The sequence below is a fragment of the Scylla paramamosain genome, chromosome 46 (genome assembly GCF_035594125.1).
Source record: "Scylla paramamosain isolate STU-SP2022 chromosome 46, ASM3559412v1, whole genome shotgun sequence".
Classification (NCBI taxonomy): domain Eukaryota; kingdom Metazoa; phylum Arthropoda; class Malacostraca; order Decapoda; family Portunidae; genus Scylla; species Scylla paramamosain.
This window is the reverse complement of record NC_087196.1, coordinates 2,378,861-2,450,949: the sequence shown is the minus strand read 5'-3', so window position 1 is coordinate 2,450,949 and position 72,089 is coordinate 2,378,861.

Below are 72,089 nucleotides of genomic sequence, written 5' to 3'. Positions count from 1 at the left end.
TTTATTTTTTCCCATATAAAAGTGATTCCCATATAAAGTGAGTTATTTATTTATCGTTTTGGTGCCTAAAATTCTGAAAAACACTCAAAAGACAGATTTCTTTTAAGGTCGTTTAATTTCCTCATATAGGAGGCTTTGCATGCACTTTAGGGTTTGGTACATAACAGTTCGGGAAAAAAAAGCTGAAATTAACTTTTTTTGATAATATTCTTTTATCACATAATTCCCCTGAATTTTCCCAGAATTTTGGCATCTCGATACCTACGAATATGAATTACAAAAAAAAAAAACCCTATTTATTTTATTTATTTTTATTTTATTTTTTTTAATTTTCTAAATAAAAAGTGTTTTTTGTGGATTTTAGCTTTTTGGTATTTAAGGAACTTAAAAAAACACTCATAATGCACGTTTCTTGTAATGTCCTTTTGCTTCCCAAACATAATGTTCTTTGCATGTACTATAGAGTTTTTATAGATAACATGATCAAAAAACACTGAAAATACATGTTTTTGGTAATGTTATTCTGTTTCTCCATAAAGTTTGTTTTGCATGCGTTTTAGCGGTTTGGTATATAAGGGGTTAAAAAACACTTAAAGGCAAATTCTTCGTAAAAGTTATTCCCATGTAATGTGATCGTTCTGCTTTTTAGTGATTTGTTGCATATCACGCTGAAAAACACTCAAAAGACACTTTTCTGGTAATGTCATTTTTTTTCCCATATGATGGTAGTTTCGCATGTAATTTGGCATTTTCGTAACTAAGAATGTGAAAAACACTCAAAATAATCAATTTGGTAAGGTAGTTATGTTAATCGATTAAAAGTGTTATTCATGCATTTATTCATTTTGGTATGTAAAAAATTTCTCTATATACACGAGTTTTTGTGTTTCTTGCCTTGTGATTCTTTTAAAACTATAAAACACTCATTATACACGTTTCTCGTAATATCCTTTTGTTTCCTAATATAGAGTGCTTACATCGATTTTTTGCATTTTTTGTAGGTAACAAGTTCAAAAACATTCAAAATATAACTTTTTGGTAATGTTATTCTATTTCTTCATATAGGATGGTTTGTATCCGCTTTAGCGTTTTTCTACGTAAAACACTGAAAAGACGTTTTCAGTAATTTTCTTTTGGATTCACATATTGACTGACTTCCATATTATTTATCGTTTTGGTGCCTAACATGCTGAAAAACACTGAAACGACAGGTTTCTGGTAAAGTCCTTTAACTTCCTTATATAGGTGGCTTTCCATGCATTTTAGGGTTTGGTACATAACAATCCGAAAAAAAAGCTATAATTAACTTCTATGATAATATTCTTTTTTCCACATAAATTCCGTGAATTTTGGCAGAATTTTAGCATCTCGGTACCTATGAAGATGAATAAGAAAAAAAAAAATCCCATTTTTTTATTGATTTATTTTTCTAAAGAGTGTTATTTGTGGGTTTTAGCTTTTTGGTACTGAAGGAAATTAAAAATCACTCATAATACACGTTTCTCGTAATGTTCTTTCGTTTCCCAAAAATAAGGTTCTTTACATGTATTTAAGCGTTTTTATACATAACATGATCAAAAACACTCAAAATACATGTGTTTTGTAATATTATTCTGATTCTCCATAAAATGTATTTTGCATGCGTTTTAGCGTTTTGGTACGTAAGGAGCTCAAAAACACTTCTTGGTAAAATTTGGTTTTATTCCCATATAATGTGATTGCCCTGGCATTTAGGGCTTTATTGCGTAACACGCTCACAAACACTTAAAAGACATGCAAAGCCTCCCATGTGAGGAAATTAAAGACCTAACAAGAAATATGTGTTTTCAGTGTTTTTCAGCATATTAGGCACCAAAACGATAAATAATAAAGAACTCACTCTATGTGGGAATCCAAAAGAAAATTACTGAAAACGTGTCTTCCTAGTTTTTTACGTAGAAAAACGTTAAAACTGATACAAACCAACCAATATCAAGAAGCAGAATAACATTACCAAAAATGTATATTTTGAGTGTTTTTGTGCTTGTTTCTTACAAAAAAAAAAAAAAAAAAACGCGAAAATTGATACAAACCACTCTATATTGGGAAACAAAGGGACATTGCGAGAAAAGTGTATAATGAATGTTTTATAGTTAAAAAAAAACACAAGGCAAAAAACGCAAAAACTCGTGTATATGCTGAAACTCTTGAATAACACTCTTAATTGAGAAACAGAGCAACCTTACTAAATACGTGTCAAAAACACTAAAAGGCAAGTTCTTCGTAAAACTTGGTTTTATTCCCATGTAATTTGATTGACCTGCTTTTTAGTGCTTTATTGCCTAACACGCTCAAAAACACTCAAAGACACTTTTCTGATAATGTCATTTTTTTCCTACATAAAGCTAGTTTCGCATGGAATTTGGGGTTTTGATAACTAAGAATGTAAAATAACACTCAAAATACATGCATTTAGTATGGTTGTTCTGTTTCTTGATTAAGAGTGTTATTCATGAGTTTCAGTATTTTGGTATCTTAGAAACTTCTCCATATAGTCGAGTTTTTGCGTTTTTTGCCTTGTGATTCTGGTGAAACTATAAAACACTCATTATACACGTTTCTCGTTATGTCTTCTTTTTTTACTTATATAGAGTGCTTTGCATATATTTTTGCATTTTTTTTATGTAACAAGCTCAAGAACACACAAAATATGTTTTGGTAATGTTATTCTATTTCTTCATATTGGTTGGTTTGCATCCGTTTTAGGGTTTTCTACGTATATCTTTTATAAGACACATTTCCAGTAATATTGCTTTGGATTTCCATATAGAGTGACTTTCATATTATTTATCGTTTTGGTGCCTAAAATGTTTTTTGGTGTCTTTTGCCTCCCAATATAGAGTGCTTTCCATCCATTTTCGCGTTTTTTGTAGGTAACAATATCAAAAACACTCAAAATATACCTTTTTGGTAATGTTATTCTATTTCTTCATTTTGGTTGGTTTGCATCCGTTTTAGCGTTTTCAGTAATTTATTTTTGGATTCCCATATAGATTGACTTCCTTGTGTTTTATCGTGTTGGTTCCTAACATGCTGAAAAACCCTCATAAGTCAGTTTTCTGGCAAAGACGTTCAATTTCCCCATACAGGTGGCTTTGCATGGAATTTAGGGGTTTGGTACATAACAGTCCGAAAAAAAGCTAAATGTAACTTTTTTGATAATGTTCTATTTTTATATAATTTCCTGAACTTTGCCCGAATTTTGGCACCTCCTTACCTATAAAGATAAATAAGAATGAAAAAAAGAATATCGTTTTTTTTATTTGTTTTTATTTTTTTCTCAATAAAGAGTGTAATTTGTGGCTTTTAGCTTTTTCGTACTTAATGAACTTAAAAACTCTCATAATACACGTTTCTCGTAATGTCCTTTCGTTTCCCAAAAATAGGGTTCTTTGCATGTATTTTAGCGTTTTCATTGGTAACATGATCAAAAACACTCAAAATACATGTTTTTGGTAATGTTATTCTGTTTCACCCTAAAGTGTATTTTGCATGCATTTTAGTGTTTTGGTATATAAGGAGCTCAAATACACTTAAAGGCAAGTTCTTGTTAAAAATTGATTTTATTTCAGTGTAATGTGATTGCCCTGCTTTTTAGTGTTTTATTGCCTAACACGCTCAAAAACACCCAAAAGACATTTTTTTGGTAATATCATTTTTTTCCCACATAAAGCTGGTTTCGCATGCAATTTTTGGTAACTAAGTATGTGAAAAGCACTCAAAATACACGCATTTAGTAAGAGTGTTCTGTTTTTCAATTAAAAGTGTTGTTCCAGAGTTTCAGCATTTTGGAATGTAAGAAACTTCTCTATTTACTCGAGATTTTGCGTTTTTTGCCTTGTAGTTCTTGTGAAACTATAAAACACTCATTATACACGTTTCTCGTAATGTTCTTTTGCTTCCCAATATAAAGAGCTTTCCATCTATTTTCGCGTTTTTTATAGGTAACAATTTCAAAAACACTCAAAATATACCTTCTTGGTAATGTTATTCTATTCCTTCATATTGGTTGGTTTGCATCCGTTTTAGCATTTTTCTACGTAAAACACCGAAAAAAACACGTTTTTAGTAATATTGTTTTGGATTCCCATATAGATTGACTTCCATGTTATTTATCGTGTTGGTTCCTAAGATGTTGAAAAAGTCCCATACGACCGTTTTCTGGCAAAGACGTTTTATTTCCCCATGCACTTTAGGGGATTGGTACATAATAGACCGAAAAAAAAACTAAACTTAGCTTTTTTGATAATGTTCTTATTTCACATAATTTCCTGAATTTTGCCCGAATTTTGGCATCTCGGTACCTGTGAAGATGAATAAGAAAGAAAAAAAATATCGTATTTTTTTTTTTATTTATTTATTGTTTCTCAATAAAGAGCGTTATTTGTGGCTTTTAGCTTTTTGGTAATTAATGAACTTAAAAACACTCATAATACACGTTTCTCGTAATCTCCTTTCGTTTCCTAAAAATAAAGTTTTTTGCATGTATTTTAGCGTGTTCATTGGTAACATGATGAAAAACACTCAAAATATATGTTTTTGGTAATATTATGTTTCACCATAAAGAGTATTTTGCATGCGTTTTTGTGTTTTGGTATATAAGGAGCTCAAAAAACACTTAAAGGCAAGTTCTTGGTAAAAATTCGTTTTCCTCCAATGTAATGTGATTGCCTTCCTTTTTAGTGCTTTATTGCCTATAACGCTCAAAAACACTCAAAAGACACTTTTCTGGTAAAGTCTTTTTTTTCCCACAAATCTATTTTCGCATGCAATTTGGGGTTTTGGTAACTAAGAATGTGAAAAGCACTCAAAATACACGCATTTATTAAGGTTATTCTGTTTCTAAATTAGGAATGTTATACATAAGTTTTAGCATTTTTGTATCTAGGAAACCTCTTCATATACACGACATTTTGCGTTTTTTGCCTTGTGGTTCTTTTGAACTATAAAACACTCATTATACACTTTTCTTGCAATGTCCTTTTGTTTTTCAATGTAGAGTGCTTTGCATCAATTTTCAAGTTTTTTGTAGGTAATAAGCTCAAAAACACTCAAAATATACCTTTTTAGTAACGTTTTTCTATTTCTTTATATTGGTTGCTTTGCATCCGTTTTAGCGTTTTTCTACGTAAAACACTGAGAAGACACGTTTTCAGTAACTTTGTTTTGGATCCCCATATAGAGGCGAGTTCCTTATTTTTTATCGTTTTCGTGATTAACATGCTAAAAAACACTCAAAACACAGATTTATGGTAAGGTCGTAAAATTTCTTCATATAGGAGGCTTTGCATGCACTTTAGGGTTTGGTACATAACAGTTCGAAAAAAAAAGCTGAAATTAACTTTTTTTATAATATTCTTTTATCATACTATTGCCCTGAATTTTCCTACAATTTTGGCATCTCGGTACTATGAAGATGAATAACAAAAAAAAAAAAAATCCAATTTTTTCATATATTTTTTTTTCTAAATAAAATGTGTTATTTGTGGGTTTTAGCTTTTTGGTACTTAAAGAACTTAAAAAAAAACACTCATAATACACGTTTCTCGTAATGTTCTTTTGTTTCCCAAACATAATGTTCTTTGCATGAATTTAAGCGTTTTAAGCGATCAAAAAACGCTCAAAATATATGTTTTTGGTAGTTATTCTGTTTCTCCATGAAGTTTGTTTTGCATGTGTTTTAGCGGTTTGTTATATAAGGAGCTCAAAAACACTTAAAGGCAAGTTTTTGGTGTTATTCTAATGTAATTTCATAGCCGTGCTTTTTAGTGCTTTATTGCCTATCACGCTGAAAAACACTTAAAAGACACTTTTCTGGTAATGTCATTTTTTTCTCACATAAAGGTGGTTTCGCATGTAATTTGGGGTTTTGATAACTAAGAATGTGAAAAGCATACAAAATACACGCATTTAGTAAGGTTGTTCTGTTTCTCAGTTAAGAGTGTTATTCATGACTTTCAGCATTTTGGTATCTAGGAACATTTTCCATATACATGAGTTTTTGTGTTTTTTCCCTTTTGGTTCGTTTGAACTATAAAAAACTCTTTATACACTTTTCTTGCAAAGTCCTTTTGTTTTCTTATGTAGAGTGCTTTGCATCAATTTTCCCGTTTTTTTGTAGGTAACAAGCACAAAAACACTCAAAATATTTCTGGTAAGGTCGTTTAATTTCCTCATATAGGAGTCTTTGGATGCACTTTACGGTTTGGTATATAACAATCCGAAAAAAAAAACTAAAATTAACTTTTTTGATAATTTTCCTTTATCATATAATAGCCCTGAATTTTCCCAGAATTTTGGAATCTCGGTACCTATGAAGATGAATAACAAAAAAAAAATCCTATTTTATCATTTTCTTACTTTTATTTCTAAATAAAGAGTGTTATTTGTGGGTTTTATCTTTTTGGTACTTAAGGAACTTAAAAACACTTATAATACACATTTCTCGTAATGTCCTTTCGTTTCGCAAACATAAGGTTCTTTATATGTATTTAAGCGTTTTTATAGATAACATGATCAAAACCCAAAAAATATATGTTTTTGGTAATTTTATTCTCTTTCTCCATAAAAGGTGTTTTGCATGCGTTTTAACGTTTTGGTATGTAATGAGCTCAAAATCACTTAAAGGCAAGTTCTTGGTAAAAGTTCTTTTTAATCCCATGTAATGTTATTACCCTGCTTTTTAGCGCTGTATTGCCTAACGCGCTCAAAACACTCAAAAGACACTTTTCTATTCTCTTCTATTCTATTCTCTTTTTTCTATTCTCATTTATTTCCCACATAAAGCTAGTTTTGCATGGAATTTGGGAATTTCGTAACTAAGAATGTGAAAAAAAATTAAAACACAGGCATTAATAAGGTTTTTCTATTTCTTAATCAAAAGTGTTATTCATGAGTTTCAGCATTCTGGTAGGTAAGAAACTTTTCTAATACACACATGTGGTAAGGTATTTCTGTTTCAAAATTAAAAGTGTTATTCATGAGTTTCATCTTTTTGGTATGTAAGAAACTTCTTTATGTACACGAGTTTTTTAGTTTTTTACCTTGTGGTTCTTGTCAAACTATAAAACACTCATACAGGTTTCTCGTAATGTCCTTTTCTTTGCCAATATAAAGTGCTTTCCATCCATTTTTTGCTTTTTTTGTAGGTAACAAGCTCAAAAACACATCAAAATATATCTTTTTGGTAATGTTATTCTATTTCTTCTTATTGGTTGGTTTACATCCGTTTTAGCGTTTTTTTAAGTAAATCACTGAAAAGACACGTTTTCAGTAATATTGTTGAAATTGCTGAAAAACACTCAAAAGACAGGTTTCTGGTAAAGTCGTGTAATTTCTTCATATAGGTGGATTTGCATGCACTTTAGCGTTTGTACATAACTCCGGAAAAAAATATTTTTTTTATAAAGATTTTTTTTACAAAATTTCCATGAATTTTGCCAGAATTTTAACATCTCGGTACCGATGAAGATGAATAACAAAATTTTTTTTTCTCTCTCTCTATAAAGAGTGTTATTTGTGGGTTTTATCTTTTTGGTACTTAAGGAACTTAAAAACACTCATATTACACGATTTTCGTAATGTCCTTTTGTTATACAAACATAGGGTCCTTTACATGTATTTAAGCGTTTTTATAGGTTACATGATAAAAAGAACTCAAAATACATGTTTTTGGTAATGTTATTGTGTTTCTCCATAAAGCGTGTTTTGCATGCGTTTTAGCGATTTGGTATGAAAGGAGTTAAAAAACACTTAAAGGCAAGTTCTTCGTAAAAGTTGGTTTTATTCCCATGTAATGTGATTGTTCTGCTTTTTAGTGCTTTGTTGCATATCACGCTCAAAAACACTAAAAAGACACTTTTTTGGTAATGTCATTTTTTTTTCCACATAAAGGTAGTTTCGCATGTAATTTCGGATTTTCGTAACTAAGAATGTGAAAAACACTCAATATACACACATTTGGTAAGGTAGTTCTGTTTCTCAATTAAAAGTGTTATTCATGCATTTCAGCATTTTGGTATGTAAGAAACTTCTCTATATACACGAATTTTTTTTCGTTTTTTGCCTTGTGGTTCGGGTGAAACTATAAGACACTCATTATAAACGTTTTTCGTAATGTTCTTTTGTTTCCCAATATAGAGTGCTTTCCATCCATTTTCGCTTTTTTTTGTAGGTAACAAGCTGAAATACACTCAAAATATATCTTTTTGGTAATGTTATTGTATTCCTTCATATTGGTTGGCTTGCATCCGTTTTAGCATTTTTCTTCGTAAATCACTGAAAAGACACGTTTTCAGTAGTATTGTTGAAATTGCTGGAAAAAACACTCAAAAGACAGATTTCTGGTAAAGTCGTGTAATTTCCCCATATAGGTGGCTTTGCATTCACTTCTGGGTTTGGTACATAATTCCGGAAAAAAGCTAAAATTTTTATTTTTTATAATGTGTTTTTTACATAATTTCCCTGAATTTTGCCTCAATTTTGGCATCTTCATACCTATTTAGATGAAAAAAAATCTATTTTTTTAGTTATTTATTTTTTCTTTATTTGTGGGTTTTAGTTTTTTGGTACTTAAGAAACTTAAAAACAATCATAATACACGATTTTCGTAATGTCCTTTCGTTTCACAGATATAGGGTTGTTTGCATGTATTTAAGTGTTTATATAGGTAACATGATCAAAAACACTAAAAATAATGTAACAAAATAATATTTAAATGTAATTTGGGATTTTCGTAACTAAGAATGTGAAAAACACTCAAAATACACACATTTGGTAAGGTAGTTCTGTTTCTCAATTAAAAGTGTTATTCATGAGTTTTAGCATCTTGGTATGTAAGAAACTTCTCTATATACACGAGTTTTTGCGTTTTTTGTCTTGTGGTTCTTGTGAAACTATAAAACAATCATTATACACGTTTCTGTAAATGTTCTTTTTTCTTCCCAATATAGAGTGCTTTTACATCCATTTTCGCGTATTTTTGCCCAAAAACACGTTTTGGTAATGTTATTCTATTTCTTTATATTCGTTGCTTTGCATCTGTTTTAGCGTTTTTTCTACGTAAAACGCTGAAAAGACACGTTTTCAGTAATATTGTTTTGGATTCACATATTGAATGACTTCCATATTATTTATCGGTTTGGTGCCTAACATACTGAAAAACACTGAAAAGACAGGTTTCTGGTAAAGTCGTTTAATTTCCTCATATAGGTGGCTTTGCATGCACTTTAAGGTTTGATAAGTAACAATCCGAAAAAAAAGCTATAATTAACTTTTTTGATAATGTTTTTTTTTTCACATAAATTCCCTGAATTTTGGCATAATATTTTTTTTTTTCTCTTTAAAGAGTGTTACTTGTGGGTTTTAACGTTTTGGTACTTAAGGAACTTCAAAACAGTCATAATACACGTTTTTCGTAATGTCCTTTCGTTTCCCAAAGATAGGGTTTTTTGCATGTATTTAAGCGTTTTTATAGGTAACAACCAAAAACACTTAAAACACATGTTTTTTGTAATGTTTTTTCTGCTTCTCCATAAAGGAGTGTTTTGCATGCGTTTTAGCGTTTTGGTATGTAAGGAGCTCAAAAAAACATAATGGCAAGTTCTTGGTCAAAGTTGGTTTTATTCCCATGTAATGTGATTGCCCTGCTTTCTAGTGCTTTATTGCCAAACACGCTCAAAAACACTCAAAAGACACTTCTGATAATGTCATTTTTTTTCTCACATCAAGCTAGTTTCGCATGCTTTTTGGGATTTTGGTAACTAACAATGTGAAAAACAATGAAAATACACGCTTTTGGAAAGATTGTTCTGTTTCTCAATTAAGATTGTTATTCATGAGTTTCAGCATTTTGGTATCTAAGAAACTTCTTTATATACACAAGTTTTTGCGCTTTTTGCCTTGTGAACCACAAGTTCTTTTCCTCGAAAATAATAAGACACTCATTATAAACGTTTCTCGTAATGTCCTTTTCTTTCCCAATAGGGAGTGCTTTGCATCCATTTTCGCCCTTCTTGTAGGTAACCAGCTCAAAAATACTGAAAATATAGTTTTTTTGTAATGTTATTCTATTTTTTTTTTTCATATTGGTTGGTTTGCATCCGTTTTAGCGTTTTTCTACGTAAAACACCGAAAAGACACGTTTTCAGTAATTTTGTTTTGGATTCCCATATAGAGTGACTTCCATGTTATTTATCGTTTTTTGGTGCCTAACAAGTTGAAAAACACTCATAAGACAGTTTTCTGGCAAAGACGTTTGATTTCCCCATATAGGTGGCTTTGCATGCACTTTATGGTTTGCTACATAACAGTCGAGAAAAAAAAAAGCTAAAATTTACTTTTTTGATAATGTTCTTATTTCAGAAAATTTCATGAATTTTGTTTGAATTTTGGCACCTCGGTACCTGTGAAGATGAATAAGAAAGAAAAAAAAAATCATATTTTTTTATTTATTTATTTATTTTTTCTCAATAGAGAGTTATTTGTGGCTTTTAGCTTTTTGGTACTTAATGAATTTAGAAATACTTATAATACACGTTTCTCGTAATGTCCTTTCGTTTCCCACAAATAGGGTTCTTAGCATGTATTTAAGTGTTTTTATTGGTAACATGATCAAAGACACTCAAAATACATGTTTTTGGTAATGTTATTCTGTTTCTCCATAAAGTGTGTTTTGCATGCGTTTTAGCGTTTTGGTATATAAGGAGCTCAAAAACACTTAAAGGCAAGTTCTTGGTAAACATTGGTTTTATTCCCATGTAATGTGATTGCCCTTCTTTTTAGTGCTTTACTGCCTATCACATTCAAAAACACTCAATAGACACTTTTCTGAAAATGTCGTTTTTTTTTTTTTTTACCACATAAAGCTGGTTTCGCAATCAATTTGGGTTTTGGGTAACTAAGAATGTGAAAAGCACTCAAAATACACGCATTTAGTAAGGTTTTTCTGTTTCTCAATTAAGAGTGTTATTCATGAGTTTCGGCATTTTGGTATCTAGGAAACTAGCTAATTTCGCATGTAATTTGTGATTTTCGTAACTAAGAATGTGAAAAACACTTAAAATACACACATTTTGTAAGGTAATTCTGTTTCTCAATTAAAAGTGTTATTCATGAGTTTCATCATTTTTGTATCTAAGAAACTTCTCTAGGTACAGGAGTTTTTGCGTTTTTTGCCTTTTGGTTCTTGTGGAACTATAAAGCACTCATTATACACGTTTCTCAGAATATCCTTTTGTTTTGCAATACTTTGCATCCATTTTCGCATTTTTTTTTAGGTAAAAAGCTCAAAAACATTCAAAATATACATTTTTGGTAATGTTGTTCTATTTCTTCATATTGGTTGGTTTGCATCCTTTTTAGCGTTTTTCTACGCAAAACACTGAAAAGGCACGTTTTCAGTAATTTTGTTTTTGATTCCAATATTGATTGACTTCCATGTTATTATCGTTTTGGTGCCTAACATACTGAAAAACACTCAAAAGTAAGGTTTCTCGTAAAGTCGTTTAATTTCCTCATGTAGGTGGCTTTGCATTCACTTAAGAGTTTCGTACATAACATTCCGAAAAAAAAAGGTAAAATTAACTTTTTTGATAATATTTTTTATCACATAATTGCCCAGAATTTTCCCAGAATTTTGGCATCTCGGTATCGGTATTTGTGGGTTTTAGTTTTTTGGTTCTTAAGGAACTTAAAAACACGTTTCTCGTAATAAACGTTTCTCGTAATGTCCTTTCGTTTCCCAAACATAGGGTTCTTTCCATGTTTTTTCGCGTTTTTATAGGTAGCATGATCAAAAACACTCAAAATACATGTTTTTGGTAATGTTATTCTAATTCTCCATAAAGGGTGTTTTCAATTCGTGTTAGCATTTTGGTATGTTTTCAGTATGTTAGGCACCAAACCGATAAATAATATGGAAGTCAGTCAATATGTGAATCCAAAACAAAATTACTGAAAACGTGTCTTTTCAGCGTTTTATATAGAAAAAACGCTAAAACGGATGCAGAGCAAAGAATATGAAGAAAAAGAATAACATTACCAAAACGTGTTTTGGGGCTTTTTACCTACAAAAAAACGCGAAAATGGATGTAAAAGCACTCTATATTGGGAAGAAAAAAGGACATTTAGAGAAACGTGTATAATGATTGTTTTATAGTTTCACAAGAACCACAAGACAAAAAACGCAAAATCTCGTGTATATAGAGAAGTTTCTTACATACCAAAATGCTAAAACTCATGAATAACACTTTTAATTGAGAAACAGAACTATCTTACCAAATGTGTGTATTTTGAGTGTTTTTCACATTCTTTGTTACGAAAATTCCAAATTACATGCGAAACTACCTTTATGTGGAAAAAAAAATGACATTACCAAAAAAGTGTGTTTTTAGCGTTTTTGAGCGTGATATGCAAGAAAGCACTAAAAAGCAGAACAATCACATTACATGGGAATAAAACCAACTTTTACGAAGAACTTGCCTTTAAGTGTTTTTTAACTCCTTACATACCAAATCGCTAAAACGCATGCAAAACATCCTTTATGGAGAAACAAAATAACATTACCAAAAACATGTATTTTGAGTTTTTTTTTATCATGTAACATATAAAAACGCTTAAATACATGTAAAGGACCCTATGTTTGTATAACAAAAGGACATTACGAAAATCGTGTATTATGAGTGTTTTTAAGTTCCTTAAGTAACAAAAAGCTAAAACCCACAAAGAACACTCTTTAAAGAGAGAAAAAAAAACTTTTTTTTTTTTGTTATCCATCTTCATAGGTACCGAGATGCCAAAATTCTGGCAAAATTCATGGAAATTTTGTAAAAAAAAAAATCTTTATAAAAAAATAATTTTTTCCGGAGTTATGTACAAACCCTAAAGAGCATGCAAATCCACCTATATGGGGAAATTACACGACTTTACCAGAAACCTGTCTTTTGAGTGTTTTTTCAGCAATTTCAAATATATTACTGAAAACGTGTCTTTTCAGTGATTTACTTAAAAAAACGCTAAAACGGATGTAAACCAACCAATAAGAAGAAATAGAATAATATTACCAAAAAGATATATTTTGATGTGTTTTTGAGCTTGTTACCTACAAAAAAAGCAAAAAATGGATGGAAAGCACTTTATATTGGCAAAGAAAAGGACATTACGAGAAACCTGTATGAGTGTTTTATAGTTTGACAAGAACCACAAGGTAAAAAACTAAAAAACTCGTGTACATAAAGAAGTTTCTTACATACCAAAAAGATGAAACTCATGAATAACACTTTTAATTTTGAAATAGAAATACCTTACCAAATGTGTGTATTAGAAAAGTTTCTTACCTACCAAAATGCTGAAACTCATGAATAACACTTTTAATTAAGAAATAGAAAAACCTTATTAATGCCTGTGTTTTGAGTTTTTTTTCACATTCTTAGTTACGAAATTCCAAAATTCTATAGAAAACTAGCTTTATGTGGGAAATAAATGATATTACCAGAAAAGTGTCTTTTGAGTGTTTTGAGCGTGTTAGGCAATAAAGCACTAAAAAGCAGGGTAATAACATTACATGGGAATAAAAACAACTTTTACCAAGAACTTGCCTTTAAGTGTTTTTGAGCTCATTACATACCAAAACGCTAAAACGCATGCAAAACACCTTTTATGGAGAAACAGAATAAAATTACCAAAAACATATATTTTTTGTGTTTTGATCATGTTATCTATAAAAACGCTTAAATACATATAAAGAACCTTATGTTTGCGAAACGAAAGGACATTACGAGAAATGTGTATTATAAGTGTTTTTAAGTTCCTTACGTACCAAAAAGATAAAACCCACAAATAACACTCTTTATTTAGAAAAAAAAAGTAAGAAAATAAAAAAAATAGGATTTTTTTTTGTTATTCATCTTCATAGGTACCGAGATTCCAAAATTCTGGGAAAATTCAGGGCTATTATATGATAAAAGAAAATTATCAAAAAAGTTAATTTTAGATTTTTTTCGGATATTTATATACCAAACCCTAAAGTGCATCCAAACACTCCTATATGAGGAAATTAAACGATCTTACCAGAAATCTGTTTTTTGAGTGTTTTTTAGCATGTTAGGCACCAAAACGATAAATAATAAGTAACTCACCCTATATGAGAATCCAAAACAAAATTGCTGAAAACTTTTCAGTGTTTTACGTAGAAAAACGCTGAAACGGGTGCAAACCAACCAATATCAACAAATAGAAAAACATTACCAAAAAGGTATATTTTGAGTGTTTTTGTGCTTGTTACCTACAAAAAATTGGGAAAATTGATGCAAAGCACTCTACATAAGAAAACAAAAGGACTTTGCAAGAAAAGTGTATAATGAGTTTTTTTTTATAGTTCAAACGAACCAAAAGGCAAAAAACACAAAAACTCGTGTATATGGAGAATGTTCCTAGATACCAAAATGCTGAAACTCATGAATAACACTCTTAACTGAGAAACAGAACAACCTTACTAAATGCGTGTATTTTGCGTGCTTTTCACATTCTTAGTTATCAAAACCCCAAATTACATGCAAAACCACCTTTATGTGAGAAAAAAATGACATTACCAGAAAAGTGTCTTTTAAGTGTTTTTGAGCGTGATAGGCAATAAAGCACTAAAAAGCACGGCAATGAAATTACATTAGAATAACACCAATTTATACCAAAAACTTGCCTTTAAGTGTTTTTGAGCTCCTTATATAACAAACCGCTAAAACGCATGCAAAACAAACTTTATGGAGAAACTGAATAACATTACCAAAAACATATATTTTGAGCGTTTTTTGATCATGTTATCTAAAAAAACGCTTAAATACATGCAAAGAACATTATGTTTGGGAAACAAAAGGATATTACGAGAAACGTGTATTATGAGTGTTTTTTTTAAGTTCTTTAAGTACCAAAAAGCTAAAACCCACAAATAACACTCTTTATTTAGAAAATAAAAAAAATAAAAAAATATATATAAAAAAGTGGATTTTTTTTTTTTTTGTTATTCATCTTCATAATACCGAGATGCAAAAATTCTGGGAAAATTCAGGGCAATCGTATGATAAAAGAATATTATAAAAAAAGTTAATTTCAGCTTTTTTTTCGATCTGTTATGTACCAAACCCTAAAGTGCATGCAAAGCCTCATATATGAAGAAATTTAAAGATCTTACCATAAACCTGTGTTTTGAGTGTTTTTTAGCATGTTAAGCACCAAAACGATAAATAATAAGGAACTCACCTCTATATGGGGATCCAAAACTAAGTTACTGAAAACGTGTCTTCTCAGTGTTTTACGTAGAAAAACGCTAAAACGGATGCAAAGCAACCAATATAAAGAAATAGAAAAACGTTACTAAAAAGGTATATTTTGAGTGTTTTTGAGCTTATTACCTACAAAAAACGCGAAAATTGATGCAGAGCACTCTATATTGAAAAACAAAAGGACATTGCAAGAAAAGTGTATAATGAGTGTTTTATAGTTAAAAAGAACCACAAGGCAAAAAACGCAAAATCTCGTGTATATGGAGAGGTTTCCTAGATACAAAAATGCTGAAACTTATGTATAACATTCCTAATTTAGAAACAGAACAACCTTAATAAATGCGTGTATTTTGAGTGCTTTTCACATTGTTAGATACGAAAACCCCAAATTGCATGCCAAAATAGATTTGTGGGAAAAAAATTGAGTTTACCAGAAAAGTGTCTTATGAGTTTTTTGAGCATGATAGGCAATAAAGCACTAAAAAGGAAGGCAATCACATTATATTGGAGGAAAACGAATTTTTACCAAGAACTTGCCTTTAAGTATTTTTTGAGCTCCTTATATACAAAAACACTAAAACGCATGCAAAACACTCTTTATGGTGAAAGAGAATAATTTTACCAAAAACATATATCTTGAGTGTTTTTAATCATGTTACCAATGAAAACGCTAAAATACATGCAAAGAATTCTATTTTTTAGGAAACGAAAGGAGATTACGAGAAACTTGTATTATGAGTGTTTTTAAGTTCATTAATTACCAAAAAGCTAAAAGCCACAAATAACACTCTTTAGTGAGAAACAATAAATAAATAAAAAAAAATATGATATTTTTTTTCTTTCTTATTCATCTTCACAGGTACCGAGACGCCAAAATTCGGGCAAAATTCAGGAAATTATGTAAAATAAGAACATTATCAAAAAAGTTAAGTTTAGTTTTTTTTTTTCGGACTATTATGCAAACCCCTGAAGTGCATGGGGAAATTAAACGTCTTTGCCAGAAAATGGTCTTATGAGAGTTTTTCAGCATCTTAGGAACCAACACGATAAATAACATGGAAGTCAATCTATATGGGAATCCAAAACAATATTACTAAAAACGTGTTTTTTCGGTGTTTTACGTAGAAAAATGCTAAAACGTATGCACACCAACCAATATGAAGGAATATAATAACAATACCAAAAAGGTATATTTTGAGTGTTTTTGAAATTGTTACCTACAAAAAACGCGAAAATAGATGGAAAGCTCTCTATATTGGGAAGCAAAAGGACATTACGAGAAACGTGTATAATGAGTGTTTTATAGTTTCACAAGAACTACAAGGCAAAAAGCGCAAAAAGCCGTGTATATAGAGAAGTTTCTTACATTCCAAAATGCTGAAACTCTGGAACAACACTTTTAATTGAGAAACAGAACAATCTTACTAAATGCGTGTATTTTGAGTGCTTTTCACATCCTTAGTTACCAAAAATTGCATGCGAAACCAGCTTTATGTGGGAAAAAAATGATATTAACAAAAAAATGTCTTTTGAGTTTTTTGAGTGTATTTTGAGCCTTTAAGTGTATTTGAGCTTCTTATATACCAAAACACTAAAATGCATGCAAAATACACTTTAGGGTGAAACAGAATAACATTACCAAAAACATGTATTTTGAGTGTTTTTGATCATGTTACCAATAAAAACACTTAAATACATGCAAAGAACCCTATTTTTGGGAAACGAAAGGACATTACGAGAAACGTGTATTATCAGTGTTTTTAAGTACGAAAAAGCTAAAAGCCACAAATTACACTCTTTATTGAGAAAAAATAAATAAAATAAAAAAATACGATATTTTTTTTTCATTCTTATTTATCTTCACAGGTAAGGAGGTGCAAAAATTCGGGCAAAGTTCAGGAAATTATATAAAAAAAGAACATTATCAAAAAAGTTACATTTAGCTTTTTTTTCGGACTGTTATGCACCAAACCCCTAAATTGCATGCAAAGCCACCTATATGGGGAAATTGAACGTCTTTGCCAGAAAACTGACTTATGGGGATTTTTCAGCATGTTAGGAACCAACACGATAAAACACAAGGAAGTCAATCTATATGGGAATCCAAAAATAAATTACTGAAAATGCGTCTTTTCGGTGTTTTACGTAGAAAACGCTAAAACGAATGCAAACCAACCAAAATGAAGAAATAGAATAACATTACCAAAAAGGTATATTTTGAGTGTTTTTGATATTGTTACCTACAAAAAACGCGAAAATGGATGGAAAGCACTCTATATTGGGAGGCAAAAGGCACCAAAAAGCATTCTAGGCAATAAAACGATAAATAATATGAAAGTCACTCTATATGGAAATCCAAAGCAATATTACTGGAAACGTGTCTTTTAAAAGATTTACGTAGAAAAACGCTAAAACAGATGCAAACCATGCAATATGAAGAAATAGAATAACATTACCAAAACATATATTTTGTGTGTTCTTGAGCTTGTTACATAAAAAAATGCGAAAATATATGCAAAGCACTCTATATAAGTAAAAAAAAAAAAAAAAAGGATATAACGAGAAACGTGTATAATGAGTGTTTTATAGTTTCACCAGAATCAGAAGGCAAAAAACGCAAAAACTCGACTATATGGAGAAGTTTCTAAGATACCAAAATACTGAAACTCATGAATAACTCTCTTAATCAAGAAACAGAACAACCTTACTAAATGCGTGTTTTTTGAGTGTTATTTTACATTCTTAGTTACCAAAACCCCAAATTCCATGCGAAACTAGCTTTATGTAGGAAAAAAAAATGACCTTATCAGAAAAGTGTCTTTGAGTGTTTTTGAGCGTGTTAGGCAATAAAGCACTAAAAAGCAGGGCAATCACATTACATGAGAATAAAACCAACTTTTACGAGGAACTTACCTTTTAGTGTTTTTGACACGCATTTAGTAAGGTTGCTCTGTTTCTCAATTAAGAGTGTTATTCAAGAGTTTCAGCATATACACGAGTTTTTGCGTTTTTTGCCTTGTGGTTTTTTTGAACTATAAAACATTCATTATACACTTTTCTCGCAATGTCCCTTTGTTTCCCAATATAGAGTGCTTTGTATCAATTTTCGCGTTTTTTTTTTTTTTGTAAGAAACAAGCACAAAAACAATCAAAATATACATTTTTGGTAATGTTATTCTGCTTCTTGATATTGGTTGGTTTGTATTAGTTTTAGCGTTTTTCTACGTAAAACATTGAGAAGACACGTTTTCAGTAATTTTCTTTTGGATTCCCACATAGAGTGAGTTCTTTATTATTTATCGTTTTGGTGCCTAATATGCTGAAAAACACTGAAAAGACATATTTCTTGTTAGGTCTTTAATTTCCTCATATGGGAGGCTTTGCATGTCTTTTAAGTGTTTGTGAGCGTGTTACGCAATAAAGCCCTAAATGCCAGGGCAATCACATTACATGGGAATAAAACCAAATTTTAAGTGTTTTTGAGCTCCTTATGTACCAAAACGCTAAAACGCATGCAAAATACATTTTATGGAGAAACAGAATAACATTACAAAATACATGTATTTTGAGTGTTTTTGATCATGTTATGAATAAAAACGCTTAAATACATGTAAAGAACCTTATTTTTGGGAAACGAAAGAACATTACGAGAAACGTGTATTATGAGTGATTTTTAATTTCCTTCAGTACCAAAAAGCTAAAACCCAAAAATAAATATATTAAAAAATGGGATTTTTTTTTTTGTTATTCATCTTCATAGGTACCGAGATGCTGAAATTCTGCCAAAATTCACGGAATTTATGTGGAAAAAAGAATATTATCATAGAAGTTAATTATAGCTTTTTTTTCGGATTGTTATATACCAAACCCTTAAATGCATGGAAAGCCACCTATATAAGGAAGTTAAGGGACTTTACCAGAAACCTGTCTTTTCAGTGTTTTTCAGCATGTTAGGCACCAAAACGATAAATAATATGGAAGTCAGTCAATATGTGAATCCAAAACAAAATTACTGAAAACGTGTCTTTTCAGTGTTTTACGTAGAAAAACGCTAAAGCGGATACAAACCATCCTATATGAAGAAATAGAATAACATTACCAAAAAGATATATTTTGAATGTTTTTGAGCTTGTTACCTACAAAAAATGCAAAAAATCGATGTAAAGCACTCTATATTAGGAAACAAAAGGATATTACGAGAAACGTGTATAATGAGTGTTTTATAGTTTTAAAAGAATCACAAGGCAATAAACGCAAAAACTCGTGTATATAGAGAAATTTTTTACATACGTTTTGAATAAATGCATGAAAAACACTTTTAATCGATTAACAGAACTACCTTACCATATTGAGTATTTTGAGTGTTTTTCACATTCTTAGTTACGAAAATGCCAAATTACATGCGAAACTACCATCATTTGGGAAAAAAAATGACATTACCAGAAAAGTGTCTTTTGAGTGTTTTTCAGCGTGATATGCAACAAATCACTAAAAAGCAGAGCGATCACATTACATAGGAATAATCCCAACTTTTACGAAGAATTTGCCTTTAAGTGTTTTTTAACCCCTTATATACCAAACCGCTAAAACGCATGCAAAACAAACTTTATGGAGAAACAGAATAACATTACCAAAAACATGTATTTTCAGTGTTTTTTTATCATGTTATCTATAAAAACGCTAAAGTACATGCAAAGAACATTATGTTTGGGAAGCAAAAGGACATTACAAGAAACGTGTATTATGAGTGTTTTTTTTAAGTTCCTTAAGTACCAAAAAGCTAAAACCCACAAAAAACACTCTTTATTTAGAAAATTTAAAAAAATAAAAATAAATGATATAAATAGAATTTTTTTTTTGTTTTTTGTAATTCATATTCATAGGTACCGAGATGCCAAAATTCTGGGAAAATTCAGGGCAATTATGTGATAAAAGAATATTATCAAAAAAGTTAATTTCAGCTTTTTTTTTCAAACTGTTATGTACCAAACCCTAAAGTGCATGCAAAGCCTCCTATATGAGGAAATTAAACGACCTTAAAAGAAATCTGTCTTCTGAGTGTTTTTCAGTATTTTAGGCACCAAAACGATAAATAAATAACTCACTTTATATGGGAATCACTTTTATATGGGAAAAAAAACTACTGAAAACGTGTCTTCTCAGTGTTTTACGTAGAAAAACGCTAAAACGGATGCAAACTAACCAATATAAAAAAATAAAAATAACATTACCAAAAAGGTATATTTTGAGTGTTTTTGAGCTTATTACCTACAAAAAACGCAAAAAATTGATGCAAAGCACTCTATATTAGGAAATAAATGGACATTGCAAGAAAAGTATATAATGAGTGTTTTATAGTTCAAAAGAACCAAAAGGCAAAAAACGCAAAAACTTGCGGATATGGAGAAGTTTCTTAGATACCAAAATGCTTAAACTCATGAATAACATTCTTAATTGAGAAACAGAACAACCTTACTAAATGCGTGTATTTTGAGAGCTTTTCACATTCTTAGTTACCAAAACCCCAAATTGCATGCGAAACCAGCTTTATGTGAGAAAAAAATGACATTACGAGAAAAATGTCTTTTGAGTGTTTTTGAGCTTGATAGGCAATAAAGCACTAAAAAACCGGGCAATCACATTACATTTCAATAAAACCAATTTTTATCAAGAATTTGCCTTTAAGTGTTTTTGAGCTCCTTATATGCTAAACTGCTAAAACGCATGCAAAACAAACTTTATGGAGAACCAGAATAACATTACCAAAAAAATGTATTTTGAGTGTTTTTGATAATGTTATCTATAAAAACGCTTAAATACATGCAAAGAACCTTATGTTTGGGAAACGTAAGGACATTAGGAGAAACGTGTATTATGAGTGTTTTTAAGTTCCTTAACTACCAAAAAGCTAAAACCCACAAAGAACATTCGTTATTAAGAAAAAATAAATAAAAAATAAAAAAATAAATGAAAGGTTTTTCTTTTCTTTTTTTATTATTCACCTTCATAGGTACCGAGATGCCAAAATTCCGGGAAAAATTAGGGCAATTATATGATAAGAGAATATTATAAAAAAAAAGTTGATATTAGCTTTTTTTCGGACTGTTATGTACCAAACACTAAAGTGCACTCAAAGCCTTTCATATGAGGAAATTAAACGACATTACCAGAAATCTGTGTTTTGAGTGTTTTTCAGCATGTTAGGCACCAAAACGATGAATAATATGGAACTCACTCTATATGGCAAACCAAAACAAAATTACTGAAAACGTGTCTTCTCATTGTTTTACGTAGAAAAACGCTAAAACGGATGGAAACCAACAAATATCAAGAAGTAGAAAAATATTACCAAAAAGGTATATTTTGAGTGTTTTCGAGGTTGTTACCTAAAAAAAAGAACGCGAAAATTGATACAAAGCACTCTATATTGGAAAACAGAGGGACATTGCAAGAAAAGTGTATAATGAATGTTTTATAGTTTAAAAGAACCACAAGGCAAATTCGCATAAACTCGTGTATATGGAGAAGTTTCCTAGATACCAAAATGCTGAAACTCCTGAATAACACTCTTAATTGAGAAACAGAACAACTTTACTAAATGCGTGTATTTTGAGTGCTTTTCACATTCTTAGTTACCAAAATCCCAAATTGCATGCGAAACCAGGTTTATGTGGGAAAAAAATGACATTACCAGAAAAGTGTCTTTTGAGTGTTTTTGAGCTTGATAGGCAATAAAGCACTAAAAAGCATGGGAATCACTTTACATGGCAATAAAATCAATTTTTACCAAGAACTTGCCTTTAAGTGTTTTGAGCTCCTTATATACCAAAACGCTAAAGCGCATGTAAAACACACTTTATGTAGAAAGATAATAACATTACCAAAAACATGTATTTTGAGTGTTTTTGATCATGTTACCAATGAAAACGCTTAAATACATGCAAAGAACCCTATTTTTAGGAAATTAAAGGACATTGCGAGAAACGTGTATTACGAGTGTTTTTAAGATCATTATTTATCAAAAAGCTAAAAGCCACAAATAACACTCTTTATTGAGAAAAAAAAAAAAAAAAAAAAATACGATATTTTTTTCTTTCTTTTTCATCTTCACAGGTACCGAGATGCCAAATTTTGGGCAAAATTCAGGAAATTATGTGAAATTATTATCATTATCATTATCAAACAAACATTATCAAAAAACATTATCAAAAAAGTTAAATTTAGTTTTTTTTTTCGTACTGTTATGTACCAAACCCTAAAGTGCATGCAAAGCCACCTATATGGGGAAATTAAACGTCTTTCCCAGAAAACTGTGTTATGAGTTTGTTTCAACTTGTTAGGCACCATAACGGTAAATAACATGCAAGTCACTCAATATGGGAATCTAAAACAAAATTACTGAAAACGTGTCTTTTCGGTGTTTTACGTAGAAAAACGCTAAAACGGGTGCAAACCATCCAATAGGAAGAAATGAAATAACATTACCAAAAAGGTACATTTTGAGTGTTTTTGACCTTGTTACCTACAAAAAACGCGAAAATGGATGCAAAGCACTCCCTATTGGGAAACAAAAGAACATTACGAGAAACGTTTATAATGAGTGTTTTATCATTTTTGAGCAAAAGAACTTGTGGTTCACAAGAACCACAATGCAAAAAACGCAAAAACTCGTCTATATAAAGAAGTTTCTTGGATACCAAAATGCTTAAACTCTTGAATAACAATATTAATTGAGAATCAGAACAACCTTACCAAATGCGTGTATTTTGAGTGTTTTTCACATTCATAGTTAGAAAAACCCGAAAGAGCACGCGAAACTATGTTGGAAAAAAAAATGACATTACTAGAAGTGTCTTTTGAATGTTTTTGAGCGTGTTAGACAATAAATCACAAAAAAAAAACAGGGCAATCACATTACATGGGAACAAAACCAACTTTTACCAAGAACTTGCCTTGAAGTGTTTTTGACCTCCTTACAAACCAAAACGCAAAAACGCATGCAAAAAACTCCTTTATGGAGATGCAGAATAACATTACTAAAAACATGTGTTTTAAGTGTTTTTGATCATGTTTCCAACAAAAACGCTTAAATACATGCAAAGAACCCTATGTTTGGGAAACGAAAGGACATTACGAGAAACGTGTATTAGGACCGTTTTTAAGTTCCTTAAGTACCAAAACGTTAAAACCCACAAATAACACTCTTTATAGAGAAAAAAAAAATAAAAATAGCTTTTTTTTATATTGATTTTCATTGGTACCAAGATGCCAATATTCTGCCAAAATTCAGGGAATTTATCTGGAAAAAAGAACATTATCAAAAAAAGTTAGTTATAGCTCTTTTTCGGATTTTTATGTAACAAACTCTAAAGTGCATGCCACCTATATAAGGAAGTTAAACGACTTTACCAGAAACCTGTCTTTTCAGTGTTTTCCAGCATGTTAGGCACCAAAACGATAAATAGTATGGAAGTCAGTTTTTCACATTCATAGTTAGAAAAACCCGAAAGAGCAAGCGAAATATGTGAATCCAAAACAAAATTACTGAAAACGTGTCTTTTCAGTGTTTTACGTAGAAAAACGCTGAAACGGATGCAAACCAACAAATATGAAGAAATAGAATAACATTACCAAAAAGTGTTTTTTAGCTTTTTACCTACAAAAAACGCGCAAATGGATGGAAAGCACTCTATATTGGGAAGCAAAAGGACATTACGAGAAACGTGTATAATGAGTGTTTTATAGTTTCACAAGAACCACAATGCAAAAAACGCAAAAACTCGTGTATATAAAGAAGTTTCTTACATACCAAAACGCTAAAACTTATGAAAAACACTTTTAATTGAAAAACAGAACTACCTTACCAAATGTGTGTATTTTGAGTGTTTTTCATATTCTTAGTTACGAAAATCCCAAATTACATGCAAAACTACCTTTATGGGGGAAAAAAAATGACATTACCAGAAAAGTGTCTTTTGAGTGTTTTTGAGCGTTACATGCAACAAAACACTAAAAAGACGAACAATCACATTACATTTGAATAAAACCAAATTTTACGAAGAACTTGCCTTTAAGTGTTTTTTAACTCCTTACATACCAAAACGCTAAACGCATGCAAAACAACATTTATGAAGAAACAGAATAACATTACCAAAAACATGTATTTTGATTGTTTTTGATCATGTTACCTATAAAATCACTTAAATACATGCAAAGAACCCTATGTTTGTGAAACGAAAAGACATTACAAAAATCGTGTATTATGAGTATTTTTAAGTTCCTTAAGTACCAAAAATCTAAAACCCACAAATAACACTCTTTATAGAGAAAAAAATAATGACCAAAAGATGCCAAAATTTTGAGAAAATTCATGGAAATTATGTGAAAAAAAAACATTAAAAAAATGATTTTAGCTTTTTCCGGAGTTATGTACGAAACCCGGAAGTGCATGCAAAGCCACCTATATGGGGAAATTACACGACTTTACAAGAAACGTGTCTTTGGGTGTTTTTAGCAATTTCAACAATATTACTGAAAACATGTCTTTTCAGTTTTAGCGTAGAAAACTAAAACGGATGGAAACCAACCAATATGAAGAAATAGAATAACATTACAAAAAAGTTGAGTATTTTTGAGCTTGTTACCTACAAAAAACGCAAAAATGAATGCAAAGCAGTCTATATTGGGAAACAAAAGGATATTACAAGAAAATTGTATAATAAATGTATTAATAGTTTTCATAAACTATAAAGCAAAAAACGCAAAACTCGTATATATGGAGAAGTTTCATAGATACCGACATGCTGAAACTCATGAATAACACTCTTAATTGAAAAACAGAACAATTTTAGGAAATGAACGTATTTTGAGTGTTTTTTTTTTCACATTCTTAGTGGTCCAACCCCAAATTACATGCGAAACTGTGGAAAAAAAATGAAATTACTAGAAAAGTGTCTTTTTAGTGTTTTTCAGCGTGTTAGGCAATAAAGCATTAAAAAGCAGGGCAATCACATTACATGGGAATATAACCAACTTTTACCAAGAACTTGCCTTTAAGTTTTTTTGAGCTCCTTACATACTAAAACGCTAAAACCCATGCAAAACACCCTGTATGGAAAAACAGAATAACATTATCAAAAACATGCATTTTGAGTGTTTTTGAGCTTGTTACCAATAAAAATGCTTAAATACAAGCAAAGAACCCTATGTTTGGGAATAAAAGGACATTACGAGGAATGTGTATTATGAGTGTTTATAAGTTCTTTAAGTACCAAAAAGCTAAAACCCACAAATAACACTCTTTATACAGAAAAAATATAAATTAAAATAAATAAAAAAATAACAATTTTTTTATTGATCTTCATAGGCAACGAGATGCCAAAATTCTGGCAAAATTCAGGAAAATTACGTGAAAAAAGAATAATATTATGAAAGAGGTTAATTTTATCTTTTTTTTTCGGACTGTTATGTACCAAACCCTAAAGTGTATGCAAAGCCACCTATATAGGGAAATTAAACGACTTTACAAGAAACCTGTCTTTTGAGTGTTTTTCAGCATGTTAGGCATCAAAACGATAAATAACATGGAAGTCACTCTATATGGGAATCCAAAAATTACTGAAAACTTTCTGTGTTTACGTAGAAAAACGCTAAACACGGATGGAAACCAACCAATATGAAGAAATAGAATAACATTACCAAAAAGGTATATTTTGAGTGTTTTTGATCATGTTACCTATAAAAACGCTTCAATACATGTAAAGAACCTTATCTTTAGGAAACAAAAGGACATTACGAGAAACGAGTATTATGAGTGTTTTTACGTTCCTTAAGTACCAAAAAGCTTAAACCCACAAATAACACTCTTTATAGAGAAAAAAATAAATAAATGAAAAAATAGGATTTTATTTTTATTGATCTTCATAGGTATCGAGATGCCAAAATTCTGGCAAAATTCAGGGAAATTATGTGAAAAAAAGAATATCATAAAAGTTAATTTTAGCTTTTTTTTCAGACCGTTATATACCAAACCCTAAAGTGCATGTAGAGCCACCTATATGGGGAAATTAAACGACTTTACCTGAAACCTGTCTTTTTGCCTGTTTTTCAGTATGTTAGGCACCAAAACAATAAATAATATGGAAATCACTCTGTATGGGAATCCAAAACAAAATTACTGAAAACGTGTCTTTTCAGTGTTTTACGTAGAAAAACGCTAAAAAGAAAGCAAATCCACCAATATCATGAAATCAAATAATATTACCAAAAAGGTATTTTTTGTGTTTTGAGCGAAAATGGATGCAAATCTCTCTATATTGGGAAACAAAAGGACATTTAGAGAAAAGTGTATAATGATGTTTTATATTTTCACAAGAACCAGAAGACAAAAAACGCAAAAACTCGTGTATATTGAGAAGTTTCTTACATATCAAAATGCTAAAACTCATGAATAACACTTTTAATTGAGAAACAGAACTACCTTACCAAATGTATGTAATTTGAGTGTTTTTCACATTCTTTGTTACGAAAATCCCAAATTACATGCGAAACTAACTTTATGTGGGAAAAAAAATTACATTATCAGAAAAGTGTCTTTTGAGTGTTTTTGAGCGTGATATGCAAAAAAGCTCTAAAAAGCAGAATAATCACATTATATAGGAATAAAACTAACTTTTACGAAGAACTTTCCTTTAAATGTTTTTAACTCCTTACATACCAAAACGCTAAAACGCATGCAAAACACCCTTTATGGAGAAACAGAATAACATTACCAAAAACATGTATTTTGAGTGTTTTTGATCATGTTACCTATAAAAACGCTTAAATACATGCAAAGAACCCTATGTCTTTGAAATGAAAGGACATATAAAAAAAAAATTAGCGTTTTTCCGGAATTATGTACCAAACCCAGAAGTGCATGCCAAGCCACCTATATGGGGAAATTACATGACTTTAGCAGAAATCTGTCTTTTGAGTGTTTTCAGCAATTTCAACAATATTACTAAAAACGTGTCTTTTCAGTGATTTACGAAGAAAAACGCTAAAACGGATGCAAACCAATCAATATAAAGAAATAGAATAACTTTAACAAAAAGATATATTTTGAGTGTTTTTCAACTTACCTAGAAAAATGCAAAAATGGATGGAAACTACTCAATATTGGGAAACAAAAGAACATTACGAGAAACGCGTACAATGAGTGTGTTAAAGTTTCATACGAACCACAAGGCAAAAAACGCAAAAAACTAGATATTACCAAAAAAGTGTCTTTTGAGTGTTTTTGAGCGTGATATGCAACAAAGCAATAAAAAGCAGAACAATCATATTACATGGGAATAAAACCAACTTTTACGAAGAACTTGCCTTTAAGGGTTTTTTTTTTTTAACTCCTTACATACCAAAACGCTAAAACGCATGCAAAAACACCCTTTTATGGAGAAACAGAGTAACATTACCAAAAACATGTATTTTGAGTGTTTTTGATCATGTTATTTATAAAAGCGCTTAAATACATGCAAAGAACCTTATGTTTAGGAATCGAAACGACATTACGAGAAACGTGTATTATGAGTGTTTTTAAGTTCCTTAAGTATTAAAAAAGCTAAAACCTACAAATAAAGCTCTTTATAGAGAAAAAAAATAAAATAAAATAAATTTTTTTTTATTCATCTCCATAGGTACTAAGATGCAAAAATTCTGGCAATATTCTTTGGGAATCGAAAACAAAATTACTGAAAACGTGTTTTTTCGGTGTTTTACGTAGAAAAACGTTAAAACGGATGCAAACCAACCAATATGAAGAAATAGAATAACATTACCAAAAAGGTATATTTTGAGTGTTTTTGAGCTTGTTACCTAGAAAAAACGCGAAAATGAATGCAAAGCACTCCCTATTGGGAAAGAAAAGGACATTACGAAAAACGTCTATAATGAGTGTCTTTTTATATTCGGGCAAAAGAACTTGTGGTTCACAAGAACCACAAGGCAAAAAGCGCATAAAGTCGTGTATATAAAGAAGTTTCTTAGACACCGAAATGCTGAAACTTATGAATAACAATCTTAATTCAGAACCAGAACAACATTACCAAATGCGTGTATTTTGAGTGTTTTTTTCACATTCTTAGCAAAACCTCAAATAGCATGCGAAACTAGCTTTATGAGGGAAAAAAATGACATTACCAGAAGTGTCTTTTGAGTGTTTTTGAGCGTGTTAGGCAATAAAGCACTAAAAAGCAGGGCAATCATATTACATTGGAATAAGACCAACTTTTACAAAGAACTTGCCTTGAAGTGTTTTTCAGCTCCTTACATACCAAATCGCTAAAACGCATGCAAAACACTCCTTTATGGAGAAACAGAATAACATTACGAAAAACAAGTGTTTTTGAGTGTTTTTTATCATGTTACCTATAAAAACGCTTAAATACATGCAAAGATCCCTATATTTGGGAAACGAAAGGACTTTACGAGAAATGTGTATTATGAATGTTTTTAAGTTGCTTAAGTACCAAAACGTTAAAACCTACAAATAACACTTTTTATAGAGAAAAAAAATTAAATAAATAAAAAAATAGCATTTTTATTTTTTTGTTATTCATGTTAATAGGTACCTAGATGCCAAAATTCAGCCAAAATTCAGGGAAATTATGTCGAAAAAAGAACATTATCGAAAAAGTTAATTTTACCTTTTTTTGGGAGTTATGTACCAAACCATAAAGTGTATGCAAAGCCACCTATTTGGGAAATTTTAACGTCTTTACAAGAAACCTGTCTTTTGAGTGTTTTTTACGCATGTTTGGCACCAAAACGATAGATAATATTAAAGTCACTCTATATGGAAATCCAAAACAAAATTATTGAAAACGTGTCCTTTAAAAGATTTAAGTAGAAAAACGCTAAAACGGATGCAAAACAACCAATATGAATAAATAGAATAATATTACCAGAAAAGTATATTTTGTGTGTGTTTGAGCTTGTTACATAAAAAAAAACGCACAAATGGATGCAAAGCACTGTATATTAGGAAAAAAAAGGACATAACGAGAAACGTGTATAATGAGTGTTTTATAGTTTCACCAGAATCACAAGGCAAACAACGCAAAAATTCGTCTGTGTAGAGAAGTTTCTAAGATACCAAAATGCTGAAACACTTAATCAAGATACAGAACAACCTTACTAAATGCATGTATTTTGAGTGTTTTTTTTTTTTTTTTTACATTCTTACCAATACCCCAAATTCCATGCGAATCTAACTTTATGTGGGAAAAAAATCACATTACGAGAAAAGTGTCTTCGAGTGTTTTTGAGCGTGTTAGACAATAAAGCACTAAAAAACAAGGCAATCACATTACATGGGAATAAAACCAACTTTTACGAAGAACTTGCCTTTTAGTGTTTTTGACACGCATTTAGTAAGGTTGTTCTGTTTCTTAATTAAGAGTGTTATTCATGAGTTTCAGCATTTTAGTATTTAGGAAGCTTCTCCATATACACGAGTTTTTGCGTTTTTTGCCTTCTGTTTTTTTTTTTAACTATAAAACACTTATTATACACTTTTCTTGCAATGTCCTTTTCTTTCCCAATATAGAGTGTTTTGCATCAATTTTCGCGTTTTTTGTAGGTAAAAAGCTCAAAAACACTCAAAATATACCTTTTTGGTAACGTTTTTCTATTTCTTGATATTGGTTGGTTTCCATCCGTTTTAACGTGTTTCTATGTAAAACACTGAGAAGACACGTTTTCAGTAACTTTGTTTTGGATTCCCATATAGGGTGAGTTCCTTATTATTTATCGTTTTTGTGCCTAACATGCTAAAAAAAAACCTAAAAACACAGATTTCTGGTAAGGTCGTTTAATTTTGCATGCACTTTAGGGTTTGGTATATAACAGTCCGAAAAAAAAAGCTGAAATTAACTTTTTTGATAATATTCTTTTATCATATAATTGCCCTGAATTTTCCCAGAATTTTGGCATCTCTGGCATTCCATTTCTGGAATTTTGGCATTTGGCACCTTTGAAGATGAATAACAAAAAAAAATATATTTATTTTATTTTTTTTATTTATTTATTTTATTTTATTTTAAATAAACAGTGTTATTTGTGTGTTTTAGCTTTTTGGTACTTAAGGAACTAAAAAAAACACTCATAATACACGCTTCTCGTAATGTCCTTTTGTTTCCCAAGCATAATGTTCTTTGCATGTACTTAAGCGTTTCTAAAGATTACATGATCAAAAACACTAAAAATCCATGTTTTTGGTATATGTTATTCTGTTTCTCCATAAAGTTTGTTTTCCATGCGTTTTAGCGGTTTGGTATATAAGGGGTTAAAAAATTCTTCGTGAAAATTGGTTTTATTCCCCTGTAATATGATCGTTCTTATTTTTAGTGCTTTGTTCCATATCACGCTGAAAAACACTCAAAAGACACTTTCCTGGTAATATCATTTTTTTTCTTACATGAAGCTAGTTTCGCATGTAATTTAGCATTTTCGTAACTAATGATGGGAAAAACACTGAAAATACACAATTTGGTAAGGTAGTTCTGTTTATCTATTAAAAGTGTTATTCATGCATTTATTCAATTTGGTATGTAAGAAATTTCCCTATATACACGAGTTTTTGCGTTTATTGCCTTGTGGTTCTTTTAAAACTATAAAACACTCATTATACACGTTTCTCGTAATGTCCTTTTGTTTCCTAATATAGAGTGCTTTACATCCATTTTTGCATTTTTTGTAGGTAACAAGCTCAAAAACACTCAAAATATATCTTTTTGGTAATGTTATTCTATTTCTTCATATACTATGGTTTGTATATGCTTTAGCGTTTTTCTACGTAAAACACTGAAAAGACACGTTCTCAGTAATTTTCTTTTGGATTCATATATTGACTGACTTCCAAATGATTTATCGTTTTGGTGCCTAACATGCTGAAAAACAATGAAAAGACAGGTTTCTGGTAAAGTCGTTTAACTTCCCTATATAGGCGGCTTTGCATGCTGTTTAGGGTTTGGTACATAATAATCCGAAAAAAAAGCTATAATTAACTTATATAATAATGTTCTTTTTTCTACATAAATTCCCTGAATTTTGGCAGAATTTTGGCAGCTCGGTACCTATGAAGATAAATAACAAAAAAAAAAAATCCCATTTTATTATTTTTTTATTCATTATATTTTTTTTTCTAAAGAGTGTTATTTGTGGGTTTTAGCTTTTTGGTACTGAAGGAACTTAAAAATCACCCATAATACACGTTTCTCGTAATGTTCCTTCGTTTCCCAAACATAAGGTTCTTTGCATGTATTTAAGCGTTTTTATAGTTAACATGATCAAAAACACTCAAAGTACATGTATTTGGAAATGTATTTCTGTTTCTCCATAAAATGTATTTTGCATGCATTATAGCGTTTTGGTACGTAAGGAGCTCAAAAACACTTAAAGGCAAGTTCTTGGTAAAATTTGGTTTTATTCCCACGTAATGAGATTGCCCTGACTTTTAGTGCTTTCTTGCGTTAAACGCTCAAAATCACTGAAAAGACATGCAAAGTGTCCCATATGAGGAAATTAAAGACCTTACCAGAAATCTGTCTTTTGAGTGTTTTTCTGCATATTAGGCACTAAAACGATAGATAATAAGGAACTCACTCTATGTGGGAATCCAAAAGAAAACTACTGGAAATGTGTCTTCTCAGTGTTTTACGTAGAAAAACGCTAAAACTGATGCAAACCAACCAATATCAAGAAAAAGAAAAACATTACCAAAAATGTATATTTTGAGTGCTTTTGAGCTTGTTACCTACAAAAAAAAAGCTCAAAAAATTTATACAAAGCACTCTATATTTGGAAACAAAGGGACGTTGCGAGAAAAGTGTATAATATATGTTTTATAGTTCAAAAAAACCACAAGGCAAAAAACGTGTATATGCTGAAACTCATGAATAACACTCTTAATTGAGAAACAGAGCAACTTTACTAAATGCGTGTCAAAAACACTAAAAGGCAAGTTCTTCGTAAAAGTTGGTTTTATTCCCACGTAATGTGATTGCCCTGCTTTTTAGTGTTTTATTGCCTAACACGCTTAAAAACACTCAGACACTTTCCTGGTAATGTCATTTTTTTCCCACATAAAGCTAGTTTCGCATGGAATTTGGGGTTTTGGTAACTAAGAATGTAAAAGAACACTTAAAATACACGCATTTAGTAAGGTTGTTCTGTTTCTTGATTACGAGTGTTATTCATGAGTTTCAGTATTTTGGTATTTAAGAAACTTCTCCATAAAGTCGAGTTTTTGCGTTTTTTGCCTTGTGATTCTGGTGAAACTACAAAACACTCATTATACACGTTTCTTGATATGTCCTTTTTTTTCCTTATATAGAGTGCTTTGCATATATTTTCGCGTTTTTTTTTTTATGTAACAAGCTCAAGAAAACACAAAATATACTTTTTTGGTAATGTTATTCTATTTCTTCATATTGGTTGGTTTGCATCCGTTTTAGCGTTTTTCTACGTAAATCTTTTAAAAGACATGTTTCCAGTAATTTTGTTTTGGATTTCCATATAGAGTGACTTTCATATTATTTATCGTTTTGGTGCCTAACATGCTTTTTGGTGCCTTTTGCCTCCCAATAAAGAGTGCTTTCCATCCATTTTCGCGTTTTTTGTAGGTAACAATTTCAAAAACACTCAAAATATACATTTTTGGTAATGTTATTCTATTTCTTCATTTTGGTTGATTTGCATCCGTTTTAGCGTTTTCCTACGTAAAACACGAAAAAGACACGTTTTCAGTACGTTTGTTTTGGATTCCCATATAGATTGACTTCCTTGGGTTTTATCGTGTTGGTTCCTAACATGCTGAAAAACCCTAATAAGACAGTTTTCTGGAAAAGACGTTTAATTTCCCCATATAGGAGGCTTTGCATGCAATTTAGGGGTTTGATACATAACAGTCCAAAAAAAAAGCTAAATGTAACTTTTTTGATAATGTTCTTATTTTATAAATTATAATTTCCTGAACTTTGCCCGAATTTTGGCACCTCCTTACCTGTGAAAATCAATAAGAATGAAAAAAAAATATCGTATTTTTTTATTTATTTATTTTTTTTTCTCAATAAAGAGTGTAATTTCTGGCTTTTAGCTTTTTCGTACTTAATGAACTTAAAAACACTTATAATACACGTTTCTCGTAATGCCCTTTTGTTTCCCAAAAATAGGGTTTTTTGCATGTATTTAAGCTTTTTTATTGGTAACATGATAAAAAACACTCAAAATACATGTTTTTGGTAATGTTATTCTGTTTCACCATCAAGTGTGTTTTGCATGCATTTTAGTGTTTTGGTATATAAGGAGCTCAAATACACTTAAAGGCAAGTTCTTGCCTTTAAGGTTTGGATTTATTTCAATGTAATTGAAATATTATTGATTTTATTTCAATGTAATGTGATTGCCCTGCTTTTTAGTGCTTTATTGCCTAACACGCTTAAAAACACTCAAAAGACATTTTTCTGGTAATGTCATTTTTTTCCCACATAAAGCTGGTTTCGCATGCAATTTCGGGTTTTGGTAACTACGGATGTGAAAAGCACTCAAAATACACGCATTTAGTAAGATTGTTCTGTTTCTCAATTAAAAGTGTTGTTCCAGAGTTTCAGCATTTTGGAATGTAAGAAACTTCTCAATATACACGAGTTTTTGCGTTTTTTGCCTTGTAGTTCTTGTGAAATTATAAAACACACATTTTACACGTTTGTCGTAATGTTCTTTTGCTTCCCAATATAGAGAGCTTTCCATCTATTTTCGCGTTTTTTTGTAGGTAACAATTTCAAAAACACTCAAAATATACCTTTTTCGTAATGTTATTTTATTCCTTCATATTGGTTGGTTTGCATCCGTTTTAGCGTTTTTCTATGTAAAACACCGAAAAGACACGTTTTTAGTAATATTGTTTTGGATTCCCATATAGATTGACTTCCATGTTATTTATCGTGTTGGTTCCTAAGATGCTGTAAAACACTCATAAGATCGTTTTCTGGCAAAAACGTTTAATTTCCCCATATAGGTGGCTTTGCAATGCATTTTAGGGGTTTGGTACATAATAGTCCGAAAAAAAGCTAAATTTAACTTTTTTTGATAATGTTCTTATTTCACATAATTTCCTGAATTTTGCACGAATTTTGGTATCTCGGTACCAGTGAAGATGAATAGGAAAGAAAAAAAAATATCGTATTTTTTTTTTTATTTATTTATTGTTTCTCAATAAAGAGTGTTATTTGTGGCTTTTAGCTTTTTGGTAATTAATGAAGTTAAAAACACTCATAATACACGTTTCTCGTAATCTCCTTTCGTTTCCCAAAAATAGTGTTCTTTGCATGTATTTAAACGTTTTCATTGGTAACATAATCAAATACACTCAAAATATATGTTTTTGGTAAAATTATTCTGTTTCACCATAAAGAGTGTTTTGCAGGCGTTTTAATGTTTTGGTATATAAGAAGCTCAAAAACACTTAAAGGCAAGTTCTTGGTAAAAATTCGTTTTCCTCCAATGTAATGTGATTGCCCTCCTTTTTAGTGCTTTATTGCCTATCACGCTCAAAAACACTTAAAAGACATTTTTCTGGTAAAGTGATTTTTTTTTCCCACAAATCTATTTTCCCATGCAATTTGGGGTTTTGGTAACTTAGAATGTGAAAAGCACTCAAAATACACGCATTTATTAAGGTTGATCTGTTTCTCAATTAGGAGTGTTATACATGAGTTTTAGTATTTTTGTATCTAGGAAACCTCTCCATATACACGAGATTTTGCGTTTTTTGCCTTGTGGTTCTTTTGAACTATAAAACAATCATTATTCACTTTTCTTGCAATGTCCTTTTGTTTACCAATATAGAGTGCTTTGCATCAATTTTCGCGTTTTTTGTAGGTAATAAGCTCAAAAACACTCAAAATATACCTTTTTAGTAACGTTTTTCTTTTCCTTGATATTGGTTGCTTTCCAACCGTTTTAGCGTTTTTCTACGTAAAATACTGAGAAGACACGTTTTCAGTAACTTTGGATTCCCATATATATATGGATTCCCATAGAGAAGTGAGTTCCTTATTATTAATCGTTTTGGTGCTTAACAAGCTAAAAAAAACACTCAAAACACAGATTTCTGGTAAGGTCGTTAAATTTCTTCATATAGGAGGCTTTGCATGCACTTTAGGGTTTGGTACATAACAGTTTGAAAAAAAAAAGCTGAAATTAACTTTTTTGATAATATTCTTTTATCATACGATTTCCCTGAATTTTCCAAGAATTTCGGCATCTCGGTACTATGAAGATGAATAACAAAAAAAAAAAAAAATCCTATTTTTTATATTTTTATATTTTTTTTTTCTAAATAAAGAAAGCTATTTGTGGGTTCTAGCTTTTTGGTACTGAAGGAACTTAAAAAACACTCATAATACACGTTTCTCGTAATGTCCTTTTGTTTCCCAAACATAATGTTCTTTGCAAGTATTTAAACGTTTTTATAGATAACATGATCAAAAAACGCTCAAAATATATGTTTTTTGGTAATGTTATTCTGTTTCTCCATAAAGTTTGTTTTGCATGCGTTTTAGCGGTTTGTTATATAAAGAGCTCAAAAACACTTAAAGGCAAGTTTTTTTTTGGTATAAATTGCTGTTATTCCAATGTAATATGATTGCCGTGCTTTTTAGTGCTTTATTGCCTATCACGCTCAAAAACACTTAAAAGACACTTTTCTGGTAATGTCATTTTTTTCCTCACATAAGGGTGGTTTCGCATGTAATTTTGGGTTTTGATAACTAAGAATGTGAAAAGCTCCCAAAATACACGCATTCAGTAAGGTTGTTCTGTTTCTCAATTAAGGGTGTTATTCATGAGTTTCAGCATTTTGGTATCTAGGAACATTCTCCATATACACGAGTTTTTGAGTTTTTAGCATTTTGGTTCGTTTGAACTATAAAAAACTCATTATACACTTTTCTTGCAAAGTCCTTTTCTTTTCTTATATAGAGTGCTTTGCATCAATTTTCCCGTTTTTAGTAGGTAACATGCTCAAAAACACTCAAAATATACCTTTTTTGTAATGTTTTTCTATTTCTTGATATTGGTTGGTTTGCATCCGTTTCAGCGTTTTCTACGTAAAACACTGAAAAGACACGTTTTCAGCAATTTTGTTTTGGATTCTCATATAGAGTGAGTTCCTTATTATTTATTGTTTTGGTGCCTAACATGCTGAAAAACACTTAAAAAAACAGATTTCTGGTAAGGTCGTTTATTTTCCTCATATAGGAGTCCTTGGATGCACTTTAGGGTTTGGTCCGAAAAAAAAAAGCTAAAATTAACTTTTTTGATAATTTTCTTTTATCATATAATAGCCCTGAAATTTCCCAGAATTTTGGAATCTCAGTACCTATGAAGATGAATAAAAAAAAATCCTATTTTTTTATTTTCTTACTTGTTTTTTTTTTTTTTTAAATAAAGAGTGTTATTTGTGGGTTTTAACTTTTTGGTACTTAAGCAACTTAAAAACACTAATAATACACATTTCTCGTAATGTCATTTCGTTTCGGAAACATAAGGTTCTTTGTATGTATTTAAGCATTTTTATAGATAACATGATCTAAACTCTCAAAATATATGTTTTTGGTAATTTTATTCTGTTTCTCCATAAAAGGTGTTTTGCATGCGTTTTAGCGTTTTGGTATTTAATGAGCTCAAAAACACTTAAAGGCAAGTTCTTGGTAAAAGTTGTTTTTTATTCCCATGTAATGTTATTACCCTGCTTTTTAGTGCTTTATTGCCTAACACAATCAAAAACACTCAAAAAAAACTTTTCTTGTAATATCATTTTTTTTTCTTACATAAAGCTAGTTTTGCATGAAATTTGGGGTTTTGGTAACTAAGAATGTGAAAAAAAAATCAAAACACAGGCATAGTGTAAAGTTGTTCTATTTCTTAACTAAAAATATTATTCATGAGTTCCAGCATTTTGGTATGTAAGAAACTTTTCTAATACACACATTTGGTAAGGTATTTCTGTTTCAAAATTAAAAGTGTTATTCATGAGTTTCATCTTTTTGGTATGTAAGAAACTTCTTTATTTTACATGAGTTTTTGAGTTTTTTTCCTTCTGGTTCTTGTCAAACTATAAAACACTCATACACGTTTCTCGTAATGTCCTTTATTTGCCAATATCAAGTGCTTTCCATCCATTTTTGCATTTTTTGTTGGTAACAAGCTCAAAAACACATGAAAATATATCTTTTTGTTAATGTTATTCTATTTCTTCATATTGGTTGGTTTACATCCGTTTTAGCGTTTTTCTACGTAAATCACTGAAAAGACACGTTTTCAGTAATATTGGAGATAGTGCTGAAAAAACACTCAAAAGACAGGTTTCTGGTAAAGTCGTGTAATTTCCTCATATAGGTGGATTTGCATACACTTCAGGGTTTGCACATAACTCCGGAAAAAAGCTATAAAAATTTTTTTTGTTTTTTTTTTACAAAATTTCCATGAATTTTGCCAGAATTTTGGCATTTCGGTAACTATAAAGATAAATAACAAAAAAAAATCTCTCTATAAAGAGTGTTATTTGTGGGTTTTAGCTTTTTGGTACTTAAGTAACTTAAAAGCACTCATAATACATGATTTTCGTAATGTCCTTTTGTTATACAAACATAGGGTCCTTTACATGTATTTAAGCGTTTTTATAGGTTATATGATCAAAAACACTCAAAATACATATTTTTGGTAATGTTATTCTGTTTCTCCATAAAGGGTGTTTTCGATACGTTTTAGAGATTTGGTATGTAAGGAGTTAAAAACACTTAAAGGCAAGTTCTTCGTAAAAGTTGGTTTTATTCCCATGTAATGTGATTGTTCTGCTTTTTAGGGCATTGTTGCATATCACGCTCAAAAACACTAAAAATACACTTTTTTGGAAATGTCAATTTTTTTTTCCCACATGAAGGTAGTTTCGCATGTAATTTGGCATTTTCGTATCTAAGAATGTGAAAAACACTCAAAATACACAATATGTTAAGGTAGTTCTGTTTATTGATTAAAAGTGTTATTCATGCATTTCATCATTTCGGTTTGTAAGAAATTTCTCTATATACACGAGTATTTGTGTTTATTGCCTTGTGGTTGTTTTAAAACTATAAAACACTCATGATACACGTTTCTCGTAAAGTCCTTTTGTTTCCTAATATAGAGTGCTTTACATCCATTTTTGCATTTTTTGTAGGTAACAAGCTCAAAAACACTCAAAATATATCTTTTTAGTAATGTTATTCTATTTCTTCATATAGGTTGGCTTGCATCCGCTTTAGTGTTTTTCTACGTAAAACACTGAAAAGACACGTTTTCAGTAATTTTGTTTTGGATTCACATATTGACTGACTTCCATATTATTTATCGTGTTGGTGCCTAACATGCTGAAAAACACTGAAAAGATAGGTTTCTGATAAAGTCGTTTAACTTCCCTATATAGGTGTCTTTGCATGCACTTTAGGGTTTGGTACTTAACAATTCGAAAAAAAAGCTGTAATTAACTTTTTTGGTAATGTTCTTCTTTCCACATAAATACCCTGAATTTTGGCAGAATTTTCGCATCTCGGTACCTATAAGGATGAGTAACAAAAAAAAAAAAAAAAAAATCCGAATTTTTTATTTTTTATTTTTTTGTTTATTATTTTTTTCTAAATAAAGAGTGTTATTTGTGGGTTTTAGCTTTTAGGTATTGAAGGAACTTAAAAAACACTCATAATACACGTTTCTCGTAATGTCTTTTCGTTTCCCAAACATAAGGTTCTTTGCATGTATTTAAGTGTTTTTATAGATAATATGATCAAAAACACTCAAAATACATGTATTTGGTAATATTATTCTGTTTCTCCATAAAATGTATTTTGCAGGCGTTTTAACGTTTTGGTATGTAAGGAGCTCAAAAACACTTAAAGGCAAGTTCTTGGTAAAATTTGGTTTTATTCCCATGTAATGTGATTGCCCTTCCTTTTAGTGCTTTTTTGCGTAACACGCTCAAAAAACACTCAAAAGACATGCAAGGCCTCGCATATGAGGAAACAAGAGACCTTACCAGAAATCTGTCTTCTGAGTGTTTTTCAGCATGTTAGGCACCAAAACGATAAATAATAAGGAACTCTCTCTATGTGGGAATCCAAAAGAAAATTACTGAAAACTTGTCTTCTCAGTGTTTTACGTAGAAAAACGCTAAAACTGATGCAAACCAACCAATATCAAGAAGCAGAAAAACATTACCTAAAATATATGTTTTGAGTGTTTTTGATCTTGTTACATACAAAAAAACACAAAATTGATACAAAACACTCTATATTGGGAAACAAAAGGACATTGCGAGAAAAGTGTATAATGAATGTTTTATAGTTCAAAAAAAACCACAAGCCAAAAAAAGCAAAAACTCGTGTATATGGAAAAGCTTCCTAGATACTAAAATGCTGAAACTCATGAATAACACTCTTAATTGAGAAACAGAACAACCTTACTTAATGTGTGTCAAAAACACTAAAAGGCAAGTTTTTCGTAAAAGGTGGTTTTATTCCCATGTAATGTGATTGCCCTGCTTTTTAGTGCTTTATTGCCTAACATGCTCAAAAACACTCAAAGACACTTTTCTGGTAATGTCATTTTTTTCCCACATAAAGTTAGTTTTGCATGGAATTTAGGGTTGTGGTAACTAAGAATGTAAAAAAACACTCAAAATACACGCATTTAGTAAGGTTGTTCTGTTTGTTGATTAAGAGTGTTATTCATGAGTTTCAGCATTTTAGTATCTTAGAAACTTCTCCACAGAGACGAGTTTTTGCGTTGTTTGCCTTGTGATTCTGGTGAAACTATAAAACACTCATTATACACGTTTTTCGTTATGTCCATTTTTTTTCGTAATATACAGTGCTTTGCATCCATTTTTGCGTTTTTTTTTTTTATGTAACAATCTCAAAATAATCTTTTCTGGTAATATTATTCTATTTTTTTTTCATATTCGTTGGTTTGCATCCGTTTTAGCGTTTTTCTACGAGGAAATTAAACGACTTTATAAGAAAACTGTCTTTTGAGTGTTCAGCATGTTAAGCACCAAAACGATAAATAATATGGAAGTCACTTTATATGGGAATCCAAAACAAAATTACTGAAAACGTGTCTTTTCAGTGTTTTACGTAAAAAAAACGTTAAAACTGATGCAAACAGACCAATATGAAGAAATAGAATAACATTACCAAAAAGATATATTTTAAGTATTTTTGAGCTTGTAACCAACAAAAAAAAAAAAAAACACGAAAATAGATGCAAAGCACTCTGTATTGGGAAACAAAAAGACATTACGAGAAACGTGTATAATGAGTATTTTATAGCTTCACAAAAACCACAAAGCAAATAACACAAAAACTAGTGTATATGGAGAAGTTTCTTAGATACCAAAATGCTTAAACTCCTGAATAACACTTTTAATTAAGAAACAGAATAACATTACTAAATGCGTGTATATTGAGTGTTTTTCACATTCTTAGTTACTAGAACACCAAATTGCATGCGAAACAAGCTTTATGTGGGAAAAAAAATGATATAACCAGAAAAGTGTCTTTTGAGGGTTTTTGAGAGAGTTAGGCAATAAAGCACTAAAAAGGAGGGCAATCACATTACAACGGAATAAAACCAACTTTTACCAAGAACTTGCCTTTCAGTGTTTACTTCTAAAAACACTTAAATACATGCTAAGAACCCTATGTCTGGGAAACGAAAGGACATTATGAAAAACGTGTATTATGCGTGTTTTTAAGTTCCATAAGTACCAAAAAGCTAAAACCTCTTTATAAAGAAAAAAAAAAATAAAGAAATAATAAAAAATAGGATTTTTTTTTTTATTCTTCTTCATAGGTACTGAGATGCCAAAATTCTGGCAAAATTTAGGGAAATTATGTGTAGAAAGAACATTATAAAAAATGTTAATTTTAGCTTTTTTTTCGGACTGTTATGTACCAAACCATGAAGTGCATACAAACCCAATTATATGGAGAAATCAGACGACTTTACGAGAAACCTGTGTTTCTAGTGTTTTTGAGCATGTTAGTCACCAAAACAATAAATAATATTGAAGTCATTCTATGAGGTAATCCAAAACAAAATTACTTTAAACGTGTCTTTTTCGTGTTTTACGTAGAAAAACGCTAAAACGGATGCAAGCCAACCAATATAAAGAAATAGAATAAGATTACCAAAAAGGTATATTTTGAGTGTTTTTTTAGCTTTTTACTTACAATAAAAAAAAACGCGAAAATGGATGGAAAGCTATTTGTTAACAAAAGGACATTACGAGAAACGTGTATAATAAGTGTTTTATAAATTCTCAAGAATCACAAGACAAAAAACGCAAAAACTCGTATATATGGAGAAGTTTCTTAGATACCAAAATGGTGAAACTCCTGAATAACACTATCAATTGAGAAACAGAACAACCTTACCAAATGCGTGTATTTTGAGTGTTTTTCACATTTTCAGTTACCAAAACCCCAAATTTTATGTGAAAGTAGCTTTATGTGGGAAAAAAAATGACATTACCGGAAAAGTGTCTTTTAAGTGTTTTTTTTTTTTTAGCATGATAGGCCATAAAGCACTAAAACGCAGGGCAATCACATTACATTGGAATAAAATCAACTTTTACCAAGTTTTTTTTCTAAGTGTTTTTGAGCTCCTTATATACCAAAACGCTAAAACGCATGTAAAACCTCCTTTATTTAGAAACGGAATAACATTACCAAAAACATGTATTTTGAGTGTTTTTGATCATGTTACTTATAAAAACGCTTAAATACATGCAAAGAATTTGATGTTTGGGAAACGAAAGGACATTTCGAGAAACGTGTATTATGAGTGTTTTTAAGTTCTTTAAGTACCAAAAAGCTAAAACCCACAAATAACACTCTTTATAGAGAAAAAAATAAAAAATAAATAGAAAAATAGGATTTTTTTTTATTCATCTTCATAGGTAGCGACATGCTGAAATTGTGCCAAAAATTCAGGGAAATTGTGTGAAAAAAGAACATTATGAAACAGAGTTAATTTTACCTTTTTTTTCGGACTGTTATGTACCAAACCCTAAAGTGCATGCAAAGCCACCTATATGGGGAAATTAAACGACCTCACCAGAAACCTGTCTTTTGTGTTTTTTTTTTTTTTTTTCAGCATGTTAGGCACCAAAACGATAAATAATATGAAAGTCACTAAATGTGGGAATCCATCACAAAATTACTGAAAAAAGTATCTTTTCAGTGTTTTACGTAGATAAACGCTAAATCGGATGCAAACCAACGAATATCGAGAAATAGAATAACATTACCAAAAAGGTATATTTTGAGTCTTTTTGAGCTTCTTACCTTCAAAAAACGCGAAAATGGATGGAAAGAACTCTATATTGGGATACAAAAGGACATTACGAGAAACGTGTATAATGAGTGTTTTATAGTTTCACAACAGCCACAAGGCAAAAATCGCAAAACTTGGTGTATATGGAGAAGTTTCTTAGATACCAAAGTGGTGAAACTCAGAAATAACACTCTTAATTAAGAATACAGAAAAACCTTACGAAATGCATGTATTTTGAGTGCTTTTCACATTCTTAGTTACCAAAACCAAAAATTGCATGCGAAACTAGCTTTATATGGGAAAAAAAATGACATTACCAAAACACTGTCTTTTGAGTGTTTTTGAGTGTGATAGGCAATAAAGCTCTAAAAAGGAGGGCAATCATATTACATGGGAATAAAACCAACTTTTACCAAGAACCTGCCTTTACGTGTTTTTGAGCTTCTTACATACCAAAACGCTAAAACGCTTGCAAAACACCCTTTATGGAGAAACAGAATAACATTACCAAACACATGTATTTTCAGTGTTTTTGATCATGTTACCTATAAAAATGCCTAAATACATACAAAGAACCCTATGTTTGGAAAATGAAAGAAGATTACGAAAATCGTGTATTATGAGTGTTTTTAAGTTCCTTAAGTACCAAAAAGCTAAAACCCACAAATAACTTTTTATAGAGAGAAAAAAAAATTGTGAACGAGATGCCAAAATTCTGGCAAAATTCATCAAAATTTTGTAAAAAAAATAATTAAAAAAAATAATTTTAGCTTTTTTCCGGAGTTATGTACAAACTCTGAAGTGCATGCTAATCCACCTATATGGGGAAATTTCACGACTTTACCAGAAACCTGTCTTTTGAGTGTTTTTCAGCAATCTGAACAATATTACTTAAAACGTGTCTTTTCAGTGATTTACGTAGAAAAACGCTAAAACGTATGCAAACCAACCAATATGAAGAAATAGAATAACATTACAAAAAAGATATATTTTGATGTGTTGTTACCTACAAAAAATGCAAAAATGTATGGAAAGCACTTTATATTGGCAAAGAAGAGAACATTACGAGAAACGTGTATGAGTGTTTTATAGTTTGACAAGAACCACAAGGTAAAATACTCAAAAACTCGTGTACATAAAGAAGTTCTTACATACCAAAAAGCTGAAACTCATCAATAACACTTTTAATTTTGCAACAGAAATACCTTACCAAATGTGTGAATTAGAAAAGTTTCTTACATACCAAAATGAGGAAACTCATGAATAACACTTTTAATTAAAAAAAAATAGAACAACCTTACTAAATTCTGTGTTTTGAGTTTTTTTTTCACATTTTTAGTTAGCAAAACCCCAAATTCCATGCAAAACTAGCTTTATGTGGGAAAAAAAATGATATTACCAGAAAAGTGTCTTTTGAGTGTTTTTGAGCGTGATAGGCAAAAAAGCACTAAAAAGCAGGGGAATCACATGACATGGGAATAATAACAAATTTTACCAAGAACTTGCCTTTAAGTGTTTTTGAGCTCATTACATACGAAAACGCTAAAACGCATGCAAAACACCTTTTATGAAGAAAGAAAATACAATTACCAAAAACATATATTTTGAGTGTTTTTGATCATGTTATCTATAAAAACGCTTAAATACATGCAAAAAACCTTATGTAAACATAAGAAAAGAAAAGAAAAGAAAAGAAAGGCCATTTTGAGAAATGTGTATTATAAGTGTTTTTAAGTTCCTTAAGTACCAAAAAGCTAAAACCCACAAATAACACTCTTTATTTAGAAAAAAAAAGTAAGAAAAAAAAACAGGATTTTTTTTTTGTTATTCATCTTCATAGATACCGAGATAACAAAATTCTGGGAAAATTCAGTACTATTTTGTTAAAAAAAATTATCAAAAAAGTAAATTTTAGCTTTTTTTTTCGGACTGTTATGTACAAAACCCTAAAGTGCATCCAAAGACTCCTATATGAAGAAATTAAACGACCTTACCAGAAATCTGCTTTTGAGTATTTTTCAGCATCTTAGGCACCAAAACGATAAATAATAAGGAACTCACTCTATATGAGAATCCAAAACAAAATTACTGAAAACGTGTTTTTTCTTTCTTTTACGTAGAAAAACGCTAAAACGGATGCAAACCTACCAATATCAAGAAATAGAAAAACATTACCAAAAAGGTATATTTTTTGTGTTTTTGAGCTTGTTACCTACAAAAAACGCAAAAATTGATGCAAAGCACTCTATACTAAAAAAAACAAAAGGACTTTGCAAGAAAAGTGTATAATGAGTTTTTATAGTTCAAAAGAACCAAAAGGCTAAAAACACAAAAACTCGTGTATATGGAGAAGGTTCCTAGATACCAAAATGATGAAACTCATGAATAACACTCTTAATTGAGAAACAGAACAACCTTACTAAATGCGTGTATTTTGAGTGCTTTTCACATTCTTAGTTACCAAAACCCCAAATTGCATGCGAAACCACCTTTAAGTGAGAAAAAATAACATTACAAGAAAAGTGTCTTTTAAGTGTTTTTGAGCATGATAGGCAATAAAGCACTAAAAAGCAGGACAATCGTATTACATTGGAATAACACCAATGCCTTTAAGTGTTTTTGAGGTCCTTATATACCGAACCGCTAAAACGCATACAAAAACAAACTTTATGGAGAAACAGAACAACATTACCAAAAACATGTATTTTTAGTGTTTTTGATATTGTTATCTATAAAAACGTTTAATTACATGTAAAGAACATTATGTTTGGGAAACAAAAGGATATTACGAGAAACGTGCATTATGAATGTTTTTTTTAAATTCCTTAAGTACCAAAAAGCTAGAACCCACATATAACACTCTTTATTTAGAAAAATAAAATAAAAATATAAAAAAATAGGAATTTTTTTTTTATTCATATTCATAGGTATCGAGATGCCAAAATTCTGGGAAAATTCGGGGTAATCATATGATAAAAATCATATGATCAAAAAAGTTAATTTCCATTTTTTTTTTTTTTTATCGGACTGTTATGTACCAAACCTTAAAGTGCATGCAAAGACTCCTATATGAGGAAATTAAACGACCTTACAAGAAATATGTGTTTTGAGTGTTTTTTAGCATGTTAGGCACCAAAACGATAAATAATAAAGAACTCACCCTATATGGGAATCCAAAAAAAAGCTACTGAAAACGTGTCTTCTCAGTGTTTTACGTAGAAAAACTCTAAAACGGATGCAAAGCAACCAATATCAAGAAATAGAAAAACGTTACTAAAAAGGTATATTTTGAGTGTTTTTTGAGCATGTTACCTACAAAAAACGCGAAAATTGATGCAAAGCACTCTATATTGGGAAAGAAAAGGTCATTGCAAGAAAAGTGTATGATGAGTGTTTTATAGTTCAAAAGAACCGCAAGGCAAAAAACGCAAAATCTCGTGTATATGGAGAGGTTTCCTAGATACAAAAATGCTAAAACTCATGAATAACATTCCTAATTGAGAAACAGAACAGCCTTAATAAATGCATGTATTTTGATTGCTTTTTACATTCTTATCAAAACCCAAAATTGCATGCGAAAAGAGATTTATGGGGAAAAAAAACGCTTTACCAGAAAAGTGTCTTTTGAGTGTTTTTGAGCGTGATAGAAAATAAAGCACTAAAAAGGAGGGCAATCACATTACATTGGAGGAAAACGAATTTTTACCAAGAACTTGCATTTATGTATTTTTGAGCTCCTTATATACCAAAACACTAAAACGCATGCAAAACACTCTTTATGGTGAAACAGAATAACATTACCAAAGAACATGTATTTTGAGTGTTTTTGATCATGTTACCAATAAAAAAGCTTAAATAAATGCAAAGAACATTATTTTTGGGAAACGAAGGAGATTACGAGAAACGAGTATTATGAATATTTTTTTTTTTAAGTTCATTAATTACCAAAAAGCTAAAAGCCACAAATAACACTCTTTATTAAGAAACAATAAATAAATGAAAAAAAAATACAATATTTTTTTCTTTCTTATTCATCTTCGCAGGTACAGAAATGCAAAAATTCGGGCAAATTTCAGGAAATTATGTGAAATGAGAACATTATCAAAAAAGTTTGATTTAGCTTTTTTTTTTTCGAACTGTTATGTACCAAACCCCTAAAGTGCATGCAAAGCCACCTATATGGGGAAATTAAACGTGTTTGCCAGAAAACTGTCTTATGAGAGTTTTTCAGCATGTTAGGAACCAACATGATAAAACCCAAGGAAGTCAATCTATATGGGAATCCAAAACAAAATTACTGAAAACGTGTCTTTTCGGTGTTTTACGTAAAAAACGCTAAAACGGATGCAAACTAATCAAAATGAAGAAATAAAATAACATTAACAAAAAGGTATATTTTGAGTGTTTTTGAAATTGTTGCCTGCAAAAAACGCGAAAATGGATGGAAAGCACTCTATATTGGGAAGCAAAAGGCATCAAAAAGCATGTTAGGCACCAAAACGATAAATAATATGAAACTCACTCTATATGGAAATCCAAAACAAAATTACTGGAAACGTGTCTTTTAAAAGATTTACGTAGAAAAACGCTAAAACGGAGGCAAACCAACCAATATGAAGGAATAGAATAACCTTACCAAAAAAAGTATATTTTGTGTGTTTTTCAGCTTGTTACATAAAAAGAAACTCGAAAATGGATGCAAAGCACTCTATATAAGGAAAAAAAAAAGGACATAATGAGAAACGTGTATAATGAGTGTTTTACAGTTCACCAGAATCACAAGGCAAAAAACGCAAAAACTCGACTGTATGGAGAATTTTCTAAGATATCAAAATACTGAAACTCATGAATAACACTCTTAATCAAGAAACAGAACAACCTTACTAAATGCGTGTATTTTGAGTGTTTTTTTACATTCTTAGTTACCAAAACCCCAAATTCCATGCGAAACTAGCTTTATGTGGGAAAAAAATGACATTACCAGAAAAGTGTCTGAGTATTTTTGAGTGTGTTAGGCAATAAAGCACTAAAAAGCAGGGCAATCATATTACATGGGAATGAAACCAACTTTTACGAAGAACTTGCCTTTTAGTGTTTTTGACACGCATTTAGTAAGTTTGCTCTGTTTCTCAATTAAGAGTGTTATTCATGAGTTTCAGCATATACACGAGTTTTTGCATTTTTTGCCTTGTGGATTTTTTGAATTATAAAACATTCATTTTACATTTTTCTCGTAATGTTTTCTACGTAAAACACTGAGAAGACACGTTTTCAGTAATTTTCTTTTGGATTCCCACATAGAGTGAGTTCCTTATTATTTATCGTTTTGGTGCCTAACATGCTGAAAAACACTCAAAAGACAGATTTCTGGTAACGTCTTTAATTTCCTCATATAGGAGGCATGTCTTTTAAGTTTTTTTGAGCGTGTTACGCAATAAAGCACTAAAAGCCAGGGCAATCACAAAACATGGGAATAAAACCAAATTTTACCAAGAACTAGCTTTTAAATGTTTTTGAGCTCCTTACATAACAAAACGCTAAAACGCATGCAAAATACATTTTATGGAGAAACAGAATAAAATTACCAAATACATGTATTTTGAGTGTTTTTGATCATGTTATCTAAAAAAAACGCTTAAATACATGCAAAGACCCTTATGTTTGGGAAACAAAAGAACATTACGAGAAACGTGTATTATGAGTGATTTTTAAGTTCCTTCAGTACCAAAAAAGCTAAAACCCACAAATAACACTATTTAGAAAAAAAAAAATAAATAAAAAAAAAAAAAAAGAAATATTCTTTTTTGTTTTTCATCTTCATAGGTACCGAATTGCCAAAATTGTGCCAAAATTCAGGGAATTTATGTGAAAAAAAGAACATTATCATGAAAGTTAATTATAGCTTTTTTTTTCTGAGTGTTATGTACCAAAACCTAAAGTGCATGCAAAGCCACCTATATAAGGAAGTTAAACGACATTACCAGAAACCTGTCTTTTCAATGTTTTTCAGCATGTTAGGCACCAATACGATAAATAATATGAAAATCAGTCAATATGCCAAAACAAAATTACTAAAAACGTGTCTTTTCAGTGTTTTACGTAGAAAAGCGCTAAAGCGGATACAAACCATCCGATATGAAGAAATATAATAACATTACCAAAAAGATATTTTTTGAGTGTTTTTGAACTTGTTACCTACAAAAAATGCAAAAATGGATGTAAAGCACTCTATATTAGGAAACAAAAGGACATTACGAGAAACGTGTATAATGAGTGTTTTATAGTTTTAAAAGAACCACAAGGCAATAAACGTAAAAACTCGTGTATATAGAGAAATTTTTACATACCAAAATGATGAAATGCATGAATAACACTTTTAAACAGAACAGAACTACCTTAGTACCTTAAACAGAACTTCCTTACCAAATTGTGTATTTTAAGTGTTTTTCACATTCTTAGTTACAAAAATGCCAAATGACATGCGAAACTAGCTTCATATGGGAAAAAAATGACATTACCAGAAAATTGTCTTTTGAGTGTTTTTGAGCGTGATATGCAACAAAGCACTAAAAAGCAGAACGATCACATTACATGAGAATAAAACCAATTTGTACGAAGAATTTGCCTTTGAGTGTTTTTTAACCCCTTGTATACCAAGCCGCTAAAACGCATGAAAAACAAACTTTATGGAGAAACAGAATAACATTACCAAAAACATGTATTTTGAGTGTTTTTGATCATGTTATCTATAAAAACGCTTAAGTACATGCAAAGAACATTATGTTTCGGAAACAAAAGGACGTTACGAGAAACGTGTATTATGAATGTTTTTATAAGTTCCTTAAGTACCAAAAAGCTAAAACTCACAAATAACACTCTTTATTTAGAAAATAAAAAATAAAAAAATAAAATAAATAGGATTTTCTTTTTTTTTTTTTATTCATCTTCATAGGTACCGACATGCCAAAATTCTGGAAAAATTCAGGGCAATTATGTGATAAAAGAATTTTATCAAAAAAGTTAATTTCAGCTTTTTTTTTCGGACTGTTATGTACCAAACCCTAAAGTGCATGCAAAGCCTCCAATATGAAGAAATTAAACGACGTTACCAGAAATCTTTGTTTTGTGTGTTTTTTTTAGCATGTTAGGCACCAAAACGATAAATAATAAGGATCTCACTTTATATGGGAATCCAAAACAAAGTTACTAAAAACGTTTCTTTTCAGTGTTTTACGTAGAAAAACGTTAAAACGGATGCAAACTAACCAATATAAAGAAATAGAAAAACGTTACCAAAAATGTATATTTTGAGTGTTTTTGAGCTTTTTACCTACAAAAACGCGAAAATTGATGCAAAGTACTCTATATTGGGAAACAAAAGGACATTGCAAGAAAAGTGTATAATGAGAGTTTTATAGTTCAAAAGAACCACAAAGCAAACAACGCAAAAACTCGTGTATATGGAGAGATTTTTTAGATACCAAAATGCTGAAACTCATGAATAACACTCTTAATTGAGAAACAGAACAACCTTACTAAATGCGTGTATTTTGAGTGCTTTTCACACTCTTAGTTACCAAAAACCCCAAAATTACATGCGAAAATAATTTTGTGGGGAAAAAAATAACTTTACCAGAAAAGTATCTTTTGAATGTTTTTCAACGTGATAGGTAATAAAGTACTCAAAAGCAGGATAATCACATTATATTGGAATAAAACCATTTTTTACCAAGCACTTGCCTTTAAGTGTTTTTGATATCCTTTTATACAAAACTGCTAAAACGCTTGCAAAACACACTTTATGGAGAAACAGAATAGCATTACCAAAATCTTGCATTTTGAGTGTTTTTGATCACGTTATGTATAAAAACGCCTAAATACATGCAAAGAACCTTATGTTTGGGAAACGAAAGGACATTACGAGAAACGTGTATTATGAGTGTTTTTAATAACCTTAAGTACCAAAAAGGTAAATCCCACAAATAACACTCTTTATTGAGAAAAAATAAATAAATAAATAAAAATTTAAAAAATAGGAATTTTTTAATTTTTTTTATTTATCTTCATAGGTACCAAAATGCCAAAATTCTGGGAAAATTCAGGGCAATTACATGATAAAAGAATATTACTAAAAATGTTAATTTTAGCTTTTTTATATACCAAACCCTAAAGTGCATGCAAAGCCTTTTATAATAAAACCACCTTATCAGAAATCTCTCTTTTGAGTGTTGTTCAGCATGTTAGGCACCAAAACAATAAATAATAAGGATCTAACTCTATATGGGAATTCAAAACAAAATTACTGGAAACGTGTCTTCTCAGTGTTTTACGTAGAAAAACGCTAACACGGATACAAACAAACCAATATAAAGAAATAGAAAAACATTACCAAAAAGGTATATTTTGAGTGTTTTTGAGCTTTTTACCTATAAAAAACACGAAAATTCATGCAAAGAACTCTATAATGGGAAAGAAAAGGACATTGAATGAAAAGTGTATAATGAGTGTTTTATAGTTCAAAAGAACCATAAGGCAAAAAATGCAAAAGCTAGTGTATATGAAAAAGTTTCGTAGATACCAAAATGCTGAAACTCATGAACAACACTCTTAATTGAGAAACAGAACAATCTTACTAAATGTGTGTATTTTGAGTGCTTTTTTACATTCTTACTTACCAAAACCCCAAATTGCATGCGAAACCAGCTTTATGTGAGAAAAAATGACATTAGCAGAATAATGTCTTTTGAGTGTTTTTGAGCGTGTTAGGCAAAGAAGCACTGAAAAGCAGGGCAATCACATTACATTGGAATAAAACTAATTTTTAATAAGAACTTGCCTTTAAGTGTTTTTGAGCTCCTTATATACCAAAACACTAAAACGCATGCAAAATACACTTTATGGTGAAACAAAAAAAACATTAGCAAAAACATGTATTTTCAGTGTTTTTGATCATGTAACCAATAAAAACGCATAAATACATGCAAAGAACCCTATTTTGGGGAAATGAAAGAACATTACGAGAAACGTGTATTATGAGTGTTTTTAAGTTCATTAAGTACCAAAAGCTAATAGCCACAAATTACACTCCTTATTGAGAAAAAACAAATAAATAAATAAAAAAATTACAATATTTTTTTTTCATTCTTATTCATCTTCATAGGTAAAGAGATGCCAAAATTCGGGCAAAGTTAAGAAAATTATATGAAATAAGAACATTATCAAAAAAGTTAAATTTAGCTTTTTTTTCGGACTGTTATGTACCACACCCCTAAAGTGCATGCAAAGACACCTATATGGGGAAATTAAACGTGTTTGCCAGAAAACTGTCTTATGAGTGTTTTTCAGCATGTTAGAAACCAACACGATGAAACCCAAGAAAGTCAATCTATATGGGAATCCACAACAAAATTATTGAAAACGTGTCTTTTCCGTGTTTTACTTAGAAAATGCTAAAACGGATGGAAAAGAACCAAAATGAAAAAATAGAATAACATTACGAAAAAGGTATATATCTAGTGTTTTTTAAATTGTGTATTTTGTGTTTTTCACATTCTTAGTTACGAAATTGGCAAATTACATGCGAAACTACCTTTATATGGGAAAAAAATGACATTACCAGAAAAATGTGTTATCAGTGTTTTTGAGCGTGATATGCAACAAAGCACTAAAAAGCAGAACAATCACATCACTTGGGAATAAAACAAACTTTTACGAAAAACATGCCTTTAACTGTTTTTTAACTCCTTGCATACCAAAATGCTAAAACGCATGCAAAACACCCTTTTATGGAGAAACAGAATAACATTACCAAAAAAATTTATTTTGAGTGTTTTTGATCATGTTACCTATAAAAACGCTTAAATACATGTAAAGAACTCTGTTTGTATAAGAAAAGGACATTACGAAAATCGTGTATTATGAGTGTTTTTAAGTTCCTTAAGTACCAAAAAGCTAAAACTCACAAATAACACATTATAGAGAGAAAAAAAAATTTGTTATTCATCTTCATAGGTACCGAGATACCAAAATTCTGGAAAAATTCAGGGAAATTTTGTAAAAAAGATCATTATAAAAAAATAATTTCAGCATTTTTCTGGAGTTATGTACCAAACCCTGAAGTGCATGCAAAGCCACCTATATGGAAAAATTACTCAACTTTACCAGAAACCTGTCTTATGAGTGTTTTTTTCAGCAATTTCAACAATATTACTGAAAACGTGTCTCTTCAGTGATTTACGAAGAAAAACGCTAAAACGGATGCAAACCAACCAATATGAAGAAATAGAATAACATTACCAAAAAGATATATTTTGAGTGTTTTTCAGCTTGTTACCTACAAAAAATGCGAAAATGGATGGAAAGCACTCTATATTGGGAAACAAAAGAACATTACGAGAAACGTGTAAAATGAGTGTTTTATAGTTTCATACGAACCACAAGGCAAAAAACGCAAAAAACTCGTGTATATAGAGAAGTTTCTTACATACCAAAATGCTGAAATGCCTGAATAACACTTTTAATTAAGAAACAGAACTACCTTACCAAATGTGTGTTTTTTGAGTTTTTTTCACATTCTTAGTTACGAAAATCCCAAATTACATGCGAAACTAGCTTTATGTGGGAAAACAAATGATATTACCAGAAAAGTGTCTTTTGAGTGTTTTTGAGCGTGGTATGCAACAAAGCACTAAAAAGCAGAACAATCACATTACATGGGAATAAAACCAACTTTTACGAAGAACTTGCCTTTAAGTGTTTTTTTAACTCCTTACATACCAAAACGCTAAAACGCATGCAAAACACCCTTTATGGAGAAACAGAGTAACATTACCAAAAACAAGTATTTTGAGTGTTTCTGATCATGTTATTTATAAAAACGCTTAAATACATGCAAAGAACCTTAGGTTTGGGAAACGAAAGGACATTAAGAGAAACGTGTATTATGAGTGTTTTTCTGTTCCTTAAGTACCAAAAAAGATAAAACCAACAAATAACACTCTTTATAGGGAAAAAAATAATAATATAAAATTTTTTTTTTTTTTTTTTTTGTTATTCATCTTCATAGGTACTAAGTTGCCAAAATTCTGGCAATATTCTTTGGGAATCGAAAATAAAATTACTGAAAACGTGTCTTTTCGGTGTTTTACGTAGAAAAACGCTAAAACGGATGCAAACCAACCAATATGAAGAAATAGAATAACCTTACCAAAAAGGTATATTTTAAGTGTTTTTGAGCTTGTTACCTACAAAAAACGGGTGCAAAGCACTCCTTATTGGGAGAGAAAAGGACATAACGAGAAACGTGTATAATGAGTGTCTTATTATTTTCGGGCAAAAGAACTTGTGGTTCACAAGAACCACAACGCAAAAAACGCAAAAATTCGTGTATATAAAGAAGTTTCTTAGATACCAAAATGCTGAAACTCATGAATAACAATCTTAATTGGGAAACAGAACAACATTACCAAATGCGTGTATTTTGAGTGTTTTTTTTTTCACTTTCTTAGCAAAACCCCAAATAGCATGCGAAATTAGCTTTATGTGGGAAAAAAATGACATACCAGAAGTGTCTTTTGAGTGGTTTTTGAGCGTGTTAGGCAATAAAGCACTAAAAAGCAAGGCAATCATATTACATTGGAATAAAACCAACTTTTACCAAGAACTTGCCTTGAAGTGTTTTTCAGCTCCTTACATACCAAATCGCTAAAACGCATGGAAAACACTCCTTTATGCAGAAGCAGAATAACATTACCAAAAACAAGTGTTTTTGAGTGTTTTTTATCATATTACCTATAAAAACGCTTAAATACATGCAAAGATCCCTATATTTGGGAAAGGAAAGGACATTACGAGAAATGTGTATTATGAATGTTTTGAAGTTCTTTAAGTACCAAAACATTAAAACCTACAAATAACACTCTTTATAGAGAAAAAATAAATAAATAAAATAATAGCATTTTTATTTTTTTGTTATTGATGTTCATAGGTACCAAGACGCCAAAATTCTGCCAAAAATCAGGGAAATTATGTGTAAAAATTATGTGGAAAAAGATAATTTTAACTTTTTTTTCGGAGTTATGTACCAAACCATAAAGTGTGTCCAAAGCCACCTATTTGGGAAAATTTAACGACTTTACAAGAAAAGAAACCTATCTTTTTTGAGTGTTTTTCCGCATGTTAGGCACCAAAACGATAGATAATATGAAAGTCACTCTATATGGAAATCCAAAACAAAATTACTGAAAACGTGTCTTTTAAAAGATTTACGTACAAAAATGCTAAAACGGATGCAAACCAACCAATATGAAAAAATAGAATAACATTATCAGAAAAGTATATTTTGTGTGTTTTTGAGCTTGTTACATAAAAAAAGAACTTGCCTTTTAGTGTTTTTAACACATATTTAGTAAGGTTGTTCTGTTTCTCAATTAATAGTGTTATTCATGAGTTTCAGCATTTTGGTATCTAGGAAAATTCTCCATATACACGAGTTTTTGCGTTTTTTATCTTGTGGTTTTTTTGAACTATAAAACATTCATTATACACTTTTCTTGCAATGTATCTTTGTTTCCCAATATAGAGTGCTTTGTATCAATTTTTGCGTTTTTTTGTAGGTAACAATCTCAAAAACACTGAAAATATACATTTTTGGTAATGTTTTTCTGTTTCTTGATATTGGTTGGTTTGCATCAGTTTTAGCGTTTTTCTACGTAAAACACTGAGAAGACACGTTTTCAGTAATTTTCTTTTGGATTCCCACATAGAGTGAGTTCCTTATTAATTATCGTTTTGATGCCTAACATGCTGAAAAACACTCAAAAGACAGATTTCTGGTAAGGTCTTTAATTTCCTCATATGCGAGGCCTTGCATGTCTTTTGAGTGTTTTTGAACGTGTTGCGCAATAAAGCACTAAAAGGAAGGGCAATCACATTACATGGGAATAAAGACAAATTTTACCAAGAAATTGCCATTAAGTGTTTTTTGAGCTCCTTACATACCAAAACGCTAAAACGCATGCAAAATACATTTGATGGAGAAACAGAATAATATTACAAAAAATATGTATTTTGATTGTTTTTGATCATGTTATCTATAAAAACGCTTAAATACATGCAAAGAACCTTATGTTTGGGAAACGAAAGGACATTACGAGAAACGTGTATTATGAGTGTTTTTTTAAGTTCCTTCAGTACCTAAAAGCTAAAACCCACAAATAACACTCTTTATTTAGAAAAAAAAAATAATAAACAAAAAAAAAATAGGATTTTTTTTTTGTTATTTATCTTTATAGGTACCGAGATGCCAAAATTCTCCCAATATTCAGGGAATTTATTTGGAAAAAAGAACATTAACAAAAAAGTTAATTATAGGTTTTTTTTTCGGATTGTTATATACCAAACCCTAAAGTGCTTGCAAAGCCACCTATATAAAGAAGTTAAACGACTTTACCAGAAACCTGTCTTTTCAGTGTTTTTCAGCATGTTAGGCACCAAAACGATAAATAATATTGAAGTCAGCTAATATGTGAATCCAAAAGAAAATTACTGAAAACGTGTCTTTTCAGTGTTTTACGTAGAAAAACGTTAAAGCGGATGCAAACCAACCTATATGAAGAAATAGAATAACATTACCAAAAGATATTTTTTGAGTGTTTTTGAGCTTGTTACCTACAAAAAAATGCAAAAATGGATGTAAAGCACTCTATATTAGGAAACAAAAGGACTTTACGAGAAACGTGTATAATGAGTGTTTTATAGTTTTAAAAGAACCACAAGGCAATAAACGCAAAAACTCGTGTATATAGAGAAATTTCTTACATAGAAAAAAAAGATGAAATGCATGAATAACACTTTTAATCGATAAACAGAACTACCTTACCAAATTGTATATTTTGAGTGTTTTTCACATTCTTAGTTACGAAAATGCCAAATTACATGCGAAACTACCTTCATGTGGGAAAAAAAATGACTACCAAAAAAGTGTCTTTTTAGTGTTTTTGAGCTTGATATGCAACAAAGTACTAAAAAGCACAACAATCACATTACATTAGAATAAAACCAACTTTTACGAAGATCTTGCCTTTAAGTGTTTTTTTTTAACTCCTTACATACCAAATCGCTAAAACGCAAGCAAAACACCCTTTATGGAGAAACAGAATAACATTACGAAAAACATGTATTTTGAATGTTTTTGATCATGTAACCTATAAAAACGCTTAAATACATGTAAAGAACCCTATGTTTGAATAACAAAAGGACATTACGAAAATCGTGTATTATGAGTGTGTTTTTAAGTTCCTTAAGTACCAAAAAGCTAAAACCCACAAATAACACTCTTCATTGAGAGATTTTTTTTTTTTTTGTTATTCATCTTCATAGGTACCGAGATGCCAAAATTCTAGCAAAATTCATGGAAATTTTATAAAAAAAAAATCATCATAAAAAAATAATATTAGATTTTTTCCGAAGTTATGTACAAACCTTGAAGTGCAGGAAAATCTTTTTATATGGGGAAATTACACGACTTTACCAGAAACCTGTCTTCTGAGTGTTTTTCAGCAATTTCAAAAATATTACTGAAAACATGTCTTTCAGTGATTTACGAAGAAAAACTCTAAAACGGATGTAAACCAACCAATATGAAGAAAAAGAATAACATTACCAAAAAGGTATACTTTGATGTGTTTTTGAGCTTGTTACCCACAAAAAATGCAAAAATGGATGGAAAGCACTTTATATTGGGAAAGAAAAGGACATTACGAGAAACGTGTATGAGTGTTTTATAGTTTAACAAGAACCACAAGGTAAAAAACTAAAAAAAACTCGTGTACATAAAGAAGTTTCTGATATACCAAAAAGTTGAAACTCATGAATAACACTTTTAATTTTGAAACAGAAATACCTTAGAAAAGTTAGAAAAGTTTCTTACATACCAAAATGCTGAAAATCATGAATAACACTTTAAATTAAGAAATAGAACAACCTTACTAAATGCCTGTGTTTTGAGTTTTTTTTCACATTCTTAGTTACCAAAACCCCAAATTCCATGCAAAACTAGCTTTATGTGGGAAAACAAATGATATTACCAGAAAAGTGTCTTTTGAGTGTTTTTGAGCGTGTAAGGCAATAAAGCACTAAAAAGCAAGGCAATCACATTACATGGGAATAAAAACAACTTTTACCAAAAACTTGCCTTTAAGTGTTTTTGAGCTCATTACATACGAAAACGCTAATATGCATGGAAAACAACTTTTATGGAGAAACAAAATAAGATTACCAAAAACATATATTTTGATTGTTTTTGATCATGTTATCTATAAAAACGCTCAAATACATGCAAAGAACCTTATGTTTGCTAAACGAAAGGACACTACGAGAAATGTGTATTATAGGTGTTTTTAATTTCCTTAAGTACCAAAAAGCTAAAACCCTCAAATAAGACTCTTTTTTTTGAAAAAAAAAGTAAGAAAATTAAAAAATAGGATTTTTTTTTTTTTTGTTATTTATCTTCCTATGTACCGAGATGCCAAAATTCTGGGAAAATTCAGGACTATTATATGATAAAAGAAAATTATCAAAAAAGTTAGTTTTAGCTTTTTTCGGACTGTTATGTACCAAACCCTAAAGTGCATCCAAAGACTCCTATATGAGGAAATTAAACGATCTTAACAGAAATCTGTTTTCTGAGTGTTTTTCAGCATGTTAGGCACCAAAACGGTAAATGATAAGGAACTCACTCTATATGAGAATCCAAAACAAAATTGCTGAAAACGTGTTTTTTATGTGTTTTACGTAGAAAAAAACGCTAAAACGGATGCAAACCAACCAATATCAAGAAATAGAAAAACATTACCAAAAATGTATATTTTGAGTGTTTTTGAGCTTGTTACCTACGCGAAAATTGATGCAAAGCACTCTATATTAGAAAACAAAAGGACTTTGCAAGAAAAGTATATAATAAGTTTTTTTTATAGTTCAAAAGAACCAAAAGGCAAAAAACACAAAAACTCGTGTATATGGAGAAGGTTCCTAGATACCAAAATTCTGAAACTCATGAATAACACTCTTAATTTAGAAACAGAACAACCTTACTAAACGTGTGTATTTTGAGTGCTTTTCACATTCTTAGTTACAAAAACCCGAAATTGCATGCTAAACAACCTTTATGTGAGAAAAAAATGTCATTACCAAAAAATTGTCTTTTCAGTGTTTCTTAGCGTGATAGGCAATAAAGCACTAAAAAGCAGGGCAATCATATTACATTGGAATAACACCAATTTATACCAAAAACTTGCGTTTAAGTGTTTTTGAGCTCCTTATATACCAAACCTCTAAAACGCATGCAAAACAAACTTTATGGAGAAACAAAACAACATTACCAAAAAATTGTATTTTGAATGTTTTTGATCATGTTATCTATAAAAACGCTTAAATACATGCAAAGAACATTATGTTTGGGAAACAAAACGAAATTACGAGATACTTCTATTATGAGTGTTTTTTTTTTATTTCCTTAAGAACCAAAAAGCTAAAACCCACAAATAAAACTCTTTATTTAGAAAAAAAAATAGGAATATTTATTTATTTATTTTTTTTTTTTGTTATTCATATTCATAGGTACCGAGATGCCAAAATTCTGGCAATAAAAGAATATTATCAAAAAAGTTAATTTCAGCTTTTTTTTTTTTTTTTTGGACCATTATGTACCAAACCCTAAAGTGCATGCAAAGCCTATAATAGGAAATTAAACGACCTTACAAGAAATATGTGTTTTGAGTGTTTTTTTTTAGCATGTTAGGCAGTAAAACGATAAATAATAAAGAACTCACTCTATATGGAAATCCAAAACAAAGTTACTGAAAACGTGTCTTCTCAGTGTTTTACATAGAAAAACGCTAAAACGGATGCAAAGCAACCAATATCAAGAAATTGAAAAACGTTACTAAAAAGAAAAACAAAAGGACATTGCAAGAAAAGTGTATAATGAGTGTTTTATAGTTCAAAAGAACCACAAGGCAAAAAAGGCAAAATCTCGTGTATATGGAGAGGTTTCCTAGATACAAAAATGCTAAAACTCATGTATAACACTCTTAATTGAGAAACAGAACAATCTTAACAAATGCGTGTATTTTGAGTGCTTTTCATATTCTTAGTTAACAAAATCGAAATTGCATACAAAAATAGATTTTTGGGAAAAAAAAGACTTTACCAGAAAAATGTCTTTTGAGTGTTTTTGAGCAGCATAGGCAATAATGCACTAAAAAGGAGGGCAATCACATTACATTGGAGGAAAACGCATTTTTACCAAGAACGTGCCTTTAAGTATTTTTGAGCTCCTTATATACCAAAACACTGAAACGCATGCAAAACACTCTTTATGGTTAAACAGAATAACATTACCAAAAACATGTATTTTGAGTGTTTTTGATCATGTTACCAATAAAAACGCTTAAATACATGCAAAGAACACTATTTTTTCGGAAATGAAAAGAGATTACGAGAAACGTGTATTATGAGTGTTTTTAAGTTCATTAACTACCAAAAACGTAAAAGCCCCAAATAACACTCTTTATTGAGAAACAATAAATAAAAAAAAATACAATATTTTTTTCTTTCGAATTCATATTCACAGGTACCGAAATGCCAAATTTTTGGCAAAATTCAGGAAATTATGTGAAATAAGATCATTATCAAAAAAGTTAAATTTAGTTTTTTTTTTTTTGGACTGTTATGTACCAAACCCCTAAAGTGCATGCAAAGCCACCCATATGTGGAAATTAAACGTCTTTGCCAGAAAACCGTCTTATGAGTGTTTTTCAGCATAATAGGAACCAACACGATAAATAACATGGAAGTCAATCTATATGGGAATCCAAAACAAAATTACTAAAAACGTGTCTTTTCGGTGTTTTACGTAGAAAAACGCTAAAAAGGATGCAAACCAACCAATATAACCAGCTTTATGGTTGAAAAAATATGATATTACCAGAAAAATCTCTTTTGAGTGTTTTTCAGCGTGTTAGGCAATAAAACACTAAAAAGCAGGGGAATCATATTACATTGGAATAAAACCAATTCTTAACAAGAACTTGCCTTTAAGTGTATTTGAGCTCCTTATATACCAAAACACTAAAATGCATGGAAAATACACTTTATGGTGAAACAGAATAACATTACCAAAAACATGTATTTTGAGTGTTTTTGATCATGTTACCAATAAAAACGCTTAAATACATGCAAAAAACGCTATTTTTTGGGAAATGAAAGGACATTACGAGACACGTGTATTATGAGTGTTTTTAAGTTCATTAAGTACGAAAAAGCTAATAGCCACAAATTACACTCTTTATTGAGAAAAAAAAAATACGATATTTTTTTTCATTCTTATTCATCTTCACAGGTACCGAGGTGCCAAAATTAGGGCAAAGTTCAGGAAATTATATGAAATAAGAACATTGTCAAAAAAGTTAAATGTATCAAACCCTTAAAGTGCATGCAAAGCCACCTATATCGGGAAATTAAACGTCTTTGTCAAAAAACTGTCTTATGAGTGTTTTTCAGCATGTTAGGAACCAACACGATAAAACCCAAGAAAGTCAATCTATATGGGAATCCAAAACAAAATTACTGAAAACGTGTCTTTTCGGTGTTTTACGTAGAAAACGCTAAAACTGATGCAAACCAACCAAAATGAAGAAATAGAATAACATTACCAAAAAGGTATAGTTTGAGTTTTTGAAATTGTTACCTACAAAAAACGCGAAAATGGATGGAAAGCACTCTATATTGGGAAGCAAATGGACATTACGAGAAACGAGTATAATGAGTGTTTTATAGTTTCATAAGAACCACAAGGCAAAAACCGCAAAAACTCGTGTATATAAAGAAGTTTCTTACATTCCAAAATGCTGAAACTCATGAATTAGACTTTTAATTGAGAAACAGAAGTATCTTATTAAATGTGAGTATTTTTAGTGTTTTTCACATTCTTAGTTACGAAAATCCGAAATTACAAGCGAAAGTAGTTTTATGTGGGAAAAAATGACATTACCAGAAAAGTGTCTTTTGAGTTTTTTAGAGCGTGATATGCAACAAAGCACTAAAAAGCAGAACAATCACATTACATGGGAATAAAACCAACTTTTACCAAAAACATGCCTTTAAGTGTTTTTAACTCCTTACATAGGAAAACGATAAAACGCATGAAAAACACCCTTTATGGAGAAACAAAATAACATTACTAAAAACATGAATTTAAGTGTTTTTGATGATGTTACCTATAAAAACGCTTAAATACATGTAAAGAACCCTATGTTTGTGAAATGAATGGATATTACGAAAATTATGTATTATGAGAGTTTTTAGGTTCCTTAAGTACCAAAAAGCTAATACACTTAAATAACACTTTATAGAAAAAAAATATATATATATATAAAAAATAAATAATTTTTTTTTTTTTGTTGTTATTCATCTTCATAGGTACCGAGATGACAAAAATTCTGGCAAAATTCAGGGAAATTTTGTAAAGAAAAATATTAACAAAAAAATAATTTTAGCTTTTTTCCGCAGTTATGTAACAAATCCTGAAGTGCACGCAAAGCCACCTCTATGGGAAAATTACACGACTTTACCATAAACCTGTACCAGAAGCAATTTCAACAGTATTACTGAAAACGAGTCTTTTCTGAGATTTACAAAGAAAAACGCTAAAACGGATGCAAACCAACCAATATGAAGAAGTAGAATAATATTACCAAAAATATATATTTTGAGTGTTTTTAAGCGTGTTACCTACAAAAAATGCAAAAATGGATGGAAAGCACTCTATATTAGGAAACAAAAGAACATTACGAGAAATGAGAAAAAATGAGTGTTTAATAGTTTCACAAGAACCACAAGGCAATAAACGCAAAAACTCGTGTATATAGAGAAGTTTCTTACATACCAAAATAATGAAATGCATGAATAACACTTTTAATCGAGAAACAGAACTACCTTACCAAATTGTGTATTTTGAGTATTTTTCACATTCTTAGTTACGAAATTGCCAAATTACATGCGAAACTACCTTTATGTGGGGAAAAAAAAATGACATTACCAGAAAAATATCTTTTGAGTGTTTTTGAGCGTGATATACAACAAAGCACTTGAAAGCAAAACAATCACATCACTTGGGAATAAAACCAACTTTTACGAAGAACTTCCTTTTAAATGTTTTTTAACTCCTTACATACCAAAACGCTAAAACGCATGTAAAACACCCTTTATGGACAAACAGAATAACATTACCAAAAATATGTATTTTGAGTGTTTTTGATCATGTTAACTATAAAAACGCTTAAATACATGTAAAGAACCCTATGTTTGTATAAGAAAAGGACATTACGAAAATCGTTTATTATGAATGTTTTTTAAGTTCCTTAAGTACCAAAAAGCTAAAAGTCACAAATAACACTTTATAGAGAGAACAAAAAATTTGTTATTCATCTTCATAGGTACCGAGATACCAAAATTCTGGAAAAATTCAGGGAAATTTTGTAAAAAAATCATCATAAAAAATAATTTTAGCTTTATGCTTTAGCTTTATGTACCAAACCCTGAGGTGCATGCAAAGCCACCTATATGCAGAAATTATTCGACGTTACCAGAAACCTGTCTTATGAGTGTTTTTTTCAGCAATTTCAACAATATTACTGAAAACGTGTCTTTTCAGTGATTTACCAAGAAAACGCTAAAACGGATGTAAACCAACCAATATGAAGAAATAAAACAACATTACCAAAAAGATATATTTTGATGTGTTTTTGAGCTTGTTACCTACAAAAAATGCAAAAAATAGATGGAAAGCACTTTATATTGGCAAAGAAAAGGACATTACGAGAAACGTGTATGAGTGTTTTATAATTTGAGAAGAACCGCAAGGTAAAAAACTCAAAACTCGTGTACATCAAGAAGTTTCTGACATACCAAAAAGTTGAAACTCATGAATAACACTTTTAAATTTGAAACAGAAATACTTTAGCAAATGTGTGTATTAGAAAAGTTTCTTACATATCAAAATGCTGAAAATCATGAATAACACTTTTAATTAAGAAATAGAACAACCTTACTAAATGCCTGTGTTTTGAGTTTTTTTCACATTTTTAGTTACCAAAACCCCAAATTCCATGCAAAACTAGCTTTATGTGGGAAAACAAATGATATTACCAGAAAAGTGTCTTTTGAGTGTTTTTGAGCGTGTTAGGCAATAAAGCACTAAAAAGCAGGGCAATCACATTACATGGGAATAAAAACAACTTTTACCAAGAACTTGCCTTTAAGTGTTTTTGAGCTCATTACATACCAATACGCTGAAACGAATGCAAAACACTTTTTTATGGAGAAACAAAATAAGATTACCAAAAACATATATTTTGAGTGTTTTTGATCATGTTATCTATAAAAACGCTCAAATACATGCAAAGAACCTTATGTTTGCGAAACGAAAGGACACTACGAGAAATGTGTATTATAAGTGTTTTTAAGTTCCTTAAGTACCAAAAAGCTAAAACCCACAAATAAGACTCTTTATTTAGAAAAAAAAGTAAGAAAATGAAAAAACTAGGATTTTTTTTTTGTTATTCATCTTCATATGTACCGAGATGCCAAAATTCTGGGAAAATTCAGGACTATTATATGATAAAAGAAAATTATCAAAAAAGTTAATTTTAGCTTTTTTTTCGGACTGTTATATAACAAACCCTAAATTGCATGCAAAGGCTCCTATATGAGGAAATTAAACGACCTTAAAAGAAATCTGTGTTTTGAGTGTTTTTTTTTCAGAATGTTAGGCACCAAAACGATAAATAAATAACTCACTCTCTATGGGAATTCAAAACAAAATTACTGAAAACATGTCTTTTCAGCGTTTTACGTAGAAAAAACGCTAAAACGGATGCAAAGCAACGAATATAAAGAAATAGAATAACATTACCAAAACGTGTTTTGGGGCTTTTTACCTACAAAAAAAACGCGAAATTGGATGTAAAAGCACTCTATATTGGGAAGAAAAAAGGACATTTAAGGAAACGTGTATAATGATTGTTTTATAGTTTCACAAGATCCACAAGACAAAAAACGCAAAAACTCGTGTAGATAGAGAAGTTTTTTACATACCAAAATGCTAAAACTCATGAATAACACTTTTAATTGAGAAACAGAACTACCTTACGAAATGTGTATATTTTGAGTGTTTTTCACAGTCTTAGTTACGAAAATCCCAAATTACATTTATGCATTATTTTGTTACATTATTTTGAGTGTTTTTGATCATGTTACCTATAAAAACCCTTAAATATATGCAAAGAACCCTATATCTGTGAAACGAAAGGACATTACGAAAATCGTGTATTATGATTGTTTTTAAGTTCCTTAAGTACCAAAAAACAAAAACCCACAAATAGAGAAAAAATAAATAACAAAAAAATAGATTTTTTTTTGTTATTCATCTAAATAGGTATGAAGATGCCAAAATTCAGGCAAAATTCAGGGAAATTATGTAAAAAAACACATTATAAAAAAATTTTTTAGCTTTTTTCCGGAATTATGTACCAAACCCAGAAGTGAATGCAAAGCCACCTATATGGGGAAATTACACGACTTTACCAGAAATCTGTCTTTTGAGTGTTTTTTCCATTAATTTCAACAATACTACTGAAAACGTGTCTTTTCAGTGATTTACGAAGAAAAACGCTAAAACGGATGCAAGCCAACCAATATGAAGAAATACAATAACATTGCCAAAAAGATATATTTTGAGTGTTTTTCAGCTTGTTACCTACAAAAAATGCGAAAATGGATGGAAAGCACTCTATATTAGGAAACAAAAGAACATTATGAAAAACGTGTATAATGAGTGTTTTATAGTTTCACACGAACCACAAGGCAAAAAACGCAAAAATTCGTGTATATAGAGAAGTTTCTTACATACCAAAATGCTGAAATGCATGAATAACACTTTTAATTAAGAAACAGAACTACCTTACCAAATGTGTGTTTTTTACATTCTTAGTTACGAAAATCCCAAATTACATGCGAAACTACCTTTATGTGGAAAAAAAAAATGACATTACCAAAAAAGTGTCTTTTTAGCACTAAAAAGCAGAACAATCACATTACATGGGAATAAAACCAACTTTTACGAAGAACTTGCCTTTAAGTATTTTTTAACTCCTTACATACCAAATCGCTAAAACGCATGCAAAACACCCTTTATAGAGAAACAGAATAACATTACCAAAAACATGTATTTTGAGTTTTTTTTTATCATGTAACCTATAAAAACGCTTAAATACATGTTTGTATAACAAAACGACATTACAAAAATCGTGTATTATGAGTGTTTTTAAGTTCCTTAAGTACCAAAAAGCTAAAACCCACAAATAACACTTTATAGAGAGAAAAAAAAAAACTTTTTTTTGTTATTCATCTTCATAGGTACCGAGATGCCAAAATTCTGGCAAAATTCATGGAAATTTTGTAAAAAAAAAATCTTTATAAAAAAATATTTTTTTCCGGAGTTATGTACAAACCCTGAAGTGCATGCAAATCAATCTATATGGGGAAATTACACAACTTTACCAAAAACCTGTCTTTTAAGTGTTTTTCAGCAATTTCAACAATATTACTGAAAACGTGTCGTTTCAGTGATTTACTTAAAAAAAACGCTAAAACAGATGTACCAACCAATAAGAAGAAATAGAATAACATTACCAAAAAGATATATTTTGATGTGTTTTTGAGCTTCTTACCTACAAAAAAAGCAAAAGATGGATGGAAAGCACTTTATATTGGCAAAGAAAAGGACATTACGAGAAACGTGTATGAGTGTTTTATAGTTTGACAAGAACCACAAGGTAAAAAACTAAAAAACTCGTGTACATAAAGAAGTTTCTTACATACCAAAAAGATGAAACTCATGAATAACACTTTTAATTTTGAAACAGAAATACCTTACCAAATGTGTGTATTAGAAAAGTTTCTTACCTACCAAAATGCTGAAACTCATGAATAACACTTTTAATTAAGAAATAGAAAAACCTTATTAATGCCTGTGTTTTGAGTTTTTTTTTCACATTCTTAGTTACGAAATTCCCAAATTCCATGCAAAACTAGCTTTATGTGGGAAATATATGATATTACCAGAAAAGTGTCTTTTGAGTGTTTTGAGCGTGTTAGGCAATAAAGCACTAAAAAGCAGGGTAATAACATTACATGGGAATAAAAACAACTTTTACCAAGAACTTGCCTTTAAGTGTTTTTGAGCTCATTACATACCAAAACGCTAAAACTCATGCAAAACACTTTTTATGGAGAAACAGAATAAAATTACCAAAAACATGTATTTTTTTGGTTTTGATCATGTTATCTATAAAAACGCTTAAATACGTATAAAGAACCTTATGTTTGCGAAACGAAAGGAGAAATGTGTATTATAAGTGTTTTTAAGTTCCTTAAGTACCAAAAAGATAAAACCCACAAATAACACTCTTTATTTAGAAAAAAAGTAAGAAAATAAAAAAATAGGATTTTTTTTTTTGTTATTCATCTTCATAGGTACCGAGATTCCAAAATTCTGGGAAAATTCAGGGCTATTATATGATAAAAGAAAATGATCAAAAAAGTTAATTTTAGCTTTTTTTTTGGATTGTTATATACCAAACCCTAAAGTGCATCCAAAGACTCCTATATGAGGAAATTAAACGACCTTACCAGAAATCTGTTTTTTGAGTGTTTTTTCAGCATGTTAGGCACCAAAACGATAAATAATAAGGAACTCACCCTATATGAGAATCCAAAACAAAATTGCTGAAAACGTGTCTTTTCAGTGTTTTACGTAGAAAAACACTGAAACGGATGCAAACCAACCAATATCAACAAATAGAAAAACATTACCAAAAAGGTATATTTTGAGTGTTTTTTGTGCTTGTTACCTACAAAAAAACGGAAAAATTGATGCAAAGCACTCTACATAAGAAAACAAAAGGACTTTGCAAGAAAAGTGTATAATGAGTTTTTTTTATAGTTCAAACGAACCAAAAGGCAAAAAACACAAAAACTCGTGTATATGGAGAATGTTCCTAGATACCAAAATGCTGAAACTCATGAATAACACTCTTAACTGAGAAACAGAACAACCTTACTAAATGCGTGTATTTTGCGTGCTTTTCACATTCTTAGTTATCAAAACCCCAAATTACATGCGAAACCACCTTTATGTGAGAAAAAAATGACATTACCAGAAAAGAATCTTTTAAGTGTTTTTGAGCGTGATAGGCAATAAAGCACTAAAAAGCACGGCAATGAAATTACATTAGAATAACACCAATTTATACCAAAAACTTGCCTTTAAGTGTTTTTGAGCTCCTTATATAACAAACCGCTAAAACGCATGAAAAAACAAACTTTATGGAGAAACAGAATAACATTACCAAAAACATATTTTGAGCGTTTTTGATCATGTTATCTATAAAAACGCTTAAATACATGCAAAGAACATTATGTTTGGGAAACAAAACGACATTACGAGAAACTTCTATTATGAGTGTTTTTTTTTTTATTTCCTTAAGTACCAAAAAGAAACGTGTATTATGAGTGTTTTTTTTAAGTTCTTTAAGTACCAAAAAGCTAAAACCCAAAAATAACACTTTTTATTTAGAAAATAAAAAAATAAAAAATATATGTAAAAAATTGGATTTTTTTTTATTTTTGTTATTCATCTTCATAGTACCGAGATACCAAAATTCTGGAAAAATTCAGGGCAATCGTATGATAAATGAATATTATAAAAAAAATTTAATTTCAGCTTTTTTTTTCGAACTGTTATGTACCAAACCCTAAAGTGCATGCAAAGCCTCCTATATGAAGAAATTTAACGACCTTACCAGAAATCTGTGTTTTGAGTGTTTTTTTTAGCATGTTAAGCACCAAAGCGATAAATAATAAGGAACTCACCTCTATATGGGGATCCAAAACAAAGTTACTGAAAACGTGTCTTCTCAGTGTTTTACGTAGAAAAACGCTAAAACGGATGCAAAGCAACCAATATAAAGAAATAGAAAAACGTTACTAAAAAGGTATATTTTGAGTGTTTTGAGCTTATTACCTACAAAAAACGCGAAAATTGATGCAAAGCACTCTATATTGAAAAACAAAAGGACATTGCAAGAAAAGTGTATAATGAGTGTTTTATAGTTCAAAAGAACCACAAGGCAAAAAACGCAAAATCTCGTGTATATGGAGAGGTTTCCTAGATACAAAAAATGCTGAAACTCATGTATAACACTCCTAATTGAGAAACAGAACAACCTTAATAAATGCGTGTATTTTGAGTGCGTTTCACATTCTTAGTTACCAAAACCCCAAATTGCATGCGAAAATAGATTTGTGGGAAAAAAAAATGACTACCAGAAAAGTGACTTTTGAGTGTTTTTGAGCGTGATAGGCAATAAAGCACTAAAATGGAAGGCAATCACATTACATTGGAGATAAACGAATTTTTACCAAGAACTTGCCTTTAAGTGTTTTTTGAGCTCCTTATATACCTTCTTCTTCTTCTTCCCAGCTTTTCCCTATTCGGGGTCGCCGTTGTGAATGAGCCTTCTCCACGTATTTCTATTGTTTGCCATCTCTGGATTTATATTCTTCTCCCCAAGATCTCTGTTTATGCAGTCAATCCATCTTCTTTTGGGCCGTCCTCTTCTTCTAACTCCCTCCACCTCCATTTCCATGCTCTCCCTTCCTACGTGGTCTTCGCCAACTCTTCTTCTCAAGTGTCCATACCACCTCAACCTTGACTCCTGGATCTTCTTGGAGACTTCAACTACTTTCACCGTTCCTCTTATGTACTTATTCCTAATTCGGTCTGTTCTGTTGACTCCCACCATCCATCTCAACATCTTCATCTCCGCTACATCCATCTTCCTCTCTTCAATCTTCTTCAAAGGTGCTGCTTCTAGCCCATACATCAAAGCAGGTCTAACGACTGCTTTGTGGACTTTGCCCTTCACTCTTACTGGTACCCTTCTATCGCATATCACACCCGAAACTTGCCGCCAATTGTTCCAGCCACACTGAATCCGGAAGTTCACTTCTTTTTCCATTTCCCCTGTCTCGTCTACCATCGATCCCAAGTACTTAAATGCTTTCACTCTCTTCAACTTTTCACCATTCAGTCTAATTGTGGCCTGTTGATCGCCCCTTGTATCCGTCGTAAAATATTTAGTTTTGGACCTACTAATCCTCATTCCTCTGCTTTCCAAAGCAACTCTCCATTCTTCTAATTTTCTTTCCAGCTGTCCTCTCCTTTCGGTCACTAAGACAATGTCATCAGCATATAATACACACCAGGGTGGTTCCTCTCTGACATTTTCCGTTATGACATCGAACACTATGTTGAATAATAGTAGGCTTAGTGCCGATCCTTGGTGTAAGCCGACTTTCACCTGAAAGCTATCCGTTGTGCCAACTGTACTCCGAACTCTAGTTGTAACATTCCTGTAGCATTCTTGGACAATTCTGACATACTTTTCTGGCACTCCTCTTTTTCTCAGGCCTCTCCATACTTCTTGCCGTGGGATCCTATCATACGCTTTCTCTAAGTCAATGAAAACCATATGTAGTACTTTCTGCTTTTCCCGATGTTTTTCCATATTCTGTCGAAGTGCGAAAATTCTGTCGACTGTCCCAAATCCCTTCATAAATCCTATCTGTTGCCGTCCGATACGCACCACTTGTCTCAGTCTACTGTCCAACACCCTTTCAAATACTTTAAGGGTATGAGACATTAGCTTTATCCCTCGATAGTTCTCACAGCTCTGGATGTCTCCCTTCTCCTTAAATATAGGTATCAGGGTACTTTCTCTCCACTTTTCTGGTATAACTTCCTTCTCCATTATTTTTCTGATCAGTTGGTGCAACATGTCCACTCCTTCTCCTTCCAAGACTTTCCACACTTCTACTGGTATTCCGTCGGGCCCTGTTGCTTTGCCATTTTTCATTTTCTTCAGTGCTCCTTCAACCTCTTGTCTTGTCACTTCCTCTACTAATTGTTCATTCGGTTCTCCATCATCTCTAATGAATCTCTCATTTTCTACATTTAGCAACTTCTCAAAATATTCTTTCCACCTTATTAGAATATCACTTTCCTTTTGTATCACAATCCCCCTTTCATCCTTGACCTGTCTAACATGCGTAATGTCCTTTGTGCTCTTGTTTCTCATCTTGGCCAACTTAAATACTCTCCGTTGTTCTTCCTCGGTATCCAACTCTTCATAAAGGTTGTCATACCCATCCGACTTAGCAATTGCTACAGTTCTTTTCGCTTCCTTACTGCACAGTTTGTAATACTCCTTATCTATATCTAGCCTTGTTGTTTCCCATCTTTTCTTTGCCATCTTCTTTGCTTGTATTTTCTGCTGCACCTCTTCATTAAACCACCATGTCTCTTTATTTTCCCATATCTTGCCACTACTTTCACCGAGCACTTCTTTTCCAACTCTCAAGATGGTTTCACTCACTCTATTCCACCATCCGTTTACCTCTTCTATTTCATTGTCCAGATCACTTAGCAATCTATCTTTAAAGGTATGTTTAAGATCTTGGTCTTTCAGTTTGAACCACTTAATCCTTCTCTCCGTCGTTACTTTCCCTTTCTGTCTGCGTGTAACAGTTATGGAGAGGTCCATGACAACCAGACGGTGTTGTGCCGTCACGTGGTCACCAGGTATGACCTTGCAATTTCTTATTTCCTTGATATTGTTCCGGCGATAGAGTAGGAAATCTATTTGACTTGCTCTATCTCCGCTACGATACGTAATTAGATGTTCATTTTTCTTACAGAATATTGTGTTTCCTATCACCAAATCAAAAGCCAAAGCAAAGTCTATAATTTTCTCTCCATCTTCATTTCCATCACCATATGCATTTCCGCCATGGATCCGGCTGATAACATCATTTCCCTTTCCAATATGTCCATTCATGTCTCCTCCAACTATGCACCTTTCACTTTCGTCTACCTTCTCCAATTCCTCCTGCAGATCCGACCAAAACTGTTCCTTTTCCTCCTCTGGGCATCCCGTTTGTGGTGCGTACACAGTGAAGATGTTCACTGGGAATTTATCCAAAGACAGTCGCACCCACATTATGCGATCATTTCTCCTGTTCACTTCTGTAACCAAGTCTTTCAGATCCTTAGATAAAATTTCCTTATATACCCTTATATATTTCCTTATATATATATATATATATATATATATATATATATATATATATATATATATATATATATATATATATATATATATATATATATATATATATATA